This window comes from Lactuca virosa, chromosome 5 (assembly GCF_052849685.1).
Source record: "Lactuca virosa cultivar CGN04683 chromosome 5, Lactuca_virosa_CGN04683_v6, whole genome shotgun sequence".
Taxonomy (NCBI): domain Eukaryota; kingdom Viridiplantae; phylum Streptophyta; class Magnoliopsida; order Asterales; family Asteraceae; genus Lactuca; species Lactuca virosa.
This window is the reverse complement of record NC_136430.1, coordinates 464,207,109-464,279,197: the sequence shown is the minus strand read 5'-3', so window position 1 is coordinate 464,279,197 and position 72,089 is coordinate 464,207,109. Positions and strand designations below refer to the sequence as shown.

General features: G+C 39.1%; 1 long non-coding RNA gene across 1 annotated transcript; it reads right to left on the bottom strand.

The window, feature by feature from the left end:
• Positions 1-39,555: 39,555 nt before the first annotated feature.
• Positions 39,556-40,785, bottom strand: LOC145114651 (uncharacterized). Its single transcript, XR_013711128.1, has 3 exons — positions 40,551-40,785; positions 39,974-40,100; positions 39,556-39,686 (listed from the first exon to the last, which is right to left on the bottom strand). It is a non-coding gene; the product is annotated as an uncharacterized LOC145114651 (long non-coding RNA).
• Positions 40,786-72,089: the final 31,304 nt, after the last annotated feature.

Here is a 72,089-nt window from a genome sequence, read left to right as displayed (position 1 = left end):
TGTATTTTCATTATATATCAAAACTCGGGATGTCATGTTCCGATACAGACCAAAAGCATAAACAATACAAAATAGACCTTACAACAGTTACATATAACTACTGGTCTATAATCCAAAAATATCTTGACGATGTCATCCAACTTATGCTCTCGTGCCACTACCTGTAATACAAAGAAAAACTGAGTGGGTCAGGCTTGGGAGCCTGGTGAGCATATAGGGTTTTCAACCCGCAATAAATAATTATATTTAGTTCATCGACCAACAATAAACCGATTACCCATTCCCGTTATCCTCACTTTATGTCCCTAAAACAACAACTATTACAAGGGACTTAATCTACGATTTTCATCGGGATGGACATTACTGCGAAGGGGTTTCCTCCACAATAAATGTCCTAAAGGCAACCATGAGGGGGATAGAGTACACCGGTGAACACATCGTTCACAACACCTACAGGTTATGAGCCTGCTAGCGTTCCACTGGACTGTCTAAAAAGAGTTCGTGGTCGTCATCCATACTCCGCTAGATGACTAGATCAACAACAACATCGAGGCCTCTCATCATTTTATTTCATCACACACCAACTGTCTACCCATGTTCTACCCAACATATTAGTAGATAAAATATATACATTTATATACAGCTTAAAACCTGTACAAAACATCTATTCAACAACTAGTTCAAATAAACAAATAATATATAAACACATAGCACGTATTTTATAACGAATACTTCATATCTATGTGTTAGAAGAAAACGAAAATACACTCACTTGATAAGAAAATGATCGGACAGCACCTCGCCTCTTAAAATAATCTTTTCCGATAAAAACCGGGAAGCTTTTCTTGAAAACCGGGCTTCTCTCGGGCAGAGTTTCGGCTCGGAAACTTTACTTCTCGGGATCTTCGGGGCTTCGGGACTTGCTTCGAGTCTCGGGAATGATACCGGGGCTTTGGGGTATAAGTTGCACGCAAAACGAGGCAATAATGAGAGAGAGAGAGAGAAGAATTGAGCAACAAAACTCGGCAACCCTTGAGTTCTATTTATAGGGGCTGAAACCCCGATTTACGCTGGGCGTAAATCCTGATTACGCTGGGCGTAAATCCTGATTACGCTGGGCGTAATGCCTCTACAAGCACTACGCTAGGCGTAGTTCGGATAAGCTTTGGTATGCGTGCCTCGAACTTCAAAAATTCATAACTTTCGCATACAAGCTTTGTTTTCGACGTTCTTTATATCCACCTGTAGGTGAGACTAAGCTCTACAACTTTCATATAGACCCCGTCGGCTAATTTTGACTTTATTTTTATTGTATTAATTTTAGTAGGCCGGGACAGGAAAACTCCGTTATAAAATCATAACTTCTTCATCCGACGTCCGTTTTCGTCTGTTTTTTTACCGTTGGACTACTAACAAAGAGATCTTCGATTCTCGTTTAGATTGTTTCGGCTAAAAGTCACTCGATCTCATATTCGAGTTTCGGGCTGCATACCGCTAAGTCGAAACTTAGAAAAATCATAACTTCCTCATACGAAGTCAGATTTAGACGTTCTTTTTATGCACGCTCTCGGTTTAACGAACTCTTCGACTTCCGTTTAGATCACTAAGGCTAAATATCACTCTATCTTAAATTCGTATTTTACGTCATACAGTGCCGTGTCGGTTCTGTCGCGAAACTTCGACAGGTCATAACTTCTTCGTTATAACTCGGATTTCGACATTCTTTATATATTCGGAAACCTTGCCACGACCACTACAACTTCCTTTATAGATATCGGGTTTATCTAATATTTTATTTTATCGCTTATTTTTATCCTTAATTCATTTAAATCACACAATTAAGCAATAAACATATAATACTCAAATAATACATTCTTATTATTTCAAAATGAGTTACAAAAGTTAACCTAGACTATTACAACGACATTAATGCCTAGCCCAGAAACACGGGCGTTACAAAGTATTTACATATGTTTCAACATTGTATACTGAAACTAAATAGTTGTACAAAAGAAGAAGACAAGACATAAATAACTCCATCTTCTCAAAAGCATGGGGAGTACCTGTCTACTGGTTCCCTGAGAATACAAGTAATTTGAAAAGAGAGTATCAACATAAAGTTGAGTGAGTGCATAAGTATTTATGTTCTGAAAGAATGTCTTCTCTTTCTTGAATATGTAAACTGTTTCCAGAAAATCCTATATTTTTTGTTGTATTGTGAAAAGTAGTTTTAGTTGCATAAAAATGTTCTATTTGTAAACTAATGTTCTGTATTTGTAATCCTTTTGTAAACGTGTATCTGAGAGTATGTCTGAATTCATCAACTGTTATCGTAAACTGTAATGTAAGACTGTAAAATGTATCTTGTAAACTAGTACTTTGAAATAGTACATAAGTTTAATTAATTATACACTAACGTATTGTTAATATCTTTTAATGAGTTATTATAACCATACTGACTAGATGGCCTGACCCAATGCTATGAGTGCGCTGAACACATGTTGATAACAATTTGTCACTCACAAGCGTGTATGCCTGACTGTAGCTAGCAGTCCGAGTGCGGGGTTGTCAATCCCAATATAGATCTATACACACATTGTTTCGATCCCCGGCTGGAGATTCTGGTTATAATGTCAGGACTTTACTATATTGTTTAAATGAATTAAACAACTTGTACTACTTGACTCATAAAAGCATATAAACGTTACATGTATAATGGTTATGAAAACCCAATCATTCTGAAATAAATGATTAATAGTATGTTCTTGAATTAGTACTCTTAACCTGTATCTGAAAGATTCTATACGCTTGGATAGTTTTGAATTAAACCTTTGTTTTTGTAAAATAATGTACTCTAATATGATTGAATCGTGAATTAATGTTCTGTGAATCATAAATTATACCTATTATAATTTATATGTACTTTGTGTATTGATACTTAGTATTCATGAATGCAACCCCTTGCTCAACTTGTTACAAAGGGTAACTGAAACTAAATGAACAAACTTTTATACTTGTATACATATACTAATATATATAAGTAAAATTTAAATGACACTCGGACAAATAACTGATACTTGTAATCCCACATCCAAAAGGCAGAGCACGTTGTTCAGTGAAAGTACATCGATCAATATGGGTGAACTGCTTAACAACTTGGAAGCACTGGTAGGCCCATTGTGCTACCAAAAGGCAAGAAATTAATAATAAGTAAAGTTCAGTCCATGAAAGATAAATTTGAATTTGTCATAAACCTTGTCTTATGATTGTAGGTTGAAAGTGATAGATTCACATGGATGGGAACACATACATCATAAAATCTAGGTGACAAAAGGTTTCACTCTAATTCATGAAAATGATTATGAGGAAATACTTTCGCTAGTAGATTTTAAAGATTTGATAAATATCATTTTGGTTAGTGGTTGTGTTAATTGTGTTCTCAAATTCACAATATGTTTACGACATCCCTTTTCATAGTTCGAATTGTGAGAAATGGCAAGAAATAGTTTGAACGTTCAGGACTTATAGCTATAAGTTATGAAAGGGTTTAAACACACACATATGCTATCTAATGAAAAGTGTATGAGCTTGAGAAGTCTGGCTGAAGACTTATCGAAGCATTACGTATCAGAAATCTGCACTTTAGTAAGAAAGTAAAAAAGTATTGATTTCTAGAAGTGTAGTTGATTTCTAGATACATGTCAAAGCTAGTGGGAGCATAATTGTTATGTTAAGTGTTGCAAGTTGGGAATATTAGTTGTAGGAAACAAAGATTTCAAAATTTGCAAATTGCAAAGTTTGGGAATTGTTTCGCTACAGAAGGATTTAGGGGAGAGGGCATTCATACTTCATTTCAAATCTAAAAGTTTAGATTAAAGTTTTAATGGAACTTAGTCTTGGACATATATGAATATCGTGTTGAAATGATTCAACATAGAAAATTCGATATATGGAAATATTATAGCAAGAGACTGATCAGACATCAGGTCTCTATGTAAGACATTGTGTTTCGAGTCCTATATGCTTCAGATATAGGATCGTTTACATATGCTACAATAATCACTTGTTCTGATTTTTCCAAATGCTTTGGCCATTGAGAGGGAAAAAGGACTAGAACTTTGTGTGACTAAAGTTGTTAAAAAACTGTCAAGAACAGTCTGAGGTTTACTGAAGATTGGTTGCTAGTGGACAGTTGGAAGTATATTATAGTATTTGGACGGACCATATTGACATAATTCTGAGTGGAGGTGACTCTTGTTCAGAATTGATATTCATATGGGAATATGGAAATGTTTCCATAATGGGAGTTGATGATTAGAATATACATGCGAGTTAGAAACCTTAATGAAATGAAGATGTTCAAGGAGTGTATCTTGAATTTGAGACTTCGTTACCATGGAATTGTTTTAAGTAACAAAGTTTCAATGGAACATTTTGTAATATCGTTGGCGAAGTCTTTGTGACTTTGAAGCCTCGACATCACAAAAGGATATTGCATTAAAGTTGAACTCTAACCCATGTAGTAGAAACAAGAATTTAAAATTGTGAAGTGAGCATCATTGGAATAGTGTTCAATCGATCTGTTCACAAAGGAAGGACCATAGAGAGACATAGTATGCATGTTTATAACATGGCATGACTGATGTTTAATTCAAGTGTTTAGTTGATTACTCGAAACATTATACAATGAATAAAGTCTTAACTAATATGGTGATTAAATAATAAGAGTTTTATTTATATTCAATAGTTTTGAGAACATAGTTAGTTAGGTTATTATTGTGTTTCACTTTGCATGTTTTACTTCCCGAATAATTGGATTATTCAAACATCCACAGTCGCTCGTACTTTTGGAAGTAAGTAGCGAATTAAGACTGTTGTGAACTGGATTGTAGATTGTCTGAAGAGTTTTAGACATAGCAATGGTTTTGCTACAATGTTCATGAGTACTTGGAAAATGGGGATTTTAAGTATTGGATAAACCCACACTCAGAAAATTACTTCATGGATTATATCACGAGTAATTTTGAGACGATAATATCTTATATTCTTGAAATAGAGATATATGAGTTGTTGTTTACAAGTCAGTTGTGCATTGATAATACATAAACGCATCAGTAACTTGATGTTATAAAACGTATTGTTGTGCATGATTTTATGAGTAAATAATGCAAGAATATAAGTCGAAGTTTATCCGTTCCTTTTGCCTTAACGGGAAAAACGATATATGTGGGCCCCTCGATGATTTGATGTCGACATCTAAAGTGCTTGGCCAAGCATGGACTGCATTGATGTGTTCAATTTGTAGTCTGGTTTCAGTCGTCATGAATCAGAAATCGGGAAACAAAACTTGGACAATGAGATTGATTATAATCCATGTCTCATGTCCATACGATATCTTGTAGAATGGATGAATATTTGATCACTTATCTGAGGATGCATATCTGATTAGGTCAGCGTTCAACAACGGCTTTGAGAGCTACAATTTGCTGATCAATTTTTGAAGTTATACTGGAAACTATAGTTATTAGACTTATCCAAGTGGGAGACTGTTGGATTAGGTGTCTAAGTCCATAACTATATTTGGTATATACTTGAATTGATAGTAGCACAATCCTTTTGGGTTGCCTTCATACTAGCAACTAGACAGGATGACCTATTGAGGAAGAGGAAGAATTTATTATTTGATTAATAAATTGAAATGAATGATTTATTAATGCATTATGGAAATAATATATTAATTTGAAATCATATTATTTATTTAATAGTTAATAAGAAATTAATTGGAATTAATTTTGGGATTAATTGAATTAATTAAAAGTACAAGGGCTGTTTGGCAATTTATTGATTGTTGAGGAAAGAAGCTCTAGAACCCTCCTAAAGAGGCTTGGGCGAAATCTTCTAGGAAAGCCCTATAGTTTTCATCTAAGAGCTTATGGATGTAAGGTTTAGGGTTTGCTTGGTCCTTAAGCAAAGCAATTAGGGTTTCCTTCTTTTAACCCTAGCTTTGGCTCTAAGCCACCTCACTATATATAAAGACCCATACCCTTGTTAATTTTGGCCACTAAAAACCCTAAAGAGATATAGCCGAAAATTGAAGCATCCTCCTCCCTATCATATCTCATCCTCTTGCTAAGTGTGTTTGTGATTCATTAGAGGTGTTACACTTGTGACACTTGCTCTCAAGCTTCAAGATCATCAAGGTTATTGGATTGTTATCACTACATAACAATCAAAGGTATGTATCATAACTCTTTATTATGTGAATTTCGACTATTTATCATAGATCTAGGGGTTACATGATGTTGTTCATATTGTATGTTCAATTAGAGAAGACATAGATCTTATTAGGGTTGTAGGCACATATAGGATTGTATGTTATGCTCAAATCCCATCAGTTCTCATGCATCTTGAGTTGTCATGTGGCGTAAGCTATGACTTTTTCCCTTTGCATCAATACACATCCCAATACCTGATGCGAAGTGTCACAATACACAACAAAATAATCAATACCCTCTAGAAGGGATAGTATTAGTGCACTACACAACATTTCTTTCAGCTTTTGAAAAGCTGCTTCTTTTCTGTCTCCCCAAAAACATTTTGTTTCCTTTGGGGGTCAATGTTGTGAGGGGCTTGTCTATCTTATAGAATTTCTCTATGAATCTTCTATAATAGTCCGCTAAACCTAAGAATTGATGCACTTCGTTTGGTGTATTTCGCGTTTCCCAATTCTTCACACCTTTAATCTTGGAAGGATCAATGTGAATTCCTTTACTTCTTACTACGTGCCCAAGAAAGTGCACTTCTCTAATCTAAAATTCGCTCTTAGATAATTTTGCGTACAACTTTTCCTTCCTTAACAACTCTAGGATCACTTGAAGATGATGCCCATGATCTTCCTTGGTTCGTGAATAGATCAGAATATCGTCAATGAATACTATCATGAATTTGTCCAAGTAGGGCTTGCACACTCAACTCATGAGATCTATAAAACCAACTAGGGCATTAGTCAGTCCAAAAGGCATGGCCAAGAACTCGTAATGACCGTATCAGGTTCTAAAAGTAGTATTCGAAATGTATTCTTCCATCACTCCGAATTGATGATATCCAGATCTCAGATCGGTCTTAAAGTAATAATTGGATCCTTGTAGTTGATCGAAGAGATCGTCGATTTGAGGGAGTGGATATCGATTCTTAATGGTCAACTTGTTTAATTCTCTATAGTCGATGCACATCCGGAAAGATCCATCCTTCTTGACAAACAAGGCGGGTGCTCCCCAAGGCGAGAAGCATGGTCTAATGAAACCCTTGTCAAGGAGTTCCTGTAGTTGGCTGGAGAGCTCTTGCATCTCCGACAATGTCAATCACTAAGGAGACTTTGCTACTGGGGCAGCTCCTGGAACTAGATCAATCCGAAACTAGACTTGACGTGTTGGGGGTAATCGAGGTAGGTCTTCAGGGAATACATCATGGAAATCACGTACTTGAGGTATGTAACAACCCGACGTTTCCTTCCACCAGCAAGCTTAGTTTCCATTCTTGGATATTATTTTCTTTAGCGTTTTCGTATCATTTTATGATCAAAATTCAATAAATTAAAATAAAAAGGTGCTATTTTATACCTAAAAGTTAAATGTCGGTGTATTTAAGATAATTCTAATAATAAAAGGGATTAATACGCATGAAGGGACCAAGGTATCATATATGGAAACTTTAATTGTCTTTTTATTAGGATTAGAGGTGTTTGGAATTTTCTCATGATACTTGAGGGAACAATTAGTAAAATAGGGTATAACTCCCGAGGAGAAGGATCGATCCTACTCCTGCATCTGTTCCTTCATGAGTTCATGGAATGGGATGAACCTAGTTACCTAGGATATATGTGCCCCATTTGGTAGTGAGTAATGTTCCATGGATATTGTATTGCTTTATGTTTAAGAGAATCTAGGATGAGTGCATGCTAGTTTCTTATTTGTTTGATGTGAGATGTGTGATAATGCCATGTTAGATTGAGTGTTATACATGGATATAATGTGATGTGAGCATGTCAATATATGTTTGGAAATATTTTACTGTGTTGTTTTAGGATAAGCATGCTAGTGATGTAAAACCATTATTGAAGTATTGTGGATGAAAGTGGTATGTGATGTTAAATGTAATAATGAAATAAAAAAATTACATGTTTACATGAAAATGAAATCTTGAAGAAGTACTATGTTAATGAAAGAAAAATCATATTATTTGCATGATTACTTGAAGAGGGTAAAAGTGTAAATCCTTAATTGATTAATTATTATTAAATTAAAAAAAGGGAATACACTAGCGGGGAGAAGGTAGTAACCTAAACATAGGTATATACCCTATCCGGATTATTGCGGGGGCCTGATGGGTTGAATGACACCTATGAGAAAGGAGCTTAAGCCAAAGAGGAGTCGAATGATTTTTCTAGGAGATCATTCGAAACATGTTCCGAACGGATGGTGGACTGGAGTGATGTTGGTCTAGTTATGGGTCCATCGCAAGCATCACTTAGAAGTGGGAGGTGTAATGCGGTGGAATTGGCACCGTTTGTACCAATCCTTAACGACAACACATGTATACATATGTGCAATGTCGGAGTAGCGAACGCAGCGCACCGGGAGCAATGATTATGGGTGAGATTCACGTCTCACCTAGTGTATTGGGTCGTGTCGGTCACGTTAGTGGTGAATGGGATACTTACCTTGGGGTGTGCAGTGAATGAATAGACCTTAACTAGGAAGTATTACTATAATAATTATAGTGATGGTAAGCGGTGAGTAATTATTAAAATAAAGCGGAGAATTAGTTATAGCTTGGTTGAGGAGAGTAACTAAAAAGGGCTCTAAAATAAGAATAAAATTAATTGATCTAAACAGTGTTGGATATGCGGTGTGATGTTGTTATGTCTTGCTTGTGAGTCTTTGATTGTGTGGGAATGTGTTGTGTGATCCATGTATGATATGTGTTTTCTTTTAACATTGTACTATAGTTGACTCACTTAGCTTATGCTAACACTTGTTCTTTGCTTGTTGATTGTTGTGCATTGGAACATGTAGCTTGACATGCAGCCTTGGTGAGGATGTGAACTTTTTGGGTAGTCTTATTTAGTATCTTTAGATACAATACCATTTGGACATATTGGGTTTTCATCATATTGTTTTTGTGAACTTTAAATTTTGATGGGTTTGTTTTGACATGAAAGTAAAATTGGTGGCACATTGCCCAACTCCAAAAGGATGGAGTGTTGGAGTTATTTGACCTAAGGTCATATGACACGTGCGAGTCTTTTTTGCTTGGGATGATGAATAAATCGCCTTTCATTGGTACTTGTGAAAGAGGTGAGGGATTGTTGGATCTCATACACACAAATGTGTGTGGGCCCTTCAGATCCACCACAAGGGATGCAAACCGCTTCTATGTGACTTTTACTGATGATTATAACAGATATGGATATATCTACTTAATCAAGCATAAGTCAAAAACCTTTGCAAAGTTCAAAGAGTTTAAACAAGAAATGGAGAATCAATTGAGCAGGAAGATAAAGAGGCTCAGATCTGATAGAGGTGGTGAGTATCTTAGTATCAAGTTCCACGACTATCTTAAGGAATGTGGAATTGTTTCACAACTGACACCTCCTAGGACACCACAACTTACTGGTGTGGCTGAGAGGCGTAATCGAACCTTGTTGGACATGGTTCATTCCATGATGATTCGAGCTTCGCTACCTATCTCATTCTGGGGGTATGCCTTAGAGACTGCCGCCCATATCCTTAATCTAGTCCATACTAAGAAGGTTTCCAAAACACCTCGCAAGATGTGGACAGGGAAGGTTCCCTCGTTGGCACATATCAAGGTTTGGGGTTGTGAATCTTTCATAAGACGAGAGACTCACGACAAGCTTGAACCTTGAAGTGAGTGTTGTATTTTCATTGGCTACCCACATAAATCCTTTGGATACCTATTCTACATACCTAGTGATAACGTGGTCCTCGTAGCAAGGAGAGGAGTTTTCCGCGAGAGGGAAATCATATGCCAATGGGACAGTGGGAGTACAATTGATCTTGAAGAAATTCAAGAATCAAGCGGTGAAGGAACCTCTAACACTAGCGCTCAACCTGATGAAGAGATTCCTGTTGAACCAGTTGACGAGTCGTTACCTCTTAGACGTTCCAGTAGAGTTAGCGTTCCACTTGTATTATATGGTTTCCAAATAACTGCAAAAGATGATACGTTTATCAGTGATAGTACACTGATAAATTTGGATGAACCTAATAACTACAAGGAAGCCATGGAGGGCCTTGAGTATGCCAAACGGAAAGAGGCAATGGACAGCGAGATTCAGTCCTTGTATGACAATCAAGTTTGGAACTTGGTTGACAATGTACCATGCCGTAAGATAGTTGGGTGCAAGTAGATCTTCAAGAAGAAGACCGACATGGATGGGAAAGTGCACACGTTTAAGGCACAAATGGTTGCGAAGGGCTTTACTCAAACCCCGAGGGTTGACTATGATGAGACCTTCTCACCAGTAGCCAAGATCAAGTCTATTAGTGTTATGTTAGCCATCGCTGCGTTTCATGATTATGAAATCTGGTAGATGGATGTCAAAACCGCTTTCATGAATGGGAAGCTGGCTGAAGATGTTTACATGTGTTAGCCAGAAGGTTTTGTGGACGCTAAATACCCCAATAGAGTGTGCAATCTTGAGAAATCCATTTATGGATTAAAGCAAGCGTCTGGCAGATGGAATCTTTGCTTCGATGAGAAAGTCAAAGAGTTTGGTTTCTCTAGGAGTGAGGATGAGTCCTGTGTATATGTCAAAGCTAGTGGGAGTATAGTTAGCTTTCTAGTATTGTATGTTGATGACATACTACTCATAGGAAACGACGTTCCAACCTTACAGGAGGTTAAGTCCTGGCTTGGGAAGTGTTTCACTATGAAGGATCTAGGAGAGGCTGCCTATATTCTAGGAATAAGGATCTTGAGAAATAGGAGTAAAAGACTAATTGGACTTAGTCAAAATACTTGCTTGGCCAAGATGCTAAAACGTTTTAGCACGGAGAATTCCAAGAAAGGGGAACTACCTTTCCGGAGCAATACCAAATTGAGTAAGACTCAGAGTCCGAGTACCGATGCAGAGATAGCGGAAATGAGTCGAGTGCCATATGCTTCTGCCGTTGGCTCGATCATGTACACTATGACATGTACTCGCCCTGATGTGGCTTTTGCGTTGAGCATGGTAATTCGATATCAAGGGAACCCGGGTAAAGCTCACTGGATAGCAGTTAAGAACATTCTTAAGTATCTTCGAAGGACTAAGGACTGGGTCTTTCTGCTTGGTGGCAGTGATGACTTAAGAGTCACAGGGTATAGTGACGCCATCTTTCATACCGACAGAGATAACTTCCACTCTCAGTCGGGCTGGGTGTTTACCCTAAATGGAGGAGCAGTGACTTGGAAAAGTTCCAAGCAGGAGACCGTGGCTGATTCAACATGCGAATCAGAGTACATAGCAGCGAGCGAAGTATCAAAGGAGTCTATATGGTTAAAGAACTTCATTGGAGACCTTGGAGTTGTACCAGACATAAAAGAGCCCATGGAGATGTTCTGCGATAATGAAGGAGCGGTTGCCTTAACCAAGGAACCAAGGGATCATGGTAGATCCAGACACATCGGCAGAAAATACCACTTCATCAGACATCAGGTAGAAGAAGGACTCCTCGTCGTCAAGAGGGCATCGTCGGAAGAGAATCCAGCAGATCCCCTCACAAAGGGTCTGAGTAGGGTTAAGCACGTTCAGCATGCGAGGAGCATTGGTCTGAAGGACAATATTAGTTTTAGTGATTAAATAGATAGTTAGAAACTTGTAACAATATAAATGTAATTGACATTTGATGATTAAGTAATGGAAGAATTATTTATGAGTAAAGTTTACTGTCTTTTGTCAATTAATTATTTTGTGTTTCACTTTTGCATGTTTTACTTCCTGAATAATTGGATTGTTCACATTATCCACAGTCGATCATAATTTGGAAGTAAGTAATGAATTAAGACTGTCATAAATTGGCTTGTAGATTATCTAAGTATTAGACATAACAAAGGTTTGCTGCAACGTTCATGAGTACTCCTGAAATAGGAGTTTGAGTATTGGATGAAACCCACGCTCATTTGAATCACTTCATGGAATTTACCACAAGTGATTGTGAGATGATAATATCGTATAATCTTTAAACCGAGATACATGAGTTGTTGTTTACAAGTTGGTTGTGCATTGATAATGCGTAAACGCATCAGTAACTTGATGTTATAAAACGTATTGTTGTGTATGATTTGATAAGTAAATAGTACAAGCATATAAGTCAAAGTTTATATGTTCCTTTTATCCCAAGGGGTAAAAGCGATATCTTGGGCCCCTCGATGATTTTGTATTGACTTATGTGTCGGGCCCGGTCAGGACTGAGTTGATGTGTTCAATAAAGTTTGTTATCAAACAAATCAGAAATCGGAAAGAAACTGTTGGACATTGAGAATGATTCTATTCCATGTCTTTTCCACATGATATCTTGCAGAACGAAGGATTATATGATCCCTTATCTAAAGGACGCGTCATTGACTAGATCAGAGTTCGACAACGGCTTTTGAAAGCTACGATTGCTAATCAGATTTTGAAGTCATACTTGCAATTATAGTTATTAGACTTATCCAAGTGGGAGACTGTTGGATTAGGTGTCTAAGCCCATAACTATAATTGGTATGTACTTGATTTGATAGTAGCATGGTCCTTTTGAGTTGCCTTCACCATAGCAACTTGACAGGATGACTTTTGGAGAAAGAGGTTAATTAATGATTTATTAATATATTATAAGAATAATATATTAATTAGAATTCATATTATTTAATTAGTATTTAATCAGAAATTAGTTTGATATTAATTTTGGGATTAAAGGAACTAATTAAAAGAACGGGGACTGTATTGCAAATCATTGATAGTTGAAATATTGGGCTGATGGACTCCTTTAGAAGGCAGTGGACGAAATCTATAGGAGGCCCTATAGAAATCGTCCAAGGCCTTCTAGAAGGAGTGTCCATGGGTTGCTTAGGGCCCAAGGAGTAAATTAGGGTTTCCACCTGAAAACCCTAGCGGCCACAGCTATTTAAGGACCCCCTGGCTAAGCATTTTCGGCCTATGCATTCTTGGAGAAACCCTAGCCGAATTTCTGCCCTACTCCCTCTCTTCTCTCCTTCATCCTTTGCTAGTGGTGTTTGTGACTCCATTAGAGGTGCAACATTTGAGGCACTAGGATTTCAGAAGTCAAGATCAACCAAGGGATGCTTGTTATTACTAGATAGCAAGCAAGGTAATCTTCTAACCCTATTTTCATATAGATTTCGATTTTGTGTGCTAGTATTAGGGTTGTTGCTTTGGAATTTCTATTTGCGTGTATAACTAGAGGAAAACTTAGATCCAAAGCAATTAGTGTTGCATGATCACATAGTAATGTTGTTATGCTCAAAACCCATCAACTTGTACTTACACTTACACATTCATCTCTGTATTCAACATTTTACATCAATAAAAATCATCAAGGCAGATGATCATTATCACCTCCCAATGTTTTATGTTTGAGATCCTATCAAGGATCAATGGCTTTCATTGTAATTCACTTGTATCACTTTGATTAACATTCCTTACTTCATTTACCATGAACATCACAACCTCTCATACAATTTGGTTAGATTCTACTTAGTTGATTTTTGACCAAAACAATTATCATGTTTAATCCTTGAATAACTAGGTTATTCTAAATGTCCAGAGTCGTTCATAGTTGTGTGAGAATCTATCATGTAAGACTAATATGAGTGGTTTGGTTGATTTTCATGGAGATGAAAATAGCAAGAGGTGCTACCAACTTCATATATAATTGATTAAGAGAATAAGTATTAGACCTGACCCGGATCAAAATCACTTTATGGATCATAGTCATGCGTGATGTTTTGATCAAGGTAGTATCTTTGTATTCTTAGACCAGAGATACATATTTGGGACTTGAAATGTAGGAATTCTTGTGCTTTGACATGCTTTAACGTTGTTCCGTAAAGGGCAATCATAAGGGACAACGTTGGGTATGACATGAACTACATGATGGGTGTATATAGTTAAGATGGGATTTATTCCTCTTATTCGTTGAGAGTTAGACATCTAAGGCCTCACTAAAATTTGAACACTAAATTAGATTGATGGCGATCCATATCTCATGTTCAACATGATGTTTGAGATAAAGGAATAACTGATACCACACATTTAGTAACAGTTATAGTTGAGAACTCTTGGAATTGGCTGTTTATAAGATGTAACCCTTCATATGTTATGAGGGGCAGTAGCTCATTGCTAGACGCTAGCTACTGTCTATGTCAGTCTGTAATGAATCTTGTGCAAGTGGGAGATTGCTGAATCTATATGCCTAAGAATCATTATTGTGTGATATTGCTAATAATATATGATCCTATAAGGTCACACCTTTATCAAGTTGGCACATTTTGTATATTTATTATTAATATGATTATTAATAAATAATACCAATTCTTGTATTTATTTAGTGAATAATTATTGTTTTGTGAAAATAATAATTAAAGAGAGTATAACTAGTTATTATATCATACAGTATGATTTAATAAGTCATGTAAAAGGTTTTGGACACTTTGGTTAACCATAATTAAGTTAATAAGTTAACATACCATGGTTAATAAACAAGCTAGACAACTTCTGTCTTCTTCTTAAGCACGACTAAATCATTTTTATAAGAGAAGAGGTTGCTTGTCAACTTTCTTCTTATGTCCCCTATGCTTCCAAAAGGCTACCAATACTTTATGTTATTATAATCTAAAGGTATGTCTTGCATGGGAGTATAAGACACTCAAGAATACAAGAATATACTAGCATTCCACGTGCCTTAATCTTGATGGTGGATACTTTTATAGAAAATCTTACTCTTTGATTTTTCTATCTTCATCAACACCCCAAAACCATGTGGGTTCAAAGGCTCCAAAGTTTTTCATTCTAAAACACTCTATGGTTGTTTTAATATCATTATAACCTCTATAAATGGATCCTAGATGGTTTGGTTTTGTTATAAACTCAAAAATAAACTTGTTATTTTTTAAGACTTCCGTTGCTGGTTTTTATTAAAAACTAATTTATATTTTGTATCAAAACCCATCAAATCCGTTGTTAGTCCATTAGAAAACTTATTTACTTTGGAAAGTTTGGTAAGAACCAAGTAAAGAACTAGCTTCATCTTTTCAATAAAACTTGCAACATACTTGCTGACACTCATCTTTCCTTTCTTTAGATTCCGGAATTCTTTGTTTACTTACAGGAGATCTATTTCTGGGCAATATTTCATTCAACTACTCAAGGATGTTCTCCCAAGACATGTTCCTTGCTTCTCTATTTGTCATGGATTCATCCAACAACTTCCACCAGCTCAACATGCAAGTCTTCAGTTGCCTGACCGCTAAGATGTTCTTCTATTGTTCGTTGCAGTAACAACTATCAAACACCATCTCTATTATTTATTCCATAACTTCCAGTGCTGTTGGGCTTCCAGAAAGACTTGGTGGTTTGGAAGCCATGAAGTCCTTGTACTTGCATCCATTTCCTTTCAATCTCCTCATCAGGGTTGTTCCTTCTAACCCTTTGTGGTTCAGCTTGATCAAAAGCCCTACTAAAGTCCCCTTCTTCTGATTGAGATTCATTCAGGTTAGGTTTGACATTCGGATTAGTGAGTTCTCTCCTATCATGTTGTATAAGTTGTCTTGTCTCTTCCATTTGTCGGTCTAGAAAAGTATGCATCATGGCTTGGACTCCTGCCATTATGATAGGTTCGAGTGCAAGTGTGACAACCGGTGCATGTCCAATCACACTTCGACGCTCGGGCTGCTGGTTTCCATTACCATTTCCCAGTTCGCTACGTGTTCTCACCATGACATTCTCTACACAAACAATCGTTCAGTGTACCAGAACGCGAGTAAAATATGATATGGAAGGTATTAATTATGTTTAGATGCATAATCCTCCTTATCACTCTGAAAAGTTATATGCCAATTCTAATACATTAATTATACGTTTAGAATCCTAAACACATAAAGTCTCTAAATAAAGGTCGGCAACAAACCTTAGATCCTTTCCAAATAGAGATCTTGGTAGGCAACCTAAAGCATGCTACAATATAAATAATTTAGCACATAACAACAAAACAAGCATTTTATCCTAAAGTAAGCTAGCACTTGTGTCAATTTAGGTATACTACTTCAAATATAATAGACACACATCTCACAATCATCACTTAGCATTCTAAGTTTAAGTCTATATTTTTTCTAAAATTCCTAGTTTTCTTAAATTAATGCTCTGATACCGACTGTGACATCCCCAATTTACGGCCAATTAAAAACCTTTTATTTATGCTTATTTAAAACATAGTATTCTTTTATTAGTACAAAATTTATCCCAAAATGTTATTAATGTGAAATGATATCAATATCAAAAATATTTCCGAAGAAACGTTTTTCATTAATATTTAAAATCTCGGGATGTCATAATTGACAGAGAAACATAAGCATAAACTAGTCATTATAGGCCTAAAATCTCGAATCTCTCAGCGGATTCAAACATCACTATCCTTGTACCTACGCACCTCTACCTGTGATACAAAGAAACTGAGTGGGCCAGGCTGGGAAGCCTGTTGAATACATATGGTTTTCAACCCACAATATTATTATTATATTGTTTTAAATATGTATAACGAACAATTTAACCCGGTTACTCATTCCCGTTATTCTCACTCTTCGATCCTAAAATGATGATCTCAAGGGACATATCCTAAAAGATCACTAAAAGTAATGAGTAGACAATACTAATTGGGGTATTCTGTAGCAATATATTTTAGTAAGGCAACCATGAAGGGATAGATTACCCAAATGAACATTCTTTTCTTTTCCCTGAAAAACATGATCATTAACACCTACAGGTGGCGGGCCTGCTAGTGTTCCATCATACCGTCGTGAATAGTCAGTGGTTGTCATCTATACTTTGTTAGATGACTGGTCCCAGTAGTACAATAGTACAATGCATGGCCTCTCACTATTATTTTATTTTCCCATAACCATTCACTACCCAATACAATTTAAATATGATAAAATAATTATACAAGTAAAATCATATCATATTATTCCATCTAGCACAAATATCAAGAACACATATAATAGACACATATAACATTTAATTATCTAAATACATCATATCTATGTGTAAGACGAAAGTAACTATGCACTCACTTGTTAAGGTTGATCACTGACGATTTAGCTAGCGCTTCGACTATCACCTCATATTTTCCTTTCAAAAAGACCTAGGTATAGTTATCACTAAGTCCGAGTCTTACATTTCTTGCGACTATAATAACGATAGTCAAGATTCCTCAATAATTCCAATGAATACTAATCTATTGTTGATAAAGAACAACCAGGTAATATCATATCGGAGGTATGATCCGTTTGGTATACATACTACATGTTTGGAAATCTCACTTTAAATACCTCACTAAATCTAGCCTGGACATCATTCCCGCAAGTAGATCAATCAGTATTATGACTGGAATCACTGATAAATCTTATTTATAGATTCATAATATCGACTATGAATATATAAATATAAGTTACACTTCAAGCATAGTAAATGCAGCTTAACTTCAAGAAATTTTCTAGCGAAAAGTCGGAAAATCGTTGGCAAAATCTCGACACGAAAGCTCCTCTTCGTCAGGCTCCTAGATACTCTAGAGCCTTGCTAAAATACTACAAAGGCTAAGAAATTTCGGACTAAAGGATGGGAGAAAGATCAGAGAGATCTGGGTTAAAGTGTGAGGGAAATGAGCAGGTTTCAGCTTATATTTATAGGGACCAAGGGGATACGGGTCGCGCCTAGTCCAGGGGTGCGCCACGTCTTCATGTGACGTTGTCGCATTCGTCTCTTTCCATGTGTCATATATGCGCTGGTCCACATCTCCCTTCTAGAATAGAAGACGCGTCGCGCCTACCTAACCAGACACATTGCGGTGATGAGAATTAATTTTTTTTTCTAAAAATCATAACTTTCTCATACGATCTCTGTTTTCGAAATTCTTTATATTCACGCATAAGTATCAAAGAGTACTACAACTTTCATTTAGACTCCGTCGGCTAAATCTCAATTTATTTTTAATTTTATATTTTTAAAGGGATTAGACTGTTAAAACCCGTGTAAAAATCATCACTCCTTCATACAAATTCCGTTCTTGATTGTCTTTATATTGACACAGTTGTATCACGAGATCTTTGACTTTCGTTTACATTGTTTTGGCTAACACTCAACCGATTTTGATTTTGATTTCTGTGTCACACACTGCTACGCTCAAACTTCAAAAAATCATAAGTTCCTCATATGACGTTAGATTTAGACGTTATTTATATGCACGTTCTCTCATTTACGATTACAAAAACTTTTGTTTAGATCACTTAGGCTAATATGCAACCTATCTCCGATTCACCTTTTTACGGTGCACTATATCGTATAGGGCTGAATGCAAAACTTCGAACAATCATAACTTCTTCATACAACGTCAGATTTGAGTGTTCTGTATACTCACGAAATCGTCATCACGACTACTATTACCCTCATCAATATTATTTATCTAAAATAATCTTTTATCCAAAAACGTTTTTTATCATTCGTAAGGCGTACGACGAATAATTATCCTATTAGAGGATTTTATTTATATTAATTATTACTTATTATATCTTAAATGTCTAGACCGAATTTGCGAATTTTATAGTTCCTGATCGACCTCATTCCTATTCCAATGAGAGATATATGTGTGATCGTGGGTATGGTCTGGTTGAGCCGGTTCGGAGCGTTGAATGACTATGAGCGACAGTTAGTGGTAGTTAGTACCCCAAGAGATGGATATTTGACCATCTATGGGGAAGGCACTAGGGTTGGTTCAACCTTCTATTCGGCGGCCAGGGCTAGACAGTATCTTTAACATGGATGTTTGAGTTGCCTTGTATATATGGTCGACACTCGGGTTGAGGGAAGAAGTCAGTTTCTGATGTTCCTGTGGTGAGAGAGTTTCCTGATGTTTTCCCAGAGGATCTATCGGGCGTGCCTACTGAGAGGAAGGTGGAGTTTAGGATTGACCTGATCCCCGATGCTTCCCCGGTTACCAATGAACCATATCACCTTACACCACCTGAGATGCAAGAGTTGTCCTCAGAACTCTAGGAGTTGTTGGGCAAGGGTTTATTTGACCGAGCAACCCACTGCAGGGAGCACCGATCCTTTTTGTCAAGAAGAAGGATGGTTCAAACTGGATGTGCATTGATTACTGGGAGTTGAACAAGTTGATGGTGAAAAACCATTACCCACTATCGAGGATTTATGACCTTTTTGACTAGCTACAAGGAGCATCTTCGTTCTCCAATATCGATTTGAGGTCAGGATACCATCAGATGAGGGTTACGAAGGATGGCATTCAGAAGATGGACTTCTGTACTCGTTACGACCATTATAAGTACGTGGTGATACCTTTTGGGCTCACCAACGCACTGACGACGTTCATGGATTTCACGAACCGGGTGTGTAGCACAGTGTTGGATCGATCGGTGATCATTTTTATTGATGATATCTTGGTCTACTCTAAGACCAAGGAGCAACATGAGGACCACCTTCGTGAGATTCTTGGGGTTCTGTAGGGGAGAGGTTGTACGCGAACTTCTCCAAGTATGAGTTCTGGTTATGCGAGGTTTGGTTTCTGGGACATCTCGTCAACCAGGACGGTATTTTGGTCGACCCGGACAAAATCGAGGCGGTGATTCAGTGGGAAGTTCCGAGATCTCCATATAAGATACAAAGTTTCCTTGGGCTGGCTGATTACTGCAGGAGGTTTATTCGAGACTTCTCCAAGATTGCAGTTTCTTTACCAGGTTGACTAGGAAGGATGCCACTTTCCGCTGGGGGCCTGAGTAGCAGACGACTTTTGAAACCCTATGCAAAAGTTATGTGAGGAATCGGTTCTAGCACTCCATGAGGGAGTTGACGAATTTGTGGTATATTATAAAGTATTGATCCAAGGAATTGGTTCCGTTTTGATGCAAAGAGGGCATGTGATAGCTTACGCTTCGAGGAAGCTGAAGCCTCATGAGGCGAATTATCCTACTCATGATCTTGAGTTGGGGGTGGTGGTTTTCGTCCTCAAGATTTGGCGCCATTATTTATATGGGGTATGTTGTACTATCTACACGGATCACAAGAGTTTGAGGTACTTCATGGATAATCTGAATCTAAATATGAGGCATCACGGATAACTTGATGTGGTTAAGGATTACGATTGTGAGATCTTATATCACCCGGGGAAGGACAATATGGTGGTCGATACTTTGAGCCGTAAGCTGGCTGGTACTCCTATTCGAGACCTATATTTGAGGATGACCATCATCTCATAATTTTTGGATATGATTAGAGAGGCACATGCTGAAGGGACCAGGAAGGAAAAATAGAAAAAGGAGATGATCAAGGGTCAGATTACTGCATTTGTTACTGATAGGCACAGTCTATTGATTTAGTGTGGAAGAGTTTCGGTTCCGGTTTCCAGTGGAGTTCTCCAGATATTGTTGGAGGAAGCTCATAAGTCTAAGTTCTCGATTCATCCTGTCGCGACAAAATGTATCGAGACTTGAGACTCAGTTATTGGTATCCCTACATGAAGAGGGAGATAACGTGGTACATCGAGAGGTGCCTGACCTGTCGAAAGGTCAACATTGAACATCAGAGACCACACGGTAAGTTTCAGCCTTTAGAGGTCCCTATGTGGAAATGGGAGCAGATCACCATGGATTTTATTACCAAGTTACCAAGGATGGATAAGGTACTTGATCTTATTTGGGCTATTATGCATCGTTTGACCAAGAGTGCTCATTTAATTGCTATTCGGGAGAGCTCCTTGGTTGATAAATTGGCTTACATCTATATTCGAAAGGTTATGGCTCGTCACAGGGTGCCTATTTCTATAGTCTCATATCGAGACGTTCGGTTTACTTCTAGGTTTTGGAAAAGGTTCCATGAGGAGTTGGGTACCAGGATACATTTTAGTACTGCATATAATCCACAGACAGATGGCCAGAGTGAGCGGACTATTCAGACGCTCGAGGATATGTTGAGAGCCTGCATCATTAATTTCAGTGGGAGATGGGACTCCAACCTTCCTTTGGCTGAGTTTTCCTACAACAACATCCATTATGCTAACATTGTTGTACCACCTTACGAGCTTCTCTATGGGATAAAGTGTCGGAACCCGGTTTGCTGGAGAGAAGTTAGGCAAAGAGTCATGGGGAGCACGGAGGTGGTGGTCAAGACGATATAGCTTATTCAGTAGGTCAGCCAGAGATTGCTGACAGCTCAGAGCTGATAGAAGAGTTATGCATATCAACGTCGTTCGAAGTTGGAGTTTCAGGTTGGGGATATGGTATTTATGAAGGTATTCCTCAAAAGGGTGTCATTCGTTTCAGGAAGCAGGGTAAGTTGGGCCCCATATTTATCGGTTTGTTCCGAGGTACGACCAGGGTAGGAAAGGCATCCTACTAAATGGAGTTATCAGAGGAGCTCGGTAATATTCATAGGATTTTCCATGTTTCTCAGTTACGGAAGTGTGTAACTGACGAGACATATGTAGTTCTATTTTATGATATTCAAGTTGATGAGCGTCTGAATTATGTTGAGCGACCAGTGTCGATTCTTGAAAGGAGGACGAAAGCCTTGCGCAACAAGGTGGTGGGCTTGGTTAAGGTGCAATGGTAGCACCAGAAGGGTTCCAAATGGACTTGGGAACCCAAGGAGGAGATTAGGAAGCACTACCATGAGTTGTTCACAACAGTGGATTTTGAGGATGAAATCTGATTCAAGTGGGGGAGAATTGTAACATCCGTTCTCTAGGTAATGCTTTTTCCGAGTTTAATTTATCTTTAATATAATTTTTGAGGATTTTGGATGGGCCACGACATGGTAGCTGACACACCTAAGGAATGCGGAGCCGTGAAACACCACGACGTGGTGGCTATTTTGATTGAAAACACAAGATCTTCGAGTTTGTACCCTATTTAGAGGCACTAACTCCTAGGGTTTCCTCATTTGGCAGCCTCCACCCTCTGAGATCATACCCCAACCAAACCCTGGCCTCCATATGTGTGTTTTGAGTGTGTGAAGCCACTTTTGTGAAGGTTGAAGGAAGAAGGAGTCCATTTTGGTGCATGTGTGCTTGGTTCCGGCTTAGATCTTGCAGCTTCATCACATTTATGGTCTTTTGAAGGTATAAAGTCTTTAACTTTCTCACTAGTTCTCTAAATCTAGTTCTAGGTCATTTTATGAGCTTTTCGGTCCATACTTTCTTGTTCTTGGCGTTTGAGTGAACTCCAGAACCGTTGTGTGCCTTATTCGACTTCTGGACCATGGTGGTGGTTAGAAAGGGGACTTCATGACTTAGTTTAGTGTCCATGAAATGAGTGCAACCATTCAGATCTTAGGATTTGAGATCTTGGCTTATTGGGATGTCTTAATGGATAAATTTGGAAACTTTATTTATCAAGACCTTGGGAAGGTTTAGATATGAGATTGATCTCATGGGATTAATGGTTAATAGCTTAATTCATTATCACACCCCCAAACCAGACAGCGGAAACGTCCGAGGGTGGATGACTTCATTTGTAGTATCACAACACATGCATTATAATAATCAGAGTACAAGCAACCACTGTATTTAAAAAGTATAAGTATTTACATGTGTTTCATCATTGTATACTGAAACCAAATAGTTATACAAAAGAAGAAGACAAGACTCAAATAGCTCCATCTTCTCAAAAGCTCAGGGAGTACTTGTCTACTGGTTCCCTGAGAATACAAGTAATTTGAAAAAAGAGTATCAACATAAAGTTGAGTGAGTGCATAAGTGTTTATGTTTGAAAGAATGTTTTATGTTTCTTGAATATGTAAATTGTTCTAGAAAATCCTATATTTTCTGTTGTATATGAAAAGTAGTTTTAATCACATAAAACCGTTCTGTTTGTAAACCGATGTTCTGTATTTGTATTCCTTTTGTAAAATTTTAACTGTGAGTGTGTCTGGCTTCACCAGCTGTTATTGTAAACTGTAATGTAATACTGTAAATTGTATCTTGTAAACTAGTACTTTGAAAATGTACTTATGTTTAGTTAATTATACACTAACGTATTGTTAATATCTTTTTAATGAGTTATTATAACCATACTGACTAGATGGCCTGACCCAACGCATTGAAGGCGTTGAAAGTTGTTGATAACAACTGTCACTCCTAGGCGTGTATGCCTGACTATAGCTAGTAGTCTGAGTGTGGGGTTATCAATCCCAATATAGATCTATACACACATTGTTTCGATCCCCAACTGGAGATTCTGGTTATAATGTCAAGACTTTAACTATATTGTTTAAAATAAATTAAACAACCTGTATCAAATGACTCATAAAAAGAATATAAACATCACATGTATATTAGTTATGAAAACCCAATCATTCTGAAATAAATGATTGATAGTATGTTCTTGAATTAGTATTCTTAACATGTATATGAAAGATGGATACTCTTGATTAGTTTTGAGTCAAACCTTTGTTCTTGTAAAACAATGTACTTTAGTATACTTGAATCATGAATTAATGTTCTGTGAATCATAAATTATACCTATTATAATTTATATGTATTTATTGAATTGATACTGAGTAATCATGAATGCAACCGCTTGCTCAACATGTCACAGAGGGTATTTGAAATGAATGAAATAGCTTTTATACTTATATACATATACAAATATATATAAATAAAAGTTAAATGACACTCGGACAAATAACCGATACTTATAATCCCACATCCAAACAAGGAAAAGGAACCAAAGTGGGTTATCAGTCGTAAGCCTTTTAAATCTTATATATATATATATATATATATATATATATATATATATATATATATATATATATATATAAATATGATTTCTGGGGAAAATATAAGTTTATAAAAACATTTAAAAGAAGTTTAATATTTTGAAATACTTTTGGTGACTTAATGTCATTTTAACACGATCTTTGAAAATTAATTGAATTGATGATAACTCAAATCCGTTTTGATAAGATATTTGAAACCATTTGTTTATAACACAAAATGTTTGTGTTAGACTTGTATTCCCCCCCCCCCCTTTAAAACAGTAAAACCTATGAAAATACGGGGGTATGAACTCACCTGATTGTGAGTGATCTGGAAGGTAAGATAGATATAGGATGCTTGAGTTCACAATTGAAGTTACGAAGCACAGCTGGATCCTATAAGGCATATATTCACATATATGTGTATTCAATTAGTGGTTACAACTCTTAACTAGTATAGGAAACCACCTAAGATTGTAGGAAACACCCTAAATGAAGTGTTAGGCTAACAAATGGAAGCTTGGAAGTGGTTTCACGGCCACCCAAGGATGGGTTTGCGGCCTTATAGAGTTCACGACCTCATGAGGTTCACGGCCTCATGAGGTGTTCACGGACCAATGAATCTATGAAGGGTTCACGGTCCTTATGAAGGGTTCACGGTCGTGATCCCTTCAAGCTCATGAAGATTATGATGAAACTTGACAAATCAAGGCTAGGATCTAGTAGCCTTTCAAGTATGACAAGATTAAGGATGAAACACTTATGTTTTTTAGGCTTTAGAGTGTTCACGGTTGAAGATTTTTGAAAGAGAATGGATGTGTTCACGGTTGGGAGGAGGAGAAATGAGAAGAAAATGAGGTCACTCTAATATATATAGGAGGTGGTTCACGGCGGTGAACACCTTGTGAGTGGTTTTCTGGTTAGAATTAATCCTCCCGATCTCAAGCTAACTCATCCTAGCATCCATTCTTACATTACACTAGGCTCAAAAACTCTCAAACAGACCCTTAACAGTGCTAAAAGATAGCAGAAACTAGTCTGACTTTGATTGAATTGAATGACTGTACAAGATAGAAATTTCGGGTTGTCACATTATCCCCCCGTTAGAGAGAATTTTGTCCTGAAATTAGAGTTTTAAGCAATTAAGAAATTACAAATAACTAAGTAAAAGATGAGGATATTTCAGTTTCATTTGATCCTCGTGCTCGCAAGTGAATTCAGGTCCTCGCTTGGCATTCCAACGAACCTTCACTATAGGGATACGACTTTGCTTTGTTTGCTTGACCTCTTGGTCCATGATCTCTACTGGTTCTTCCACGAAGTTGAGGCTCTCGTTGATCTCGATTTCGTCGAGTGGGATTACAAGAGTCTCGTCGGACAGACACTTTTTCAAGTTCGAGACGTGGAAAACAGGATGTATGTTACTTAGTTCTTGAGGTAGTCGGAGTTTGTAAGCTACTGGACCGATTCTAGCAAGAATCTCGAATGGTCCTATGTACCTTGGATTCAGCTTGTCACACTTTCCAAAGCGTATCATGCCCTTCCAGGGTGAGACCTTCAACATGACGCGGTCACCAACCTGAAATTCCAAAGGTTTTCTTCTTTTGTCAGCGTAGCTTTTATGTCTATCTCTAGAAGATTTAAGTCGCTCCCGGATTTGTACGATTTTATCCGTAGTTTTGCGAATGATTTCCGGACCAGTGAGAGCACTGTCAGTACCTTGACTGCTAGCTAGCTGCGTGTCACCCACTTCAGCCCATCACATAGGTGATCTGCACTTGCGGCCATAGAGGGCTTCAAATGGAGCAGCCTTTATGCTTGTGTGATAACTGTTGTTGTAAGAGAATTCGACAAGGGGTAAATGAGTATCCCATGCCTTTCCAAAGTCTATCACGCAAGCTCGCAACATATCTTCTAGAGTTTGAATCGTCCTCTCACTTTGTCCGTCAGTTTGTGGATGGTAGGCTGTACTCATGTCCAGCCTAGTTCCCAAAGATTTTTGTAAAGACTGCCAGAAACGAGAAGTGAATCTACTATCTCGGTCTGAAATAATAGATATTGACACACCATGCAGTCTAACGATCTCCTTGAGGTAAGATCTTGTTAGCTTCTCCATCTTGTCGGTCTCTTTGATTGGTAAGAAGTGTGCGGATTTGGTTAATCTATCGACGATTACCCAAATAGTATCATAACCACCCGATGTCTTGGGTAACTTAGTTATGAAATCCATTGTAATCCCCTCCCACTTCCATTCAGGGATTTCAGGTTGTTGCAATAAACCTGAAGGTTTCTGATATTCTACCTTGACTTTGGCACAAGTAAGGCACTTGCCCACAAAGGTAGCGATTTCGGCCTTCATGTTAGGCCACCAGTATAGTTTCTTAAGGTCCAGGTACATCTTGTCTAAACCTGGATGAATGGAGTATCGGGTTTTGTGTGCTTCATTCATAACCATGTCTCTGTAACCACCGCACTTTTGTGTCCAGATTCGGTTCATGAAACAATAGACTCCATCATCCCTGACTTTGAAGTTTTTATCCATTCCTCTCAGGGTTTCACCTACCACATTTTTGGTTTTTAAGGCCTCAAGCTGAGCCTCTCTGATATGTGTGGACAGATGTGAATGGATTGTCATGGTCAACGACTTTACTCGGCATCCCGAGTATTCTTTTCTGCTAAGGGCGTCAGCTACTACGTTAGCTTTACCAGGGTGATAAAGAATCTCACAATTGTAGTCGTTAAGTAGCTCCACCCATCGTCGTTGTCTCATGTTCAACTCTTTCTGATCGAAGATATGCTGGAGACTTGTATGGTCCGTGAATACTATGCATTTCGTGCCATATAAGTAATGTCTCCAGATCTTCAGAGCAAATACCACTGCTCCTAGTTCAAGGTCATGTGTTGTATAGTTGACTTCATGTATCTTTAGCTGTCTTGAGGCATAGGATATCACATTTCCTCTTTGCATAAGAACACACCCAGACCCTTGATTAGAAGCATCACAGTACACTACGAAATCCTCTGTCCCTTCAGGAAGAGACAGGATTTGTGCACTACACAGAGCTCGCTTCAGCGTTTGGAATGTTGTTTCTTGCTTTTCTCCCCAGCTAAAAGTTACACCCTTTTACGTCAAGGTGGTAAGAGGTTTAGCGATTCGAGAGAAATTCTGGATGAATCTGCGATAGTAGCCAGCAAGACCTACGAATTGACGGATTTCTGTAGGTGTTTTAGGTGCTGACCAGTTTTCAATTGCCTTTATTTTGGAAGGGTCGACGTGTATTCCTTCTGAACTGACCACGTGACCTTGGAAATCAACCTTCCTGATCCAAAATTCACACTTTGAAAACTTCGCATAGAGTTTCTCTGATCTAAGAGTTTGCAATATTTGACGAAGATGTTGGCCATGTTCCTCTTTACTTCTTGAGTAGATAAGGATGTCGTCGATAAAGACTATGACGAATTTGTCCAGAAATGGATGACACACTCTGTTCATTAAATCCATGAACACAGCAGGTGCATTCGTCAATCCAAATGGCATCACTACGAATTCATAATGACCATAACGAGTTCTGAACGCGGTTTTGGGAATGTCATCCTCCAAAATCCGTAATCGATGATATCCGGATCTTAAGTCTATTTTCGAAAAGTAGCTCGCACCTTGAAGTTGGTCGAACAGATCGTCAATGCGAGGCAGAGGATATCGATTCTTGATGGTAAGTTTATTTAGCTCGCGGTAGTCTATGCACATACGAAATGATCCATCCTTCTTCTTCACGAACAAAACTGGTGCTCCCCAGGGTGAGAAGCTTGGTCTTATGAAACCTTTGTTAAGGAGTTCGTTAAGCTGGCTGGATAATTCCTACATTTCAGAAGGTGCAAGACGATAGGGGGATTTGGCTACAGGGGTAGCCCCAGGGATTAAGTCGATTCTGAATTCGACTTGTCGTTCGGGAGGCACTCGTAGAAGATCATCGGGAAAAATGTCGGGAAAGTTGCAGACCTCAGGAATGCTCGCGATGTCTTTCACTTCTTGCTTTTTCTCTACCACGTGAGCTAAGAAAGCACAGTACTCTTTGCGAAGGTACTTCTGTGCTTTGATGCAAGAAATGATTTGGAGGTTTGTTCCGGGTTTGTCGCCGTAAATAACAAGAGTTTCGTTAGTTGGCAAGTTTAGGCGAATGGCTCTTTCATAGCATAGGATATCAGTGTGGTTAGAGCACAACCAATCCATACCTATTATGACGTCGAAAGTTTTGATAGAGACCGGCATAAGGTCTATTGGGAAAGAAAAGTTATTCAATGTAAGAGTACATCCTATGTATATATCGTTGGTGGATTCAGATTTCCCGTTAGCCATTTCGACTGTGAAAGTTTCATTTAGTGGTTGGGAGTTTTGATTTAGCAAGTGTTTGACATTATTGCTCACAAAGCTCTTCTCAGCACCACAATCAAATAGAATGCATGCATAAGTGTTGTTGAGAAGAAACGTACCCGTGACCACCGCAGGGTCTGCCACCGCTTCTTCGTGACCCAAAGCTAAAATTCTCCCAACTCCTCCGGCATTTCCAGCTTTTGGACAATCTCTCTTGAAATGCCCCACATCACCACATTGGTAGCATGCTTGACCTACTCCAGCGGCATGTACTTGGTTAATTGGTTGGGGTGGTGATCTACAGAATCGGGCAGTATGCCCTTTTCTGTTGCAGTTACGACACTGCATTTCTCGGCAATTTCCATTATGGTGAAAATTGCACTTGTTGCACTTAGGGAGATTACCAGCATAAGGCTTAGCTGGTGCAGGGTTAGCAGGAACAGCAGCAGGTACAGTAGCAGCATTGACTGCAACTAGTTGTTGCTTCTTTGAGGATTCCTGTGAAGACTTGCCCTTCCTCTTGTTCCAACCTTTCTTCTTGCTGTTGTTGTTGTTATTATTGTTGTTGTTGTTTCCCTTCGGTTGTTCTGGTGCAGCAACCACTGAGTTTTGACAGGCTCCGTGGTCAATAAGAGATTGTGCCAGCTCTTTGGCACTGTCAAAGGTAATAGGCCTTGAAGCTAAGACACTTGATTGAATCTGGGGCGACGGTCCCCAAATATATCTCTCGATCTTTTTTCTCTCCAGAGCAACCATTTCTGGACAAAGAATTGCCAGAATCTATTGGTATAGGTTGTTATGTCCGAACCAACCATTGTAAGACCCCAGAGCTCTTGCTTGAGTTTCTGAATTTCCCCTCGCGGACAGTATTCCCGCATTAGCATGGCTTTTAAGTTCTCCCAGCTTATCGAGTTAGCCACTACCAGAGTCAGTGACTTAACATGGCCATTCCACCATGTTAAGGCTCTATCCGAAAAGGTACAAATAGCGAACTTAACCTTCCTACCCTTCGGACAGGAGCAGATTTCAAAAATTGCTTCTATCTTCTCAATCCATTGTCTTAATGGCATAACTCTTCCAGTCCCGTTAAAGGTCCTGGGTTTGGAATTCGAGAAATCTTTATAAGTACACTCTCGCGAGTGCCCATGACTCTCGCCATGGTTAGAAGGATGTGCACCAGCTCCTGACCCACTAGCACCAGGAGTATTGATATGAGACATGGCAGCTGCTACCGCTGCTGTGACCGCCGCTTGAAACATAGCACCGTCGAATTGAGGAGGTGGTGGCGGAGGTGGTGTCGGTGCTTCATTGACATTGTTATGTCTTGGATTTCTCCGAGGAGGCATCTTTTACTATAAAAGTTAAAAGATAAAAAGATGATAAGATATCAAGAGTGAAGATGAATTTGATATCTCTGAACTAAAACATTTAGTTCAACATGAATCTTGTAAGGAATCGGATATAGGAGTCTACTACAAGTACAACTTGCAATAAGATCAAATAAAATTGAGTGGTTATTTTTCAAAGGGTATGAAAATGCATGTCGATTATATTGGTATATTGAGTACATAAAGTCTGGAAAACTTGACCCTAAACAGGTCTACAATACACCAAATTCTGGGAAAAAACATCGACATCATACTGACCTACCGAAAATGAAATTTTCGCGGTCGTACTGAAAAACATGAAAAATAACTCTAGAACATATTCGCAGACTTAACTATAACAAAAAGAGTAAACAGAGAGCGAGTAGAGTATTATCCATTTCTTAAACCCTTCTGTTTACACGGGCCGTGTAAACGTAAAAACAGAGCTGGACGATTTTAAGCCTAAAAATCGATTTTTTTAACTCATTCTTTTCACATAGCCTGCGATTCTTCTCCTCCCTACTGCCCCCTTCGAAAAAAAACCCTAAAAAACACTCCATCTTCCTCAATTTTGCTTCAAAAAAAAATCAAGCTCCACGGTATGACATTCTTCTCTTTTCTTCATCTTCTTTATCATACATCTCAATTTCACCCACTAATTGCCGATTTTGGGGGTTTTGAGCAAACCCTAGAATTTTTGAATCTCCACATTTCGTGCTAATGTTTGTAATATCTTGTAGGATAAGCTTGGGGAAAGCTTGGGGAAGCATTGGACATCACCCTACCACCATTTTCAAGCACAAATTGGTATTATTGTTCCAAACTCTTTACTTTGTGCATATAGTTAGAACCACATTCTTTTAGGGTGATTTTTGGTGATATTGCTAGTTCTTGTGCATACTCTAGAGTTCAAAATTGTCCTACATTGTGTGCGAAACTTTGTTGAATTTATTGGGCAATGGCTTCCCGTGGAAAAAGGGCTAGAATTGGGACCTCACATATGGGTGGTCAAGAGATCAATGATGAACAAGACCAACATTCCATGGAAAACCCCTATAAATTTGGTCTTATTTTTTAGTCCAATCAAAAAGAGATTTTGTATGCAAGCCTTATTCGAAGGGTAAAAGGGACACAAAAATTTGTGGATATCCAAGCCCTTAAGGACCTTCATATCTATAAAGGTGTCCACAAGCTCTTGAAGAACATAGGTTGGGAAGGTCTATTGAATCTCCATGCCTTAAGCTATCAAACAACCATGTTGGAACTCTTGTCATCCATCACCTTTGATTACCAAACACATATCCTTACTTTCCGTTTGATCAATCAATCCCATAAGATTCATGTTGACACCCTTTGTGATATTATTGGTGCGCCAAATGCGAAAAGGTATGTGTATACAGCAAAAGGTAGAAAAAATATTATATTTGAGCAAAGTTGTGAACGATTTTGGACGACCATCTTTTGTGAACACGAGTTTCAGTCGGGCACGGCAAAGGCTTCCAGTATCATTCATCCGGTTCTTAAGGTCACCCACCAGATCATTGCTTCTCTCCTGTTTCCTCAAGAAGAGATTAGCAAGGCAAACAATAAAGAGTTGGAAGTCTTGTGGTGCATGATTTACAAGCCCGAGGAAGTTCCTCACTTCAGGTGTTGGGTAATTCAGAAAATGCTCAGAAACTCCATGAGCAATGGTGGCCAGCTTCATTGTGGAGGCATGGTTTCTATTATAGCTGAACATCTTGGCCTCCATTTACCCAACAACCCAACCAATATAAATCCGGGCCGTACTCGTTTATCACTTGATGTTATGGAGACCATGCACCTCTTTCACCGCAATCCCAACGGGGATGTTCATTGGACAGTCGATGGTAAAGAGTATCTACGCATTGACATCCGAAATAAGAAGATACTCGCTTTGGCCAATGACATCCCTTCTACAAATTGGCGTCTCCAGTCCAACTTGGGTGTTAATGTAACCCGTAGACCTCCAACCACCATTCTTAATCCTCCTGCTCCAACTGCAACTGCAGGTGCTTCCAGCTCATCTCGCCCCATTCCTTTTCCTGAACACAACCTTTACATGGGCGAATTTGCATGCTTAGACCACCATTACACGAGCTTACAGCAGGAGGTCGGAGAGATTTATACGGGTGTTGCTGAAAACACTTCCGAATTTCAAGACTACCGTAACCTTCAAGAAGAGCGTTGGGCCCAGCAAGAGTTGCGATGGGCCGATCACGATCAGCGGTGGCCGTTCAGGAGCAACATAACAGAAACATTCATCACTTGTTGAGCGATATTCACCGAGTACTTGTCCTTCCCACGCAGCAGCAACCATCATCATCTCAACCCCAGTGGCCTCCATATTATCCTACTAATTATCCTTCACAGTTCCCTCGACATCCTCCACCGTCCGGCTCTCAATAGGCTGGTTGTGCCTCTCTCCAAGCATCGAGGACGATGCTTATTTTAAGCTTGGGGAGGGGCATCCATCCATGCATAAATCCCGTTGCATGTACATATTGCATTAATTTTCGATTTCTTTTTCATTTTTCTGCATAGAAAATTTTTCAAAAACCAAAAAGATTTTCTTTCTATTCTAATTTTAATATTTTTGCATTTTGCATCTAAATTTTTGCATTGCATTCAATTCTAAAAAAAATGTTGATTCAATCCCAAGCAACCGAATATTCTCAAAACAGTTGAGCTGGTAAGTGAGTCGTATGCCTTGAGATTAGACTTGCTCTTTTATTGAAAATCTAAAAGCAAGCTAATCACACACGAACACACCTCCCGAAGCTACTTGTGCAAAACAGAAAGTGAGAAGATTGTCAACATTTGAGCATAACAGCAGGTATGAGTCAATTCGTTGGGACGCATGACTGGTCTTATGAGTAGTAAATGCTCAATTGAACTCAAAATGCCAAATTCAAAAATTCATAAAAAGAATACAAAATTTCAATGTCCCGAGCCTTCCAGCGCTCTAAAAAGTCCTTTCTACTCATTCCCTTTTATATACCCTGCTTGGGGACATATTTCCAACTATACCTACGGGTCTTTGCATGTTGACTTCAGTCCTCCGAAAAATGTCTGGAAGCCCCTCACGGTAATAGACCGTGAGATGTCCCACATAGAAAAGTCAAGGATGAAAATATAAAGAAATAGGCCTAGCAAATAAATTTATAAGAGTGTTATATGTTATCTTTGTTTTGTTTTTTTTTAAAATAAAAAATAAAAAAATATAAATATAAATATAAAAATAATAATAATAAATAAATAAATAAATAAAAATTATTATTAAGTTAATTTGTGACCTTTGGGACTCGAACAAGTAAACTCTGAGGGGTGTCCTACACCTAATCGCCTAAAGCTAAATTGTTTGGGACTGATTGGGTTGACAGTTCGCTACACGAGTTCCATATAAAGTCATGAACTTAATAATAGAAAAATAAAGCTAATCTGTGGCCTTTGAGGTTCGGGCAAGTAAACCTGAGGGATCTCTTTAAATCGAGCACACTAAGGTCATTTGATCTGGATGTGTTGGTTGGAAGCCCGTTACACGGATTTCAAAGAAAGCTATGAGCTTTATTTGTAGAAAAATGTAATTAGAAAGTTTGTATATATTTGTGTTTATAGTTTAAGTGAATAACATGTTTAGGAAAAATGCTTGGCTGCCAAAAGATTCCTTTGGACTTGGATTTGAACTTATGACATTGGGACTGAATGTTAATTACTTTGACTGGTGTAAGTGGTTTGAAATTTGTAACCAATCTGGGTAAATATTAGGGAATTTTTAGAAGATATTTTTTAGAAAAAGATTGTTGTTAATCAACAAATAGCTGGAGTCGGTCATTGTTATATTTTGTGAAACAAAGATGATTGAGCATGTTTTGTCACATACAATTTCACGAGAGTAAGACCATAATTTGTTCCATGAGTTGACTTGATGATATTGAGAGGGAACAAGTGTTGTGATCTTTGATTCTGTTGAGTTGCGTTAGGGAGTGGCTAAAGTCTTATTTCTATTGTTATATAATTTGAGACTAAAGCCAAGTTGACTCAAGGCACGACATGTACATTCTCAACTATGGTACAAAAACAGGGTTAATTGGGTTGGATTCTTTTCATATTTGTTTTGATTTCTTGCATTAAGTTTCAAAAAGTTTTGACTTTGATTTTCTTTTCTTCTCCTTTATTTTATTTTCTCTAGTTTAAATTTTTCTTGTTCTTTCTTGAGGACAAGAAAGGTTCAAGCTTGGGGAGATTTGTTAGGTGCATTTCATGCATCCATTTTGTAGTTTTACTCCATAAAAGTGCATTGCATTTAGCTTTAAACTCATGCATTTTGCATATTTTTCAGGATTTTTCATGATGCAATTCCATTCACACACTTTTGTGATATTTCAGGGACTTTTGGAGGTAGGATCTTATTTGAGGTGATGAATAAGAGATATGGATGAAGTTTCGGGACTTGTGGAGCATCGAGGAGGAAGATATCAAGAAAATGAAGATTTTAGCTTTACAGAGGTTTACACGGCCGTGTAAATGCAAGCCTTGTATTCACACGGGCCGTGTAAACGCATACTATTGAGCATCGAACTTTGAAAGCTTGACCAAATTAAACATTCTACTTTTTGTGTTTACACGGCCGTGTAAATGGTAGTGTTAATTTACACGGGCCGTGTAAACGAGGTCGTCAATTTAAAACAGTTTAATTCCTTTCTAAAAAGAGGCAACCGGTTCCAGAAGAAAAAGGGTCGATTTTGTGAGTTCTAGAAGCGATTTTGGGGAGCATTTTTGAAGACAATTGTTGCTTTAAAACTCTTGGATTTCAATTTGTAAGACTTTAATTTCAATTTCTAGGTTTGTGCTTTGTTCTAGTCATGAGTGGCTAGAAACCTAACTCTCCAACTTCATGTATTGACAATTATGTGTGTGAATTCAATCATTTGACTTGGTGTTTGTTTTAAATGCTATCTAATGAATTTGATTTTGTTTTAATTGAAGGTTTGATTTCAATTCTAGTTCTTTTTGGCCAATTGAGTGAGGGTTGATTCATTCAAGTTATCTAATATGCAAAATCCGTAATTGTTTTGTCATATAGAACAAGTAACAAACACTAGATTGAACTTTCTTAAAATAATTCTGGTGTAAATCAAATTCACACATTCTTACACTTCCAAGCTTATGAGAAGTATTGAATGTTGTTGGTAAAATTCACACAAGCATAATGCAATCTTTCCATCTATTCTAAGAACTTGTTTAGATTAGGTTAGTTAGATTAGAATTAATTAAAGAACTTATTTTAATTAATTAAAATGGTGAATGTGAATTGCTAGAGCTTATTAGCATTTCTAATACCAACTTAGATAGAATTAAACAAATATCATTTCATATTACGAATCACATTGTTAATTAGTCTTGCATAGAGTTGGAGCACTTACAAATCTTGAGTTTATTTTACTTAATCAATTGCTTACTTATTACTTCAGTCCTTTATTTAAATCATTGCATCTAAACCCCCCTCTTTTATGATCTCGTTTGTACCTTGTGCAAAAGGGTATAAGCATTTATCTCGTGTCTCTGTGGATCGATCCTACTTACCTTGTATTACATTTTTAGTACAAAGTAGTAGTGTTTAAGGAGTTATTTTACCCCTTTATTTGTTAGCTTTGACACGCTCAACAGCAACCAACGCCAAGGATCCCATGCTTGAAACAACCTTCACTTCCTTTGTTACTTCCTCTTTGTGATATCTCAGAATGCCCACGAGTTTGGCCAACGTATAGTTCTTAAATTGTTTGTGTGCCTTCACTGTAGAAACAATAGCCTTCCATTCGAATTTGAGTCCATTCATAAACGTGACTTTTTGTTCAATTATTTCACGCTTGAGATTGTTCTTGAGCATCCTGCTGAACAAATGATTGAAGCGATTGAACAACTGATCCAACTTCTCATCAGGCTTTTGTACAAACGCTCCAAACTCCGATAAGAGCAATGTTTGCACGGAATGTTCCAACTCAGCATCACTAGAATATAACTCATTCAACCTCTCCCAAATAGCTTTAGCAGTATCGCATGCACTCACAAGACGAAAAGTGTCTGGAGGAAGAGCAAATCGAATGATTCTCATTGCTTTTGTATTACTCATCAGTTTATCCTTCTCATCTTGTGGAACAGTGTGTTCAACAATAAGCGTATTGTATTCAGCCAAAGTTTTGATTTCCTTTTTGGTATCGGTATGTGCATACGTCTCTTGTGTAATTGCATGCCATATTGTGGAATCGTGTTGTTCTATTCCAAGAACATAATCTTCAAAGTGGAGCGCCCAAACTTCATAGTCGTCTGGAAAGAGAATTGAAATCCTTGTCGTGGATCCAATACTGCTTGAGAGATTGAACGAAAGAGAGTGGGGATCTTCGTGAGCCATCTTATCAAGAATTCACAGAAACAAAATAGAACCAGATGTGTAAAACGTGAATCGAGTTCAAGAGTATAACTTGAGATCTAGATTTAGAATCTACAATCGATTGAGACGACTGAGATAACAAGAACATATCTAAGTAAAACAAAAAACCCTAGCAAAACTTGACAGAAGAATAGCGAATTAATTATACTATCTCCTGCTCTGATACCAATTGAGAGAACAATAAATATTATCAATAGATTCTGTAATAAACACCGTGAATTAAATGACAAGAATAATGAAGATCAAAAGTGTGCCTAATGCTTTGATTAATCGACTCTAGAAGAGTTCACAAGAACTTCTCTGTTAGAGCGTACAAACGGCAATTAGGGTTTCAAGCGTTAACCCTAATGTTACATGCATGCACAATATATATAGTCTAAATAACTAAGTGGGTCCGAAAATGGACAGGCCCAAACCGGAATAAAACAAACTATACTATGCAGACATTTGACACAACACTATTAAACTTAACAATGTGTTGTATGTGATATTTTGGGGAACTCACTAAGTTTCGTGCTTTACAATTGTGGATTTAAATGTGTTTCAGGTACTTCGGATGATCATGGAAAGACGAAGGCTTGACTATACACACTTATCGACAACTTTTTTGATTCTGCATTATTATGATACTCTGATTTTGGGATGACTGTATTTTGATACTTACGGTTTTTATGACTTGGTTTTTTGGAAACAATGTTATTACCTAATTTAAAAATAAAAAATTTGGCCGTGAAAATGGGACGTTACATAAACCTTTTTGCTTTGTGATTAAACTAGATAAATCGTTGAGATTATGGTTTAATTTTCTATTTGGATTATTTATACTTGTTTAATTTATTTTGCCAAGTTTGAGTGAAGATCCACACGTGTTAAAGATCGTTATTGTATTGCTTATTGTTTTGTGATATTAAAATAATTGTGACTAGTGGTTGACCAAAACCTAGTAAATAAAGTTATGAAATTTAATTTGTGTATGTATTAGATGACCATTCTATACATAATTTAATCCTTAACCATTAGGATTAATAAAAATCAAATCTTGCGTAATACGAACTTAAAGACTGAGAGTTTTAGATAATCAATTATATGACCATTGTGTGTTACAACAATATCGGCCCTCAAAATAAGGTATTCCCGAGTTTTAGATAATTAATTATATGACCATTGTGTGTTACAACAATATCGGCCCTCAAAATAAGATATTTGGAATCATACATACTTATAAAGTTAGTATTTTTCCTTGAACCTCATGCATTTGAAACCCCTATAAAAATTTGCAAACACCTCATGCATTTGAAACCTTCTATTTTAATGAATATCACTCAAAAGTCTCTTAATAATTATTAACAATTCAAAGGTTTTATAACTTATATAATATATTTAATAAACAATTAATGGATACTCTACTATAAAAAGGTTAATCTTTTTTAGTAGACACACAAATACAAATCACATACAAAATTCACAAAGAAAACAAGTTTAAAGTTTTTTGTGTTGGTTTGAGGGCTTTGAACAAATTTTCGAGCCATGTTATTATGTTGAAGTTTTTAATTTGTAAGTTTGTTATATACAAATTCTTTTTTGTATTTTCTTGATTTAAGTATTCTTTTAAGAATATCATTGTATGTTGTGGTTGAATTTAATGTAAATTAGATTAGATTCATGTTATCGATCATATGTTATGGAAGATGATATATATAATATTTAATTAACTATTGTATACATGTTTGTATGTTCATGTTGCTTCAAAACAATAATTAATTAAAAATCATGGATATATCATATTATCCATATTATCCATGTAAACATTTTTTAAAATGCAAATTGTCTATCCTATCACTTTATATTTTAGTATATGTTTAACATTTTAATTATAACAATAAGTGTTTTTTAAAAGTTTCTTTCACTTATTAATAATAACAAGTGGTTTTAAAATTAATAAGCAATAATTACAAATAATAAAATCAAATTACATGGATATGTCATATTATCCATGCAAGTCTCTTTTGAAATGCAAATTGTCTATGTTATCACTTTATTATTTAGTGTATGTTTTACATTTTAATAATAATATTAAGTGTTTCTTAAAAATCTTCTTTAACTTATTATTAATAATAAGTGGTTTAAAACTAATGAATAACAATTTTAAATGATAATAACATCAAATTATAAATTACATTTAGCTATAAATTAATTGTATTTTAAATGAACATCATTATTGAAATTAGAAAATGATCGCATAAGTAAAAATATAATTAATCCATAATAATAATTGTTAAAAATAATACTAAATAGATAATTATATTTAATTCTATTAATGAGGAATGTTGGTTGATATCAATGAATATTATTGTTCAAAATAATAGAGATTATATATATATATATATATATATATATATATATATATATATATATATATATTATTGTAAAAATATTATCTCAATGTTAATGTCGATAACATAACCATTTTAAACATATATTTTTCAAAATTTTTAACAATATATTTTTAATCTTCGCTGCGCAATGGGCGTGAATTCGTCTAGTGAAATATAAAACTTAGAAAATGAAATATAGAACTTGGAATGAAATATAAATTTGGTTTTATTACAAAACACACCTTGCACATCTTGGAGAAGCACGATTGATACCAGATCCATAGCAAAGGGAGACGCGATTAACCATATCACAAGGGTTGGTTCAAATCCAATACTCTGACTATTGTATATTGCAAAAGAAACGCAAGGAAGCAAATTTGTTTTAAGATAATCAGTTCTCGACGCAAGCCTCGACCACCTTGGTTTGACGTTTATGTTTTCTACCTTTCTTTGTCATTCCCTTATCTTGTAATTTGTAATTGTAATCAATAACCCCTCTTGAAAAAATGTTTTATTTTGGATAAATTTCTGGTATATTTTGTAATCAATAACCCCTCTTGTAATCAACTAGTATAACATATAACACATCCCAAACACCACAAGCCAAGATCAAAGTTTTTTGACTTCCAACAACAAAAAAGTTTACAAGACAATAATCACATGTCCTTTAAATCTACCTGAATCTCCACAACATCCAAATCAAGAATAACCAAAGTTATTATCTCTTCTGCTTCCAATCTTGTTAAATTGACTTGACCTGTGCTGGCCTCTCTTAATCAATTACTTTCTCTTCTAATCTTCTTTGACTTGACAACAGGGGAAGGAGTCTCATCATCTTCAGATGACACTATTTCATCTGGATCTGGGACATCATTTGGAACATTATGTTTGGTAATAAATTCCTTGAATATGGACATACATTCCCCTTTCACATGTACCACCTGTTCTGAAACCATCCCCCCCTTGCACCCTTCAACAGAATGATTTTCCGATCCAAGACTGAGTCTCGCTTTGACCACAATCTGCTGCTTCTCATCCATTGTAAGAAAGAAACCTAGCTACACAATCAACAAGGCTTAATTAACGTGAAAAATAGCTTCCCACAAACAATTTATTGTATGGAGGATGAGTGTAAAAGTGAAGGAAGGTGTTAATGGTTCGGGTCAGTGCTTCTAGTTCCCCACATCTATTATTTATTGCGATCACATCTAGTATAGTATCATCAATCTATTATCCAACATTGAATGAGATTAACATTAACTATGAACTGTCACGTTCTAAACTTAGAAAAACATAGAATGAAAGCCATACCCATAGAAAAACATAGAATGAAAGCCATACCCATGTCCATGCCCATGGCAAATTTATTGTGCATATTATGATGCCTATTGAGATACTAGCCTTCTATGTCCACAAGATAAGGAGCAGATACTAGCTTACTAAGCACAGCAGTGTTCACAACCCAAAACTGCAGAAAAGTTACATTTTAATTTCTGATTTTAAACACAACATTATTCATATGCATAGGTCGATGTAAATTTTGTTCAAATTCAATACCTAGCATAGCAATTAATTAACAACCAATGGTTGTGCAAGCTGAGAACAATGATTGCGTAGTTCTAAGCTCTGAATGCATTATTATTATTTAAACTATAACCGCCTCTACCAGTTTGAAAAATACTCAGAAAGAATAAGGTTTCCTGCTTGTACTTCCAAGATTCAACCAAAAATAAGCGACGCAGTCAACAATCTCGTGACCAAGAACAAAAATAAAATCAAAAAGAAATCAAACACAAGGCTACAATCTGAAACCAACAGTTTTTAAGAACAGATCTATAAAATATACAGCCAAAAACATATCTCTGCGGAAAACATTTTTTCATGACTCTCATTTAAAGTCCGTAAAAATAATGCCTACCTTTAATCGTGATCAAAGGGAAGAGAGCGACCAACAACAGAAGAAGACGACGAAGCACGGACGACCTGAGACAGCAGAAAGGAACGAGGTAAAGAAGAAGGCGTCGAATGGCTGAAGGCAACCAGTTGACTGTCAATAGAAGGCAATGGGCTAGAACGAGTTTGTTTGTAATCGTCCGTCAAATGCCATAAATGGGGATAGGGTTTGAGTACTTTAGGTTTTATACCCATTTAGCCGATACATTTATTATTAGACTGTATCACATTCATTGATTTGTTCAAGAATATAAAGGCTAATACTTTTAAAAATTTAAATCTATAAGTAATATGATAAAAATATTTAACCGAACTATTTATTTATTTATTTATCTTTTAAGTGTAAATAAATAAATAAATAAAATAATTGAGATTTAATTTAGAGTTTTAAAATTAAAATGAAAGTTTTATTAACGCTTAAAGGAGTGGGATGTGTTACCACTCGCCATGCACTACACCACCCCCTGCCTTGCGCTAAGGGACGTTAGGAGGAGCTCGCAAGCTGCATAGAGATAGGAGAGAGGATAGAGAAAATTAGATGATGACTTTTGATTGATTGATTTTTTTTTCTTTTTTTTTTTCAAAATAAAATCTAGACAAAATTTCACAATTGGTCCCTGTGGTTTACATAATATCGCACTTTGAGGACTTCCTAGCAAAAAATCACGCGAATGGTCCTTAAGGTTTCGTTTCATTGCGCGATTGGTCCTTGACCCTAACCCCCGTCACTTTTGTACCCAGTCACTTGATATTTATCAGCTCCACTAAATAGAACCCTCATCTTATTTGCCTCTGTCTTATTGTGTTCTAAGATTGTTGTTGCAGTTGTACTTAAAGAACATTTGTATTTGTCTAGCACCTTATGAACATTTACTATTCTCTTTGTGAGGTATTCTCTAATATATTCCAAACAAGTGATTATATACTCTGATGCACAACAAGATGAAAAGACAAATCTACCCCTTCACTAACGGTACAAAAGTGACGGGGTTAGGGTCAAGGACTAATCGCGCAATGAAACAAAACCTTAAGGACCATTCGCGTGATTTTTTGCTAGGAAGTCCTCAAAGTGCGATATTATGTAAACCACAGGGACCAATTGTAAAATTTTGTCTAAAATATATTAAACCAACACACCACCACCCTTTATCTTTTTACAACTTTGATGATAGCATTCCCTCTAGCCTATGTGGCTTCAAAAAAAATCTGTCATGGCATGAAAAAAATCCGATGTAGCAACATGCTAAACATGTTATCATTCCTTTCAACCTAATGAAATTGATATACATTTATTATTACATGTATTGCAATTAGTATATTTAAATACGATGTGGAATTTAATAAAACGAAAAAAAAAAACCCATAAAATTAAATGTGGAAAAAAATTAATTTAAAATAACCACAAAATGACATAGCAAAATGAATGAAAGTGTGACATGTCATACGTGGCAAGAAATTTTTTATTCATTAGAGTTGTTTTGGTAAAAAAAATCGAACAAATGAATATAATTCAAATTGTATTAGATATTGTGGTGTTGTGACTAATATGAGTATCGAACTGAGATCAAAATAACACAAGTTGTTTACAAGGAAAGTCCTTGATCCTTGATAGGATTTCCGGCATAAAACCTTAGAAGGTGATAATGATCACCTGCCTTGTTGATAGGATCTCCGACATAAAACCTTAGGAGGTGATAATGATTACCTGTCTTGTTTGATTTTATTGATTTGAATGAAAATTACTAAAATGATAATGAGAATACGAGTAAAAGTGTTTCAGTAGCTCTGGATGTGTGTGTAGTGTGAATTATACATGTGTATTTATAGTCTAATCCGAATAACTAAAAGTTTGATATTTCCAAGATCCTCTTGAATAAGTATTCGCACGTTGCTTTGACTTGATGTTTCCCGGGTCTTAAGTAAGTTTAAAGTAATTCTCCGGAATAGATGAGTCTTTTGTTGACTATTTCTGCACAAACTATAACACCCGGACTCTGGTACGCATTTATTTACAAATTATTCTTGTTTGAAAGGCTACTCGACGAGTTGGAAGCCCCAGACTCGTCGAGTAGAAGTTAGTATTGGACGCGGGATTCAGCCACCTACTCGACGAGTCAAGAGCTCTGGACTCGGCGAGTAGGCCTGACAAAGTGAAACCCAAATGTCGGGGTTTTGCACCCTATTTAAGCATCTTAATCCCCACCTCTTGGCCTCATTTACAGCCTCCTTGTTCCAAAACCTTATCCACGAAACCCTAGAGCTTTCCTTGAGTGTGTGAGCCATTTTGAGTGATCTTTGTGCATTTTTGAAGCTTGTGGAAGAAGAATAAGATAGAAGGCTCAAGAGGGAAGGAGTAGATCCAGAAGCTACACTCCATTTGCTACATTTCCTGGTAATCAAGTCTCTAACGTGATCATTCCTTTCTTAGATCTATTTACTTCCACTTTATGAGGGTTTTGGTTCAAGAACCTTGACCTTTGGGATTTGGACGTCCCAGGTGACTTATATTTCAGATTTGGGATCTAGGAAGGGTTCTATGGCATAAAGATGCAAACTTTATGACCATAGAAGCCCCATGCAATCTTATAAGAATTTATATGGCCTTTTTATCCCTAAAAGACCATGCATGGAAGGAAAGCTTGGAACTTTACGTGTCCAACTAATGTTCAAAGCCTAGATCTAGTATAATGTGCCTTGGTTTAGGGTATTATGGCTTGTGGACCAAGATCTAAGTTCTAGAGAGTTAGGGTTTGAGCTAAACTCATTAAGAAGGACTAAGAGCGGGTAAAGTTGGAAACTTTACCCTTAAAAATGTTTTCTCAGTGTGTGGATGAAGTTTGGAGCTTGGATCTGAAGGGTAGGAGCTTAATCCATTGAGATGGCTCAATCAGACAGGGGAACTCGGCGAGTCCATAGAGGGACTCGACGAGTTGATGTGGGTTGTCCCGTTTTAGCTTTAGGTAGAACTCGATGAGTCGGTGAAGGGACTCGGCGAGTTAAATCGGTAGATCGCGACTGTGAGTAGCCTGGAAACTCGACGAGTCAAGGGGAGACTCGACGAGTTAGATCGCGATTTCAAGATATAGGACTCAACAAGTTAATGGAGCAACTCGACGAGTCGGGTCAACCAGAAGGTTGACTTTGACCAACGCGTTGACTTTGACCAGGGGTAAAGTAGTTATTTTACCCTAAGAAGGATTATCATATTTTGATTAAGTGTTATTATGAAATTGATAGTCGGGGAGTCGCCGGAGCAGAAGTCAGAGATTCCTCACTAGAGTTTTCAGCAGTCAGCCTTGCGAGGTGAGTTTCCTTCAGTAGGAAAGGGTCTACGGCACCAAGGTCGGCCCGTATATGTGATATGATAGTAGCTGAGTGTGGGCGAGGCCCGAATCTCATAGCAGCCGAGTGTGGGCGAGGCCCGAATCTCATAGTATTATTTGAGTATAGTTATGTGACTGTTTGATAAGAGTAGAGATACTTGTTGTCTGTGTGATACTTGTATGCATGTTAGACAGCAGAGTGTGGGCGGGGCCCGAATCTCCTGAACAGCAGAGTGTGGTCGGGGCCTGAATCTCCTAGACAGCGGAGAGTGGGCAGGGCTCGAATCTCCTAGACAGCAGAGTGTGGGCGGGGCCCGAATCTCCATGAGAGTGGGCGGGGCCCGTATCTCTTAGTTGCATGTTATGTGTAGGGTATGTGGTAGTTTGGGGAGACTCACTAAGCTTCATGCTTACAGTTTTCATCTTTGGTTTCAGGTACTTCCGGTAGCAAGGGGAAGAGCTCGGGATGATTGCAGTGCACACACACCATTTGCTCAGCCTGGGATATTTGTACTCTGATATTTTGATATACATTGATATGATGTTTGAGATATTATGACATGTGTTTGGGATAACTATGGTTTCATTAATAACTAAAAAGAAAATTTTTGGTCTGTATTTTTGCGATGTTTCAAGTTGGTATCAGAGCCTTGGTTTGAGGGATTCAGGCACACTCTCGAGTGTGTCTGAACTCAAACTAAGGAATTGGTATGAAAATTTTCAAAGAAAATCATTTTTACAAAAAGGATTTTGAAAAAAGAAAAGAATTTTGAAAAGAGAAAAAGGGTGTGGTGCATGCAATCAGCCGAGCTCAAATAAATACTCCCAAATTATCCATACAAGTTTATGTTATGATATGTTTATGAGAACTGGATGCTAGATTAGGACTAAGGATCTAGGAAGGATGCCTTATGTGCCTGTTATATGTTTATGAGAACTGCATGCTAGACTAGGACTAAGGATCTAGGAAGGATGGCTTATGTATCTATTATATGTATCTCAGCTTTATGAATTGCATGCTAGTGCAGATTAGTCAGGGATAGCCTGAGAGAGATATGCTTGATTATGTTTACTCGATGCTCGAATGATGCTTGCTTTGTGCTTTTAGGAGTTCTAATATCTCTAACAAACTAGTAGACGAATATGTTAAGTTACATATTACGAGGATTAAATAATTTCATAAGGTTAGGTTTAGCTCTATTTCGCAGCTCTTGTTTGAGTCTAACCGTTGTAGGGTAGGACCTCTCATTCGAATAATTATCTAGTCTTAGTGATATGTAATAGTATTTGCAAGCTAGTTAGGGGGATATAGCATGGACTTCTTATGCAGTTGATGGCGTAGAGTGGATTGGTGATTACCCTAGGGCAAGCCTAGGATGATATTAGCATGAGATAAGAAGTAGTAGTAGAAGGGACTTGGTGGAGTCAAGGCAGTTCTTGAGGAAAGTACGGATAGATGTGGAAGGTAGTATGTGTTGGATATAGTGTCTAAGTCCATAACTATATTTGGTATGTACTTGACCCGACCCGGCATGGTCCATTTGGGTTGCACTTCACCCGAACAATTTATGGATAATCTTTTGAGAATAGTATATGTTATGATTTATTAATATATTATAAGTTCTAATATATTAATATAAAATCATATAATTTAATTAGTGTTGATCTATAATTAATTTAGAATTAATTTAGAGATCAAAAGTATGACTAATTAAATATAGGCTCTTGTATTTATATAGTATGTGCTAATGCTTATTTGGAATGGGCTAGGCTTGCATGGAAAGTCCATGGATACTCCATGGAGCTTTAACCCATGGATCTCATGGAAATGAAAAGACATGGGTATTAGGGTTTACATGGACGTAACCCTAATCCACCACACTATATAAATGAGGCTTTGGTTCTTGAAATTGCACTAGTTGATGTGTGTAAACTAAGAGGGCCGATTTCAAGAAGTTTGTGGCTATTCTCTCAAGTTTCCAAGTTTGTGGTGATTTGTGACTTCCATTTGAGGCATCCACATTATTGGTGCTAGGCTCTCAAACTCCAAGCAATCAACTACTACTACAAGGTAAGTAATTCTACTAGTTTTATTTGATTCAAGTACCCCATGCCATGCTAGTTAGGATAAGAACCTTGGAAAAATAATTATTTGCATGTATCTTAGTCAAACATAGATCCAAGGTTTCTAGGGTTGCATGTACACCATAGGAGTGTTAGAATGCTGAAAACCCATCAGTGGTATCAGAGCCTGGTTTGTTTATTTGATACTTGATGCAAAAAAAAACTTGAAAATCGAAGTTTTGTTCAAAAGCTCGTATCAAAATTTCAAGTTTTGTATATGTACTTACGATTCTTGAAATTTTTGATATGAACATTCATAAACATATGAGTTTAGAAGATCATAGAAATTATGTGCTAATAATTTATTAGATTAATTCTTGATCTTTATGTGTTTTAATGGAGTCCATAACTAGTTCTTAAGTTATGGATAACCAAAAGTCACATTTATAAATAACCATTAAAAGAACACATAGGTTACAAAAAATGAAGAGTCTTCATTTTTAATAACCATTAACTCATAAGTTATGAGAAATGAAAAGTTTTGAAAGTTTACAAAACTTGCCCTCAAGTTTTGGAACATGTAAAGTCATATTAAAAACTTTAGTTCCAACCCCTAGAATTTTAAAAGTTAAAATTCAACCCTTATACTTTATAATATTATAAGTTTAATAATATTTATATATGTATAAGATCAAGTCGTCTTACCGCTAGTACGCCTCATTCACGAAGCCGGTCTATAAGGGGGGTATAAGGTTGTTGCCTATAAAATGGCAACTTAATGGGTGTCCACTCTCACCCACCGCTTCCTTGATCGGTGGAGGGTCGTTAGCCGAACGGGTAGGACAAGGACTTATAAATTCTCATTAAAAGTATAATGATAATACTAAAGTAACTAAACTTTATTGAATTCCCAATCTTAGTTATTTTAGGAAAATGTGAATAAGGTGCTAATCCATGAAATTACACTTTACACTTTGTTTAAGTCGTTAGTGGAGCGTGTGTGGTTAACCGGCACACTAACTTGAACTTAACAAGGTAGGTAAAGGGTGACTTAATGTTTATCATAGTATCGATGGAGCGTGTATGGTTAACCGGCACATCGATTGAGGGGTAATACATTAAGGGTACCAAGTAGTTTGCATGGTTACTTCACACCTTGTTTTGTGATCCTCGGCATCCCAGTCACAAAACTTGAAGGGCACACTCGAGATTGAAACATGCCATTGAAGAAAGTTCAATGAATCTCAAAGAATCTAGGAGTTTCTAAACCAATTAAAACCTAATTAAATATTTCGTTTTTCATGGTGGAAATTGGTGAATCATCATTCACCCACCTTCAAATATCTTATAGCTTAGATTACAACATCCCTCTTCTAAGTTATAAAATATTGTGTTGGGTCCTAGCCTTGATATTACATTTGGGTGTTTTGTTAAGGACTATCTCTATATCTAATCTAATCTATTCCCTCTTCTTTTCAGATGTCTTCCAATAACAATGCTTCTGGCTCAAACCCTACTAGCTCCTTCTCTCTCATGAATCTTTGTGGGAGAGTCATCTTTGATGGGTCCAACTTTACAGATTGGATCAAAAACATCAGGATGGTCACTCGGTATGAGAACAAAGAATATGCTCTCGACAAGGAGCTGAAGGTACCCGAGCCAACTGCTACTCCTGAAGAGCTTGCTGAATATGAGGTACACGAAAGAGATGCTACAAAAGTGGCATGCATCATGATGGCCACCATGACAGCCAAGCTCCAAAAGTCCTATGAGGACTATTATCCTTTTGAGATGCACCAGGACTTTATGGACCGCTACCATCAAAGTGCTCGTCAAGAGCGATATGAAATAATCTCCTCCATGATAACAACCCGAATGAAGGATGGTGAACCCATCACGGGCCACATGCAGAAAATGCAAAGGTATGTGGACCGTTTACTGAAGCTGAATGTGAACTTCCCTGAGGAGTTAGCAATAGACATCATTTTGCACTCCTTGCCATCGTGTTATGATCAATTCCGCATGACATATCACATGAACAAGGAAGAAGTCACCCTCAGCAAACTTCAAGGACTCTTGAAGACCGCCGAAAGTGGTCTAAAGGGTAAGTCGGTTGTTACTACTCCTACTCCTACTCCTACTCCTACTCCAACTGCGGCCAATGTCTTGGCAATCGGGCATGGCAAAGGGAAGAAGAGAAAGAACCCTTCTAAGGGTACCAAGGGTAAGACCCTTGAAGGCTCCTCTTCAAGCAAAACCAAGAAAGGTTTTGTCACTCCTTCTGCTAACCCTAATGAGGCTGAATGCTTCTATTGCCATGAAAAGTCGCACTGGAAGCGAAACTGCCCAAAGTACCAGCAAGATTTGAAGGATGGGAAAGTAAAACCCAACCATGCAGGTATATACACTATATTGTCTAATAACTCACCTCATTCTAAGTCTTGGGTCCTTGATACAGGTTGTGGTATTCACATATGTTGTGATTTGTAGGGACTAAAAAGAAGTGAGAATGTGGAGCAGGGAAAGATAAACTTGATCATGGGAAACAGGAAAGCTTCACCTGTCACCAAGATAGGAGTTTATTCCTTAGTGCTAAATAGTGGGTTTACATTAGATTTGAATAAATGTTATTATTCGCCAGAAATGGCAAGAAATGTTATTTCCTTTCATGCATTGTATAAACAGGGTTTTACCTTTTATTTTGATAATAATAATGGTAGTATTGATGCTTTCTTTAATAATGTTCTTTATTTTAAAGCATTACCTTGTGATGGCGTGTATGAAACTGTATCTATTGTAGATAATCTAGGAAATAATGTATTGTGTATTAACTCTTCCACTAGCTTAGATAAAGCATCCTCATGGCATTGTCGTCTTGGACATGTAAGCAAGAAACGCATAGGCCAACTCCAAAAGGATGGAGTCTTGGAGTCATTTGACCTAAAGTCAGATGATAGTTGTGAATCTTGTTTGCTTGGTAAAATGACAAAGTCACCTTTTACTGGCACTTGTGCTAGGAGTGAAGGTTTGTTGGACCTCATACACACGGATGTGTGTGGACCCTTCTGAACCGCCACAAGAGATGCTAATCGGTTCTATGTGACTTTTACTGATGATTTTAGTAGATATGGATATGTCTACCTAATCAAGCATAAGTCAGAAACCTTTGAGAAATTCAAAGAGTTTAAGCAAGAAGTGAAGAATCAGTTGGGCAGGAACATTAAGATGCTTCGATCCGATCGTGGTGGTGAGTATCTTAGTACTGAGTTCCTTGACTATCTTAAGGAATGTGGGATTGTCTCACAATTGACACCTCCTAGGACACCACAGTTGAATGGTGTAGCTGAGAGGCGCAATCGGACCTTGTTGGACATGGTTCGTTCCATGATGAGTCGAGCTTCGCTACCAATCTCATTTTAGGGGTATGTCTTAGACACTGTCGCTCATATCCTTAATATAGTCCCTACAAAGAAGGTTGCCAAAACACCTCACGAGTTGTGGACTGGAAAAGTTCCCAATCTAGACCACATCAAGATTTGGGGTTGCGAGGCTTTCGTGAGACGCGAGACTCACGATAAGCTCGAAACCCGAAGCGAAAGGTGTATTTTCATCGGCTACCCACAGAAATCATTTGGTTACATCTTCTACAGACCCAGTGATAATGTGGTCTTTGTAGCAAGAAGATGATTCTTTCGAGAGAGAGAGAATTCATGAGCCAAGGAGACAGTGGGAGGCAAATTGACCTTGAGGAAATTCAAGAGTCAAGTGGTGAAGGAACCTCAAACCCTAGCCCTCAACCTGAGGAGGAAACTCCTGTTGAGCCGAATGAAGAATCTATACCTCTGAGGCGTTCCACCAGAGTTAGGAATGCACCTGAGCATTATTATGGTTTTCATATTACTGCAGAAGGTGAGACACTTATCAGTGATAACACACTGGTAAATCTGGATAAGCCTAACAGCTACACAGAATCCATGGCAGGCCCTGAGGCTGCTAAATGGAAAGAGGCTATGGATAGTGAGATACAATCCATGTATGACAATCAAGTTTGGAACTTGGTTGACAATGTACCTGATCGTAAGATAGTTGGGTGCAAATGGATCTTCAAGAAGAAGACCGACATGGATGGTAATGTACACACTTATAAGGCACGACTGGTTGCAAATGGTTATTCTCAAACTCCGGGAGTTGATTATGATGAGACCTTTTCACCAGTGGCCAAGATTAAGTCTATTAGGGTTCTGTTAGCCATTGCTGCATTTCATGATTATGAAATATAGCAAATGGATGTCAAAACCGCTTTCCTTAATGGAAAGTTGGCTGAAGATGTTTACATGGTTCAGCCAGAGGGTTTTGTCAGTACAGAGTACCCCAGTAGAGTGTGTAAGCTCGAGAAATCCATTTATGGATTAAAACAGGCACCTCGCAGATGGAATCTTTGCTTTGATGAGAAAGTCAAAGAATTTGGCTTTTCAAGGAGTGAAGATGAATCTTGTGTCTATATCAAGGCTAGTGGGAGTATAGTCAGCTTTTTGGTACTGTATGTGGATGACATACTACTCATAGGAAATGACATCCCAACCACTGCAGGAAGTGAAGTCCTGGCTTGGGAAGTGTTTCGCTATGAAGGACCTTAGAGAAGCTGCCTATATCCTAGGGATAAGGATTTTGAGAAACAGGAGTAAAAGACTAATTGGACTTAGTCAAAGCACCTATGTGGACAAAGTGTTGAAAAGCTTCAACATGCATAACTCCAAGAAAGGAGAGTTACCCATCCAGAGTAACGCCAGATTGAGTAAGACACAAAGCCCTAGTACTGAGGTTGAGATAGCAGAAATGAGTCGAATACCTTATGCTTCAGCTGTAGGATCGATCATGTATGCTATGACGTGTACTCGACCTGATGTAGCCTTTGCTTTGAGCATGGTTAGCAGGTATCAGGGGAACCCTGGCAAGGCACATTGGACTGCGGTAAAGAATATCCTCAAGTACCTACGGAGGACTAAGGACTGGGTCCTTACCCTCGGTGGCAGTGAGGACTTGAGAGTTGTAGGGTACAGTGATGCTAGCTTTCAGACTGACAGGGATAATTTCCGCTCTCAGTCGGGCTGGGTCTTTACTCTAAACGGAGGGGCAATTACTTGGAAAAGTTCCAAGCAGGAGACAGTGGCTGATTCCACTTGTGAATCAGAGTATATAGCAGCAAGCGAGGCAGCAAAGGAGGCTATATGGCTAAAGAACTTCATCGGAGACCTTGGAGTTGTACCAGCTATAAAGGAGCCAATGGAGATTTTCTGTGACAGCAATAGTGCGGTTGCCTTAGCCAAGGAACCAAGAGATCATGGGAGATCCAGACACATTGACAGAAAATATCACTTCATCAGACATCGAATAGAAGAAGGAATCCTCGTGGCAAAGAGGGTATCATCGGATGAGAACCCAGCAGATCCCCTCACGAAGGGACTGACTCGGGCTAAGCATCTCCAGTATGCTCGGAGCATAGGGCTGAAGGATGATATTAGTTTTAGTAGTTAGATAATCTTGAAATTTGTAAAATGTAATTGACATTTGATGATAAATAAAAGCTGTTATTTATGAGTAAAGTGTTGCTATCTCTTGTCAATCGTTTACTATTATTTCTTTTTGCATGTTTTGACTTCCAGAATAATTATGTTATGGTTTATATCATATTATTCAAACTCTCCACAGTCGGTCATATGTTGGAAGTAGATATGAATCAAGACTGTCATGGGTTGGCTTGTAGAGGTCTAAGATGTTAGACAAAGCGGGGCTACAACACTCATGAGTGCTCATAAGTTCTGAGTATTGGATTCAACCCACGCTCACTTGTATCACTTCATGGAATTTATCTCGAGTGATCGTGAGACGGTAATATCATATAAGTCTTCAAACCTAGAGATATGATTTGTTGCCTATGAGTTGGTTATGCATTGATTGCACGAAAACGCATTGGTAACTCGATGTTATAAACCGTGCCTTTGTGTGTAGTTCAACAAGTAATAGAGCCAACATATGAGTCGAAGTTTATCTGTTCCTTCTAGGATTAGAAGCGATATCTGGGCCCCTCGATGATTTTGTTTTGACCTATGTACCGGGCCCGGTCAGAACTAAATTGACGTGTTCAGTTAAGTTCTATGTCAAACAAATCAGAAATCGGGAAACAAATGTTGGACAATAAGCAAGACCATGTTCCATGTATTTGCCCGGCTGATATCTAGAACAGAGGATTATATGATCACTTATCTAAAATGGCGCTTCATAGTTCAACAGAGTTTAAAGAGCTACGATTGCTGATCGGTTCCTGAAGACATACTTGCAACTATAGTTATTAGACTTATCCAAGTGGGAGACTGTTGGATATAGTGTCTAAGTCCATAACTATATTTGGTATGTACTTGACCCGACCCGGCATGGTCCATTTGGGTTGCACTTCACCCGAACAATTTATGGATAATCTTTTGAGAATAGTATAAGTTATGATTTATTAATATATTATAAGTTCTAATATATTAATATAAAATCATATTATTTAATTAGTGTTGATCTATATTTAATTTAGAATTAATTTAGAGATCAAAAGTATGACTAATTAAATATAGGCTCTTGTATTTATATAGTGTGGGCTAATGCTTATTTGGAATGGGCTAGGCTTGCATGGAAAGTCCATGGATACTCCATGGAGCTTTAACCCATGGATCTCATGGAAATGAAAAGACATGGGTATTAGGGTTTACATGGATGTAACCCTAATCCACCACACTATATAAATGAGGCTTTGGTTCTTGAAATTGCACTAGTTGATGTGTGTAAACTAAGAGGGCCGATTTCAAGAAGTTTGTGGCTATTCTCTCAAGTTTCCAAGTTTGTGGTGATTTGTGACTTCCATTTGAGGCATCCACATTATTGGTGCTAGGCTCTCAAACTCCAAGCAATCAACTACTACTACAAGGTAAGTAATTCTACTAGTTTTATTTGATTCAAGTACCCCATGCCATGCTAGTTAGGATAAGAACCTTGGAAAAATAATTATTTGCATGTATCTTAGTCAAACATAGATCCAAGGTTTCTAGGGTTGCATGTACACCATAGGAGTGTTAGAATGCTGAAAACCCATCAGTATGGGCCCGTACTACTGAAAGCAGAGGATCCATACTCGAATCAAGGAAGGCTGAGAGGAATCCAGGAAACTTGTAGTGTATTAGATCCCTCGAAATATGATGAGTATATTGATGTTTGTTATGGTGTATTTTCAGTATGGTGACACTACGCACTAGGCCAGTTGGCACTTTGGGCACTGGTGAGGGATCAGGCTCGGGCAATGGGGCCGAGCAGCTTGACGACCAGACAAGGGAGTTCATATCGTCTGAGATCACACGTACCATTCTAGACCAGACTCCTGTGATCTTTGGTTCGGTCAAGGAGGGTATCTTGGAGCTTCTGGATGAGAAGTTGAGTGCTTTCCGAACTGAGGTGGCGGCCATGATGGGGTCGCGCACACTGACTTTTAGGGAGTTCAGGGCTTGTGGAGCTCTCGACTACCATGGGGCTCGGTACACCATTTCTAGCACCAGATGGTTGGCGGATGTCGCCAATGCATTCCGCACAAGCAGATGTCCCGAGGGGGACAAGGTTAGACTTGTGTCCTGTCTTCTGAAGGACAGGGCATGCGACTGGTGAGAGGAGGTTACGAGAGCCATTGGAGATGATGCAGTTTTGGATGCGATGACCTGGAGTGATTTTTCGACCATGTTCAGGGCCGACTTTGCACCTGTGATTGAGGTGCAACAGTTAGCGAGGGAGTCCCAGGATTTGGAGCAGACGACAGAGACTGTGGCGGAGATCACCGCCAAGTTTAGGGAGAGGGCCCTTCTCGTTCCGTAGTATGTGGCGGGCGAGGAGATGAAGAAGGCCCGATATCATGAGATGTTGCGGAGTGATATCCGCCAGTTTGTGAGCCGCTCCAGCTAGAAAACGCTGGAGGATATGATTGCTAGGGCTCATGAGAGAGAGATTGATTTGGAGATGGTAAGGAAGAGGAAACCAGAGTCGGTATCTGACGGGGAAGGCTCAGGCAAAAAGCCCAAGGTAGATTCCCGAGGGAAGGGCCAGCAGGGCCGAGGCCGCTGCGGCAAGTGTGGCAGAGGGCATGATGGGCCATGTAGGGCTGGTAGTTCAGGCTGCTTCAAGTGCGGCCGAACTGGGCATGTCAGCAAGGATTGTACTGCTACCACCACTATCATATCATCTGATCTAATTTGCTTTCAGTTCAATCAGAGGGGCCACAAGAGGTCCCAGTGTCCGATTTTGGCAGCAGCAGGGAAGGTGGCGCCACCTGCCCCAACTACATTGAGGATTACAAACTGCCGTCAGGGCCGAGCAGAGACGCCAGTGGCGAAGAGCAGAGCCTTCCAGTTGACAACAGAGGAGGCATGTGCAGCTCCTGATGTCGTTACGGGCATGTACCTTCTCCTTATCTATTTACTTGTATTGATTATTGCTTATGTTTATGTGTTTGTTATAGGATCGTTCTTAGTGAACGGTATATCAGTCGTGATACTGTTTGATTCGGGTGTCACTCAATCTTTTGTGTCGCTCGCGCTCAGCAAGCGATTCGTAGGAGCTCCGGGAGAGCTGGATTGCCGACTTGATGTGGAGATAGCAGATGACAGGACCGTTAGGGTTGTGAGGGCCCACAGAGGTTGTACACTATAATTATTCGACGAACAGTTTCCAGTGAATCCGGTTCCTATTCCTCTGCGGGGGAATAAAGTTATAGTGGGTATGGATTGGTTGAGTCCCGATGGGGCAGTGATTGACTGCGAGCAGCAGCTAGTGAGGATTCGAACTCCTAGTGGGGGAGGGTTGGTGATACAGGGCGAGAGGCCGCAGAGTGGATTGACTCTATGCTCAGCAGCGAGAGCGAGGCGCTACCTTCAACAGGGTTGTGCGGGTTATGTTGCCTATGTTATGGATACCCGTGATAAGGGTAAGGCAACAGTGGATGATGTACCGGTAGTGCGAGAGTACCCGGACGTATTCTCGGAGGATTTACCTAGGATACCCCCAGAGAGACAGGTTGAGTTCAGGATGGACCTAGTCCCTGGTACGACTCCGATAGCCAAGGCACCATATCGGTTGGCTCCTCCCGAGATACAGGAGTTGTCTACGCAGCTGCAAGAGCTGCTAGACAAGGGATTTATCAAACCGATTAGTTCGCCATGGGGAGCACCGATCCTATTTGTGAGGAAGAAGGATGGGTCGTATCGGATGTATATAGACTACCGAGAGCTGAATAAGGTAACGGTGAAGAATCGTTATCCCCTCCCGAGGATCGATGATTTGTTTGACCAGCTACAGGGTGCATCTTGGTTCTCTAAGATTGATCTGCGATCGGGTTATCACCAGATGCGAGTCAGAGACGAGGATGTGCAGAAGATAGCTTTTAGGACTCGCTATGGTCACTATGAGTTTGTGGTGATGCCGTTTGGGCTCACCAATGCTCCAGCCGCATTCATGGATCTCATGAACCGCGTGTGCAGACCGATGCTGGATCGATCTGTGATAGTCTTCATCGATGATATCTTGGTCTATTCCAAGACTCAGGAGCAGCATGAGGAGCACCTGAGGGAGGTGTTGGAGACACTGAGGAGGGAGAGACTTTTTGCGAAGTTCTCCAAGTGTGAGTTCTGGTTGCGCGAGGTGCAGTTTCTTGGGCATCTCGTCAACCATAAGGGTATTCTGGTCGATCCGGCCAAGATAGAGGCCGTGATGCAGTGGGAGGTTCCGAGGTCTCCAACTGAGATTCGGAGTTTTCTTGGTCTAGCGGGTTATTATCGGAGATTCATTTAGGACTTCTCCAAGATCGATGTTCATTTGACCCGACTGACCAAGAAGTCGATGACATTCCGTTGGGGGCCTGAGCAGCAAGCAGCCTTCGAGACTCTTAGACAGCGGTTATGCGAGGCACCGATTTTGACCCTGCCGAGGGAGTTGATGACTTCGTAGTTTATAGTGACACGTCGATTACGGGCATGGGTGTAATTTTGATGCAGAGAGGCCATGTGATAGCTTACGCGTCGAGACAGCTGAAGCCTCACAAGGCTAACTATCTGACGCATGATTTAGAGATGGGGGCCGTGGTTTTCGCCCTCAAGATTTGGCGGCATTACCTCTACGGGGTTCGTTGTACCATTTACACGGACCACAAGAGTTTGAGATACCTCATGGATCAGCCGAATCTGAACATGAGGCGGCGTCGGTGGTTAGATGTGGTGAAGGATTATGACTGTGAGATCCTTTACCACCCGGGCAAGGCCAATGTGGTGGCCAACGCCCTGATCCGCAAGGCGGTGGCGGCTCCGATTAGAGATATATGCTTGATGATGACAGTGATTACTCCACTGCTGGAGCAGATTAGAGAGGCGCAGGTTGAGGGCCTGAAGGAAGAGCGCCAGAAGTGCGAACGGATTGTAGGCCGGGTGGCCTCATTTGATTATGACAACCGAGGGTTGTTAACCCTGCATGGTAGGTTCTGGGTTCCGTAATGGGGCGGAGTACGGCAGGTTCTGATGGATGAGGCCCATAAGTCGAGGTTCTCTATCCATCCTAGTGCGACGAAGATGTACCGGGATCTTCGCCCTGATTACTGGTGGCCCTGCTTGAAGCGGGACGTTGCTTGGTACGTAGAGCGGTGCTTGACCTGTAGGAAGGTCAAGGCTGAGCACCAGAGATTACACGGTAACATGCAACCGCTAGACATTCTCGTGTGGAAATGGGAGGATATCACCATGGATTTCATTACCAAGCTTCCCAGGACCGCACGTGGAGTAGATTCGATATGGGTCATCGTGGATCGGTTGACCAAGAGCGCTCATTGTATCTCGATCTAGGAGAGCATATCAGCGGAGTAGCTGGCCGAGATATATGTGTGAGAGATAGTGGCACGGCATGGAGTGCCTGTCTCGGTGGTGTCAAACCGAGATGTCCGTTTCACTTCCAGATTTTGGAAGCGGTTTCACGAGGAGATGGGTACTCGTCTCCACTTCAGCACCGCCTTCCACCCTCAGACAGACGAACAGAGCGAGAGAACGATACAGATTCTCGAGTACATGCTGCGCGTATGTGTTTTGGATTCCGGTGGCAGTTGGGATACGTGTCTTTCGTTAGTCGAATTTTCATATAACAACAGTTACCACGCCAGCATAGACCGACCTCCCTTCGAGATGCTCTACGGGAGGAAGTGTAGGACCCCAATCTGTTGGGGTGAGGTCGGTCAGAGAGTCATGGGGAGTACTGAGGTAGTACTCAAGACTACAGAGCAGATCCAGCAGGTCCGGAGCAGGCTCCAGACTGCTCAGAGTCGGTAGAAGAGCTACGCCGACAAGCGGCGTTCAGATTTAGAGTTTCAGGTGGGCGATATGGTCCTCCTGAAGGTGTCACCTTGGAAAGGTGTCATTCGGTTCCGGAAACGGGGCAAGCTGGGCCCCAGGTACATTGGTCCTTTCAGGGTTATAGTCCGGGTCATAGACCGACCTCCCTTCGAGATGCTCTACGGGAGGAAGTGTAGGACCCCAATCTGTTGGGGTGAGGTCGGTCAGAGAGTCATGGGGAGTACTGAGGTAGTACTCAAGACTACAGATCAGATCCAGCAGGTCCGGAGTAGGCTCCAGACTGCTCAGAGTCGGTAGAAGAGCTACGCCGACAAGCGGCGTTCAGATTTAGAGTTTCAGGTGGGCGATATGGTCCTCCTGAAGGTGTCACCTTGGAAAGGTGTCATTCGGTTCCGGAAACGGGGCAAGCTGGGCCCCAGGTACATTAGTCCTTTCAGGGTTATAGTCTGGGTGGGCAGGGTGGCTTATCGGTTGGATTTACCGGTAGAGCTCAGTCAGATCCACAACACTTTCCATGTTTCCCAGTTGCGGAAGTGCTTAGTGTATGATTCAGCGATTGTGCCCTTGGAGGATATTCAGGTTGATGACAGCCTGAACTACATCGAGAGACCGGTGGCGCATCTGGATCGCAAGACGAAAACCTTGAGGAACAAGGTTGTTCAGTTAGTGAAGGTGCAGTGGCAGCACCGCAAGGGTTCAGAGTGGACATGGAAGCCCGAGGAGGAGATGAGGGAGCACTACCCGAAGTTGTTTTCAGACGCAGCAGACATCGAGGACGAAGTCTAAGACAAATGGGGGAGAGTTGTAACACCCGGAGTCTAGTACGCATTTATTTACACATTATTCTTCTTTGAAAGGCTACTCGACGAGTTGGAAGCCCCAGACTCGTTGAGTAGAAGTTAGTCTTGGACGCGGGATTCAACCACCTACTCGACGAGTCAATAGCTCTGGACTCGACGGGTAGACCTGACAGAGTGAAACCCTAATTTCGGGGTTTTGCATCCTATTTAAGCATCTTAATCCCCACCCCTTGTCCTCATTTACAGCCTCCTTGTCCCAAACCCTAATCCACGAAACCCTAGAGCTTTCCTTGAGTGTGTGAGCCATTTTGAGTGATCTTTGTGCATTTTTGAAGCTTGTGGAAGAAGAATAAGATAGAACGCTCGAGAGGGAAGGAGTAGATCCAGGAGCTACACTCCATTTGCTACATTTTCTGGTAATCAAGTCTCTAACTTGATCATTCCTTTCTTAGATCTATTTAATTCCACTTTATGAGGGTTTTGGTTCAAGAACCTTGGCCTTTGGGATTTGGACGTCCCAGGTGACTTATATCTCAGATATGGGATCTAGGAAGGGTTCCATGGCATAAAGGTGCAAACTTTATGACCATTGAAGCCCCATGCAAGCTTATAAGAATTTATATGGCCTTTTTAGCCCTAAAAGACCATGCATGGAAGGAAAGCTTGGAACTTTACGTGTCCAACTGATATTCAAAGCCTAGATCTAGTATATTGTGCCTTGGTTTAGGGTATTATGGCTTGTGGACCAAGATCTAAGTTCTTGTTAGTCCCTAATTTGTCTGTGTATCAATCAGATCCGTTTGATGGTGCGGAATCCCAATCAAACGGATGATGTCAGATCAAATAGAAGAGAAGGAGAAGAAGAAGATGATGAATCTTGTATGTATTGATTAGAATGAAGATCCGGATACAAGATTCACACACACTAACACACACTCTCTTCTCTCTCTCTTTCTCTCTCTAGAACACACCTTAGAATACACACACTTAAGCTCCTCTAGTGTTCATCCATCATCAATCTATTCCTCACACCCCTCACCCCTATATATACTCGACTGGGCCACAAAATGGGTTTACGGCCGTAAACGTGTTTACGGCCGTAAACTCTGTTTACGGTCGTAAACGTGTTTACGGCCGTAAACTCAGTTTACGGTCGTAAACTCACAACACATTACAGAAAAATACAATTTCTTAGAAAAGCAAAGTATAAACCATATTTTTGACCCAACAATCTCCCCCTTGGTTTATAGCTTTCTTTTCTTTTCTTAATTGACCCAACAAGCTCCCCCTAAAAATTAGCTGGCTTTTCTTCATAATCTTCATTGGGAGCTTGGCTTCAGCTTTAATCTTCAAATTCTTCACGACTTCAAGATGAACTTGATGAATCTTCAATGAATGACTTCATCTTGAGCAGTTGGGCTTTTCTTCAGAATTTGGCATTGAACGCACATTGGGTGAGGAGGCTTGACGTACTGATTCTTGAAAAATAGCGCTTTCAGCTTGAGAATCTTCAGAGAGAACATCAGAGAGAACAAATCTTTTGGATCACTTCAGCAGGTTTAAGATAGCAGCAGATTGACTGGGGAGGCTTCAATGCAATCCGTCACATAATCTTCAATTTCAGCTTCACCTTGCTTCTGGGGTTGAAAGATTGAATTTGAAAGAATAATCTTCATTTCTTGCTCCTTCGAATGAGAATTCTTCGATGATCACGGATGAAGCCTTGGCTCAGAAATCTTCGACGCAAACTCCATGAGTTTCATCTTCACCTGAATTCACTATTCAAGACAAAACAAAACTAAAAGAAAAATTTAGCACATAATATTTTTGGATTTTTCATATTTTCTGAAAAAGAAATAAAACAGAAATAACACTATTTTTGGCTTTTTAATTTTTTGATTTTTGTTTGGTTTTCAAAATTTTTAATTCTCCCCTAATATTTAAATTAGAAGAAACTTTGAACAAATTTAACAAAAATAAAATGATATCTAACTTTAAGAATGATTTGGGATCAAAGTTTTTAGACAGCCTTTATCCACTTTTCGGTACCTTTTATCTTCACGTCTTTGTCTGGTCGATCGCCGGTATTGTGGTCCACTTAAACACGAGAAATTGTGACAATTTTAGGACATACTATTTGTTATAAGACAAGGTGAACCTAAGTTCCTAGATATTAAATCTGATCCTAAGTTCCTAGATACTATATCTTAAGGACCATTCAGCTGACGACGACCAGGGATATTGTTGTCCACCTAAATTGAGCAGCGAGATCTATAGACAATCTTTGAGTGTTCAATTTTAATTGTACTGGAACATGTTTCCCACTTCCTGATATGCCCCAGTAATCAAGAACTTCCAGAGTACTCCTTACATCGGGTGAGCAGACAATCACTAAGAGAGAAGATAGATTCTGATTATTGTTAATTATAATTCTAGAGGGATTGAGAAGTAGAAGGTTGCATATGCTGAGTACCAGGTCGGATTGTGAGTCACGCAAAGGAGACAGCATATGGCTAACAGATAGGAGGAATTTCATAGATATAATTTGCAGAGAAATAGATTTGCATATGTTGCAGTCCAGGTCGGATCTCTTCCAATCACGTAAAGGAGGCAACATATGACTGACAGATAAGAAGAGAAAGAAAACAATTTTCTACAGACCTAACTCATCGGAATTTACCAGTCGCCCCATCAATACCGGAATTAAGGACAAAATCCGCACATCGAGGAAAAGTTAATCCACGGTTCCAAGTACGGGTTCATTTAATATGACCAGTAGATTCCCATATATATCTCCCTGCTCAACCTATCCGAGCGTCGTACTGTCAGGCTGAACGGATTTAACTAGGTCAAGATTTGTCAAGACTAAGAATTTCTTAAGTTCAACTTTGCCTAGTCAAGTCCATTTAAAATCTTTCGTGCCTACCGACGCATCAGCCCAGAGTAAAGACCCTTTAATTTTGGGTACGTTACGCAGACTCAGATTGCCTGTTATCACTTGATAATATCACTTCCCAAAACATCTCACTCAAACTCATTTCATTAACCAACATATTTTTGATTTTTTGATTTTCTAATGTTTTTGGATTTTTTTAAAATTTTCTAATTTTTGTTTTGTTTTTATTTCTCCCCCTAAATTTGTGCATAGGAGAGAAACGAACGTTAATGCACAAATTTAAACTATCCTAAAACAAAAATTAGTCTTTAAAGTGAATCAGCTTACGAAAAACTCAGGAGTATAGAGAAGAAAACTCAAACCGTAAGTCACCGATTGAATTTGCATCCAGAAGGTCTGAGAACAGCACGTGTAATCTCAGAACAGATCCGAAAATTCTTCATGTCATTAAGCACTAACCCCATGTGTGATCCCTTCTTTTCTTCCTTTCCCGCAAAGGACACATACTCCCAGACAATGTTCTGAGTGTTGTACAGTTGAGAGATGCCTCCTATCATGTGCCAGGAACAGCCACTACCAACAAACTGAAGTCTGATGATATGCCTCCATAGCTGCTCCGACACAGAGCGGGATCAGTTGGTCTTTGGAACCCAGTCCATTTTGAAACTGGGTCGACCTTTGTCATCCTTGCATAGTACTCTCTCCCATGACATGTCCTGCTTATCACAAACAGAAGATGAAGAAATATTAGAGTCATTAGTTGATTTGGGAGAGTGAGCCTTTGGAACCCATTTGTAGTTGGGTTTAACCCATTTCTTTTTCGATCTGATGGGTGGCTCAGTACTTGCTTTTGAACTTGATGTCGGCCGTTGAGATGACTTTGATTTTGACTTCACGGGAGCATCTCTTGGATTTGGCTTCTTGGCCGACATTTCCTTCTTGCCCTTGGGAGTTGGATTCTTGGCCTTCTGCGCGTTCCAGTCATCATGGTCTGAACGTGACCTTGAGGGGTTTCTTTTGAAGTATCTCCCTCTTGGCGCGTTCTGCCAGCCTTGTGCATAGTAGGGAACGTATGCGCGATTTGGACAATGTCTGGCAATGTGTCCAGGTGTTCCACAGTGAAAGCAAGTCCTTTTCTTCACTGTGAAGTTGTTTCTTCCTGCCCCTGGTGGCGTATCCTTGCCTTGTCTCTTGTTTTTCGCACAGTTACAACAGGCACTCTGTTTCACTGGAATTGGTGGCCTGTATTTCTGAACAGCAGGTTGATCAGAAGCAACTGAGTTTGAAGCAACCGATTCAGAGTTCAAGGAGATGTTGGTTTGTTCAATGGTGTTCTCCTTGTTCTCATCCTCTACTACTTTACCTGCACATGTAACAGAAACATCAGGAGCATCAGGATTATCAACATTAATAATGCCTCCTGATACAAAACCAGCTGGTTTGCCATATTGAAGATGTGCCTCCCTGTCAATTTCTTCCTGTGTCGAAGGGATGGATGTGTAGTTATGATTGAAAGGAGGAGGAACACTATCATACCCTAGACCCTTGTTTTGATTATCTTTGAATTTTAATTGGGTTTCAAATAAGGAGTCGACTGTCTTACTTGACGCAGTATAATTTTTGAAACTAACATCAGTTTTTCCACACTTAATTTTCAAGGCGTCAAGTTCTTCGGTTACAGCATCAAGTTGTCTCTTAATATAGTCATAATTTTCACACTTGTTGCTGAATTCTTCCTGAAGCTTCCTAAAGTCCTTTATTTTTGTTTCTAACTGGGCCTTTAGGGGTTTCTGTCCTTTCCTGAGTTGATAACCTTCATATCTCAGGTCCTCAACTTCTCTTTTTAATAAATCATTATGTTCACGAAGAAGTTTAATCGTGGCTTCACATGATTGAGAACATGAAACTTCACATGATTGAGAACAAGAAACTTCATTGACCGGAAGGTTTGTGGAACTCATTGTTTTTCGACAATTCAAAGCGTCAAGTTCTTCAATTACAGCAGCAAGACTAAGACGATTGAGATCTTTTGTCTTCTTGATGTCAGCCACGTTCATATCCCATGATTTCGGAAGTGCATTCAATAGCTTTTTGTTTATCTCAGATTTGGTCAAGAAGATCCCATCTATATTCATCTCAGTAGTGAGTGTGGTAAAACGCTGCAACTGAGCTTCCAGGGTTTCTCCAGGGATATAATCGAACATGTTGAAATTTTGTCTTAACATCTCCTGACAACTCTCTTTCATGTCTTCGTAGACCTCAAAAGTCATTAAAACACAACTAGAAGCTAAAATCAAACTTAAAAGTCAAACTTAAAAAAAAAAACAAACCGAAAACCTAAATTTGAAAATTTAAAAATCAGAGTTTAAAGACAAAGGTTAAACTTGAAAAGTCAAAGTCAATTTAGAAATTTAAAAAAAAAATTAAAAGCTAATTAATAATAAATTTTTTTTTTAAGGTTATTTGATCGAAAACGGGGTTTTTGGCCGAAAACAGGGTTTAATGGTCGAAAACGGGGTTTACGGCCGTAAACGGGGTTTACGGTCGGAAACGGGGTTTACGGTCGTGAACGGGGTTTACGGTCGTAAACGCGGTTTTACTGTTTACGACGAAAAAACGCGATTTTTCACCCTTTTTTTTTTGCTCCAAAACTCGATCAAAAACTCGTTTTTACGAAAAACGCGAAGAACAAACCCCCCTTATTTTGCCACGATCTATCCAAAAACGCAAGAATCCTTTAAAAATAAGATCAAATAAGCTCCAGATCTGACAAAATTGACTGATACAATCCTTGCTCTCATACCAATTGTTAGTCCCTAATTTGCCTGTGTATCAATCAGATCCGTTTGATGGTGCGGAATCCCAATCAAACGGATGATGTCAGATCAAATAGAAGAGAAGGAGAAGAAGAAGATGATGAATCTTGTATGTATTGATTAGAATGAAGATCCGGATACAAGATTCACACACACTAACACACACTCTCTTCTCTCTCTCTTTCTCTCTCTAGAACACACCTTAGAATACACACACTTAAGCTCCTCTAGTGTTCATCCATCATCAATCTATTCCTCACACCCCTCACCCCTATATATACTCGACTGGGCCACAAAATGGGTTTACGGCCGTAAACGTGTTTACGGCCGTAAACTCAGTTTACGGTCGTAAACTCACAACACATTACAGAAAAATACAATTTCTTAGAAAAGCAAAGTACAAACCATATTTTTGACCCAACAGTTCTAGAGAGTTAGGGTTTGAGATAAACTCATTAAGAAGGACTAAGAGCGGGTAAAGTTGGAAACTTTACCCTTAAAAGTGTTTTCTCAGTGTGTGGATGAAGTTTGGAGCTTGGATCTGAAGGGCAGGAGCTTAATCCATTGAGATGAATCAACCAGACAGGGGAACTCGGCCAGTCCATAGTGGGACTTGATGAGTTGATGTGGATTGTCCCGTTTTAGCTTTAAGTAGAACTCGACGAGTCGGTGAAGGGAATCGGCGAGTTAAATTGGTAGATCGCGACTGTGAGTAGCCTGGAAACTCGACGAGTCAAAGGGAGACTCGACGAGTTAGATCGCGATTTCAGGATCTAGGACTCAACGAGTTGATGGAGCAACTCGACGAGTTGGGTCAACCAGAAGGTTGACTTTGACCAACGCGTTGATTTTGACCAGGGGTAAAATAGTTATTTTACCCTAAGAAGGATTATCAGATTCTGATTAAGTGTTATTATGAAATTGATAGCCCGGGAGTCGTCAGAGCAGCAGTCAGAGATTCCTCACTCGAGTTTTCAGCAGTCAGCCTTGTGAGGTGAGTTTCCTTCAGTAGGAACGCGTCTACGGCACCAAGGCCGACCCGTGTATGTGATATGATAGTAGCTGAGTGTTGGCAAGGCCCGAATCTCATAGCAGCCGAGTATGGGCGAGGCCCGAATCTCGTAGTATTATTTGAGTATAGTTATGTGACTATTTAATAGGAGTAGAGATACTTGTTGTTTGTGTAATACTTGTATGCATGTTAGACAGCGGAGTGTGGGCGGGGCCCGAATCTCCTGGACAGCGCAGTGTGGTTGGGGCCCGAATCTCCTAGACAGCGGAGAGTGGGCGGGGCCCGAATTTACTAGACAGCGGAGTGTGGGCACGGCCCGAATCTCCTAGACAGTGGAGTGTGGGCGGGGCCCGAATCTCCTAGACAGTGGGCGGGGCCCGTATCTCTTAGTTGCATGTTATGTGTAGGGTATGTGGTAGTTTGGGGAGATTCACTAAGCTTCGTGCTTACAATTTTCAGCTTTGGTTTCAGGTACTTCCAGTAGGAAGGGGAAGAGCTCGGGATGATTGCAGTGCACACACCATTTGTTCAGCATGGGGTATTTGTACTCTGATATTTTGATATACATTGATATGATGTTTGAGATATTATGACATGTGTTTGGGATAACTATGGTTTCATTAATAATAGAAAACGAAATTTTTGATCTGTATTTTTGGGATGTTTCACAAACGAAGAATAAACAAGAAAAATAGTCGTTAATCTTGTTAGGAAATAATGATAATGACCAGGATCCTGGTGTATGTTTCAGGATCCTTAAAATCCTTTAAGATCCAGGATCCTAGATAGGGTTAAGGATCTTGACCCCTAACAATTGCCCCCAAACGATACCTACAAAATAGTTTGGATTAATTCTGAATGTTTGTGTAACGTCCCAAATATTGTGAGATTAAAATTCATTTTTAATTCAATTAAAACACCAATTATGTAACATCCATAAAATTCATAAAAATTTAAAACTTTTTCTAACATCCAAAAACCATTACTTAATACAAAATGTTTTCAAAATAGTTTCATGTCAGAGTATCCCAGAAACCAAAATCATAAAATGTGAGGAGGTGCACGATCAAGCCTTCGCCTTCCCGCGATCATCCGAAGTACCTGAAACAAAATCAACAACTGTAAGCCCGAAGCTTAGTGAGTTCCCCCAAAATACCCGCACAACAAATAACACACATACAATAACAGCATACTATGGGCCCAATCAACAATCGGGTTGGAATGCCTCAGGCCCTCAACCATAGGGTTGGAATGCCAACATACTATGGGTCCAATCATCATTAGGATGGTATACCCTCGGCCCACAACCATCGGGTTGGAATGCCCACATACTATGAGTCCAATCATCCTCGGGATGGAATACTCTCGGGCCACAACCATCGGGTTGGAATGCCCCAGTCTGTTGGCTCTCGCACAAAGCAGAAAGCCTCACCACCAATCAATCATGTGCACATATATCAGATAATCACATAACATTCTACAGACAGTCAAAATGATCTACAGATCACTAAGCATAGCAACATCCCATCTACTAGGATACCGATCTAACCGATCATAACCACATATAAACATCTTATAACTAGGATACATATCTAACAAGTCACTAACATAGTATCATCCTATAACTAGGATACAATGTAAAAAGGGTCGGCCTTGGTGCCTTAGACCCTGTCGATATAGTGAGAAGAACTCACCTCACAAGTAGTGTTGAACCGATAAATCGAATCCCAAACACAGCTCCAAACTCAACCACCTACAATCATCATAGGACCAGTTCTATTAAGACCCAAATTACCAAAGTACCCTCAGAAGTCAAACTTGGTCAACCCTTGCTCAAAGTCAAAGTCAAAGTCAACGGTCAAGGTCAACAGTCCATGTTGACCCAACTCGTCGAGTGCAGCTTACAGACTCGTCGAGTTCCTCCAGAACTCAGAAAACCGTGAAAACCCGAGTCAACTCGCCAAGTTACCAAAAAACTCGTCCAGTCCATGCAGTGTCCAGAAGATTCGGAAAAACCCTAACCAACTCGTCGAGTTGGCTATGCAACTCGTCGAGTTCCTTCAGCCCTTTTCTCATTCACATCCTTTTAAGCAAAACCAAAGCTCCAAACTGTAGATCTAGCCTCCTAGGGTGTAGTTACCACATAAACTTGCTAACTTTACGTGCATGCAAGGTCTCAAGAGGCTAAAACACCCAAAACTAGTCTTAGGAAGAGGTTTAGGGCATGGAGAGGGGCCAAAGCTTGATAAAGTCGGGAACTTTATGTCCATGAGGGCCTAGAGGAGTCCAGATCTAAACTCCTCACTTCAAAACGTGCTCAATGCCAGAAATGCCTCAAGAATAAGTTAGAAATGACCCTAAACTCTTAAATGGAGAGATCTAACAAGAACATGATCAAGGTAATGACTTTTTACCTTCAAATGAATTCCAAAACGAAGTAGATGCTGGATCTACAAGCTCCTTCTCGTTCCAAGCTTCTCAATCTTCAAGTCTCTTCAAGAAATGCACCAAACACACACTCTTTAGTCTCACACACTCAAAATAGAAGGTTACCTCGATTAGGGTTTGTTTCTGGACGTGAAGGTGGTAAGGGAGGCTGGAGGGAGGACTTAAGGTCCTTTAAATAGGGTGCAAACCCTAAAAATTAGGGTTTTCAAGCACAGCCTCAACTCGTCGAGTTGGGTCCTCCATATCGTCGAGTAGGTCCTAAGTTCATACGGCCTGATCAGTTTCTACACGACGAGTTAGGGCAGTAAACTCGTCGAGCAGGTCTAAGAATATGAATATAAAGCTTTAAATTTTATACCTGGGAGTCGGGATGTTACAATTCTCCCCCACTTGAACTAGACTTCGTCCTCGATGTCTGCTGCGGGGAACAACTCCGGATAATGCTCCCGCATCTCTGCCTCCGGATCCCAAGTCCACTTGGATCCCTTCCGATGTTGCCATTGTACCTTCACCAAAGGTATCTCCTTGTTCCGTAGGACCTTCACTTTCCTCTCTAGAACGGCCACTGGCTTCTCCACGTAATTCTGGCGCTCATCAACCTGAATATCATCTAATGACACCACCGGATCCTCGTCTAATACGCACTTACGCAAGTGTGAAACGTGGAAAGTGTTGTGAATCTGGATGAGCTCCTCCGGAAGATCCAGTGTATACGCCACCTTGCCAACTCTAGCAATAATCCGAAAGGGTCCTGTAACGACCCAAAAATCAAGGGTAAAAAAATTTCATTTTTAATATAACTCAAACATTGATACCATTTATTTCAAACATTTCAAATCATCATTAAGTAAAACATTTATAAGAGTTCGTCCCAGAATCATTCATTGCGGAAATCATAGGTGTGTGCACTGCGATCAATCCGAGCCCTTCTTTTCCAAATCGATGATACCTGAAACCAAAAATGTAAACCTTAAGCACAAAGCTTAGTGAGTTCCCAAGAGCATACCCCACACAATCCACATAACCACATAATCCATATCAGCTATCAGCTACATAAACCATAACAATCGCATAAGCATGCATATACACATATAAAGATGCCATGGAAACCCTCCAAGGTCTTATTCACATAATCACATAAATCATATCAACTACACAATCCATGCATATAAACATATATGGAAGCCATGGAAACCATCCAAGGTCTTACACCGGGTGCCACTGGAACCCCCACGTGGTCTTAGCCCACTGCCATGGGAACCCCCGCATGGTCTTAACTAGTAAAGCCATGGGAACCCCCACATGGTCTTATATCCAACTTCCTCAGGAACCCCCCAGGGTCTTCCATGCCAATATCATATCAACATAACACATAATCAATTAACAGTACACATATACAAACCCTATAAGCCATACATACAACATATAAAGGTGCCATGGAAACCCTCCATGGTCTTACACCGGATGCCATGGGAACCCCCACATGGTCTTAGAGCACTGCCATGGGAACCCCCACATTGTCTTAGCCTGGAATGTCATGGGAACCCCCACATGGTCTTATATCCAACTGCCTCGGGACCCCCCCGAGGTCTTCCATGCAAGCAACACAGAGTCAACTAGCACACCGCATATCACAGAAATATCTAGCATATCACATGTCACATAATAGCTAGCATACCACATAACACATATAACTAATTGCCATGGGAACCCCCACATGGTGTTAGTCTACTGCCTCGGGAACCCCCCGAGGTCTTCCATGCAAATGTCATACTATCAGATCCGAGCTTTAGAGGAAGGAAACTGCGGTGAAGAAGAGGAGCGCCGACAGTGGAGTTTGCGACTGGCGGAGAAGTACGGTGGTGATGGAATTTCACAAGATCTAAGAGTTATTCCCAATAGCTAATAAAGTTCATCTTAGACTTCGATTTAGATCCAAAATGTTGGAGGACACAGACGACAGTGAAGAACAGCAGCGACGACAATGGAGATCACGACCGACGGAGAAGAGTTGTGATGATGGATTTTGGCCGGTGGTAGAGAAGGGGAAGGTAGGATTTGGGATTTCTGGAACGACAAAAAGGAAGGAAAGAGAACAAATATAAAATATCAATGAAAATGGTTTATAGAAATTGGGTAGTAATTTCACTATATTCACAATAATGCCACGCCACCGTATATATTTATGTGACTTAAAATGGTTTTCATGGTTCTTAATTTTGTTGGGTTCTCACTTGAACCGTTACCTCTCTCTCTCTCTCTCTCTCTCTCTCTCTCTATATATATATATATATATATATATATATATATATATATATATATATATATATATATGAAACAAACCATTCAAATGAGATTGTATAAAAATACAAACAAACATGAAAACGCTGTGTAAAACATAAAAACAGAAAAATGAACGAACAAACACGATGATAAAATAATATCAACCATAACAAAATGAGTAAAATTCTTTTTTATTAGAATTTTGAAGAAAAAGTCATACACGAATAACATTCAAAATCTAAACTTGAAATGCATGAAAACAATATATAAAATTCTTACTTTTTCCTAGTAATTATTAGTTAATGATATAAAGAAAGAAAGGAAGTTCTGTAACCTAGTTTTATATTTACCTAGCATTAAAGTTTTTTCATTTCTTTGGTTTTTGGTTGAAGGCTAATGTCCTTATTTCTTCCTAATATATTTCATAATCAAACATGATAATAATGTTCTTATATAGAGAAACATTTCAATTAATCAAACAATTAAATATGATAAGTTGAAAAGTTTTATGAGTTTCAAATGAATATGACACTTATCTAAGAAATTAAGCATCTTGACATGACGGCTCGACAGAAAGCGGTTTTCAGTGCTTATGTGCACTACATGCTCAAGATTTTTCTTCTAACTATCCTTATAGATGAGCTTGGCCAACATATGTCTCTTGTGGAGTATCGTACAATCCTCAAATATCGACTCATGATCCCAATATTCCCAGTTGACGAGATATGTATGTGTGTCGCAAGACATGTTTGGATTCTTTTGGAGAGCATACAGTTCACTGTAAAGAATTCATGTGGTTCAAATATAGACACGATATAGTTAGAGATGTTTTGTTTGACATATTTAAGCATGTCGGGTTTTCCGCCAAGAAAGATGCACCTGTGAATTTCTTGACTGACCCGAAAGAAGGAAGGTCAACCCTTATACCGGATGACGTTTTGATTTTTGGATGGGTTGGAGGGAAACACGCATGTATGGACCTTACAGGGGTATCCCCTATCGTGGGCTTGAGGACTAAGAGTTTCATAGCGGGACAAGCTGCTATAGACAAAGTCACAAAACATGAAAAATCATGCATGGAAAATCAACAAGTGTTCATACCATTTGCATTTGATACGTTTGGTTTACTCGCGCCGGATGCGATTGAGTTTCTTAATAGAATACAACGAATTATGCATAACAATGTTATATCTTCTAGATCTATGGATGCAGTATTCAAAAGAAATCATACAAAAAGGTTTCGCGATGCAGTTTGTTGCCCGTTTGCCATCTCATTCATCTCTAAATATTATTAAAAGAGAAACCTTACGACATCATCTTAAATAATCTGGACCCTTGATTGTATTTCAACCTTATTTTTTCCACTCTTAGATCAAATTGCTGACATCATCTTCCCCATATGGAATTGTAACACCCATAAAAATTGAGTCAATTTAAAACATTTTAATTCATCCAAAAACCATTAAGTTCATACATCTCGTTTTCAAAATAGTTTAAACATCAGAGTATCCCCCAGAACCATATTACATAAATCATAAAACATGAGGAGCGGTATGATCACGCCTTCGCCTTGCCACGGTCTCCTGAAGTACCTGAAACAAAACACTGAAACTGTAAGCCTGAAAGCTTAGTGAGTTACCCCCAAAATACCAACCACATATAACCATACTCATATCATATCACAATACAGAACAACCATGCGCATCGGGTCTACTGTGTGACTGGTCCGCCCACACCGGGTCTTCAGTCCACTTGGTCTACCCTCCGAGTCTAGCCATGTACATCGAGTCTACAGTGTAATTGGTCCGCCTGCACCGGATGATACTCCCACAATGCATCCACTAATCTCGAACCAACCCAGATTTCCTTCAAACACAGTTATCGAATCCCTAAAATCCATCTCTTCCCTTGCAGGGTCCTGATCGACTGCTCCAAGCCGGCCACCGGCTTCTTTTCTTTGATGACAACACTCATCAACTAAGTGCCACCTGAAGACACTACTTACTTCCGTCTTACGCGTTCATTCGCCACCTGCGAAAATAGGATACCACAACACCCACTGAGCTCCGCCAAGACACTAATTCATCTTCCTTCGCCCAAGATTGGCGATAACCCTGATAACTTGCAACCTGGAACGAATCCTCATGATGGAATACCCCAGCTTGGAATACCTCCACATACATAACTCAAGCTTACAACCATACTTGGAACTAGGGACCTTGTCCTTGCGTCACCCTCGAACCCTTCGGTTCGACACAACGGAGTGCAACCCACTCACACCTCCCTATCGCGATCTATAGGTCCTTGACCTCCAACTGTAATATCCTTATACAGTCCTCAGCACCGGCCCAGACTACTCCCGATTCTGTTAACCTGTTGTCTCACCTTCCTCTGTCCCAATCTCCAATCTGGAACCACTATCCTCCTCCTCTTCCAAGGAGACTGAAAATA